We start from the raw sequence: 72,089 nt of genomic DNA on the forward strand, positions 1-72,089 counted from the left end.
ATGCAGGCTCCCTGCTGAGCAGAGAGCCCGATGAGGGACTCGATCCCAGGACCCTGGGATCATGACCTGAGCCAAAGGCAGAGGCTTTAAGCCACTGAGCCACCCAGGCGCCCCGAATCTGGACATTTTAAATCACTGTTTTGAAGTATTTCAGTAATATCTTAAGACAAGTGTATCAAAACCTTGTCATGATGTAATTCCAAATTGCCAATTTTGTTTTTACTAACATCAGAAAGTTATGGCAACTCTGCCATTGCCAGGTCTGCTTAATTTGACTAAAGAGTTTAGTGTAACTTAACACTGAAACTCATGCTACCCTGAAATATGTAATTTCAGGCATATGGTAACATTTGACATTCAAGAACCAGTGTTTTTGCATTGTCTTTTGGTCAAGATTCTTTAAACTTTCAAAGAATAATTTTTATTTATTTTTAAAAGACTTTATTTATTGGAGAGAGAGAGAGAGGGAGAGAACAGGAGGAAGGCAGAGGAACAGGGAGAAGCAGACTCCCTGCTGAGCAGAAAGCCTGATGTGGGGCTTGATCCCAGGACCCTGAAATCATGACCTGAGCTGAAGGCAGGTGCTTAACCAACTGAGCCACCCATGTGCTCCTCAAAGAATAACTTACAGGCTTATAAAAACAGATTTTTGTCAAGATGCTCAATAAATATTACATAAACTAACAGCAAAAAGTATTAAGAAATCTGGATGAAAATCCAAAGAATTTATTTTTTTTTAAAGATTTTATTTATTTATTTGACAGAGATTACAAGTAGAGAAGCAGGCAGAGAGAGAGGAAGGGAAGCAGGCTCCCTGTTGAGCAGAGAGCCCGAAGCGGGCCTCGATCCCAGGACCCCGGGATCATGACCTGAGCCGAAGGCAGAGGCATTAACCCACTGAGCCACCCAGGCGCCCCATCCAAAGAATTTATAAAACAAAAACAAAAACTCTTGGAGCTAGCAAGTGGTTATAGCAAGACTAGAGGATACAAGGTTAAAATACAAAAAGTTGGGGCGCCTGCATGGCTCAGTCAGTTGAGCACTCGACTCTTGATTTGGGCTCAGGTCATGATCTGAGGCTCCTGAGATCGAGCCCCACATTGGGCTCCATGCTGAGCATGGGGTCTGCTTGAGATTCTCTGTCTCCCTCTGCCCCTCCCCCTGCTTTCTCTTTCAAATGAATAAATAAAATCTTAAAATACAAAAAGTCGATTGCTTTCCTATACAATAAAAACAAACCATTGGAATTTGAAATTAAAACACAGCACCATATATATTAACACTAAAAAATGAGATACTTATGTATAAATACAACAAAACTGAAGGAAATCAAAGATCTGAATAAATAGATATCCCATGTACATGGATAGGAAACTCACTCTCATCAACATGTCAGTTCTTTCCAGCTTGATCTATAGATTCAAAACAACCTTCCCATGTTCCCAAATCCCAGCAGTTTATTTTGTGAACTTTGGTGGACTGGTTGTAAAGTTCATCTGGGAAGGTGACAGACCAAGAATGGCTAACACATTGAAGAACAAAGTTGGAAGACTGACACTGTCGAACTTCAAGTCTTTCTATAAAGCTACAGTAATTATGACAAAACTGGTGTTGGTGAAAGAATAGGCAAATACATCAACAGAACAGAAAATAGAGTCTAGGAATAGACCCACACAAATGTAGTCAAATGATCTTGGCAAAAGAGCAAAGGCACTTCAATGGAGATAGGATAACATTTTCAACAAATTGTGCTGAAATAACTGGACATGTACGTGCAAAAAATTAGTCTAGACACAAGTTTATACTTTTCAGAAAAATTAACTCAAAATGGGTCATATGCCTAAATGTAAAACACAAAACTATAAAACTTCCAGAAGATCCCATAGGTGAAAGTCTAGGAGTCCCTGGGTTTTTAGGTAAGCATGAAAATCACAGTCTCCATGAAAGAAAAGAATTGATAAGTGGGACTTCATTAAAAATGAAAAACCTTCTGTTTTGTGAAAGATGCTGTGAAGAAGATAAGGAGAAAACCACAGACTGAGAGAAAATATTTTCAAAATTGATATCAGACAAAGAACTTGTATCCCAAATATATGAGAAACCCTTAAAACTCAACAATAAGAAAACAAACAATCCAGCTTAAAAATAAACAACAGATATGAATAGACACCTCACCAGAGAATATACACATGGCAAATAAGCATGTGAAAAAATGCTTAAAAGCATATGTCATTAAGAAATTACAAATTAAAATAATGAGATACCACTACCCACGTATTAAAATATCCATTATCTGAAAAACTGATAATACCAAATGCTGGTGAGGATGTGGAGCCAAAGGAACTCTGATTTATTGCTGGTGGGAATACAAAAGGGTACAGCCACTTTGGAAGACAATGGGGCTATTTCTTCCAAAGCTAAATGTATTCTTATGAGATGATCCAGCAGTTGTGCTCCTTGGTATTTACTCAAATAAGTGGGAAAATTAGTTGTCCATTAAGAAACCCGCACATGAGTGTGAATAGCAGCTTTAGTCATAACTGTGAAAACCTGGAAGCAAACAACACGTCCTTCAGTAGGTGAATGGATAAATAAAGTGCAGCACATCCACACAATGGAACATTATGTGGCACTAAATAGAAATGAACTGTCAAGCCATAAGAAGACACGGAGAGGTCTTACATGCATATTGCTGCGTGAAACAAGTCTATCTGAAAAGGCTACGTACTTTTTTATTTTAACTATATGGCAAGCCGGAAAGGGCAAAACTATGGAGGCAATAAAAAGCAGGGTTTGCCAGGGGTTTGTAGGAAGGAAGGGAGGAATGGGTGGATGGAGTATAGGACATTTTAGGGCACTGAAACTCTCTTGCACGGTACAGTCCTGATGGACACACATCATTACACATTTGAGAACACTATGGATCTGTACAACACACAAGTGGACCCTAATGCAAATTATGGACTTTAGTTGATGATAATGTATCAATATTCATTCAGTTGTAATAAATTTACACATTCATGCAAGAGGCTAATAAGAGGGGACCCTGTATGTGTGTGTGTGTGTGTGTGTGTGTAGGTTATGTGTGTGTGTAGTTAGTGGGGGACATTGACGTGGTACTTGAGAACGCTGGGTGCACTCTGATTAATTTTTCTGTAAACCTAAAACTTCTCTAAAAAATAAAGTCTGTTGGGGTGCCTGGGTGGCTCAGTGGGTTAAAGCCTCTGCCTTCGGCTCAGGTCGTGATCCCAGGGTCCTGGGATCGAGCCCCGCATTGGGCTGTCTGCTCAGCAGGGAGCCTGCTTCCCTTCCTCTCTCTCTGCCTGCCTCTCTGCCTACCTGTGATCTCTCTGTCAAATAAATAAATAAAATCTTAAAAAAAAAATAAAGTCTATTAAAAAATGGGATCGGGGTTGTAGAGATACAAAGACAGATGATTTGGAAATGAAACCATTTGCTTCATCTAGGGGCTAACTAGCGTTGACCGTAGCTCCTCGCACCTCATGGCCTTAATTGGCAATGTGGCTACCGCCTGTGCCTGAGAAGCTGCTCTTGCTGCCGCCCATGGCCACTGTAATCTTCCAGCTGTCCCTAGTGATGACGTTTCCTTCAGGAAGTCTGGAGAGAATCCTTCTCCTACAGGTATCAAACTGCTTTGGGCTTCTTAAAGCTACTGGGCACCCATGTTTTGTTTTGTTTTTTTCCTTAAACCCCAGACAAGCTTCCTCAGGACAGGGTCAGAGTGTCAAGGTGACTCTAACCATTGCTGTTCCTAAGAGCCCCTGTCTCTTCTGAATATCAACGATACCCTCATCCTCAAAAAGTTATCCTCAAAAGTTAAGTTTGTGTCTCCAACCCAACTCTTCCAACTTTGTTCCACAGTTTTAATTCCTGGACCTAATCATCAGTCAGAAATATATATAATCAATTACAAAGAGAGGAAAAAAAGTATTTAAAAATGGGTCCTCTTTGCTGTTTCTTGCGAGAAGCCCTAATATTTCTTAGTGACCCTGGTCACTCCTGTAGGGACAAGTTTGTCTCTTCCTTGGACTCTTTCATCTCACACGAAATTAGAGATACCACACTTATCCCATTAACCATTTATTTTTGTATAAATACAGGTTTTTTCTAACATCATAAAAAGATATTTTGTGTCAGTTCACAGGAATTGCCCTTGGTCATTGAACTTAATAATTCTGGATGCCCTTGAGTCTATTTTAATACCTTGCTATGGATTTGTTATTTGTTAATTAATTTGCACATTTTCCAAAAGTAATTACTATGTGGCTTCCACTGTACAATTTTAAAACTCATCTCAACAATACAGATGGAAGTGTGGTGGCCTGTGCTGGTCTTAGGCTTGGTTTACCTCCCTGAGTACACAAAACGGGGATCATCTTTCCACTTTAGACATTCTCTCGGGAGACTTTGTAATCTCTAAAACCTGCCTGTTGATCCAGGGGTTAATTTTAGAGGTGATCTGTAGAAATATGGTCCATCACTTTAAAAACTTAATTGATGTTTTAGGCAGATTTCCCTGGTCTGGGAAATGACAGGGTGTGAAATAGTGTGTTTGTAAAATCACATATTTATTTGAAATTCAAATATGTATACAAAAGTGGAACTATAAAGATGTGGGGTGTCTTTTATATGGCTGAGAGGTAGAATCAAGTGGTATACTGAAATAGGGCCCTCAAAAAAAAAGGGCATGAGATAGAACCATAAGGATGGTTTTGAATAGGGGTGCCTGGGTGGCTCAGTTCATCAAGGATATAACTCTTGGTTTTGGCTTGGGTCATGATCTCAGAGTTGTGAGATCAAGCCCTGAGTCAAGTTCTTTGCTGGGTGTAGAGTCTGCTTAATGTTCTCTCCCTCTGCCCTTCCTCAACCCACTGCCCCCCCATCCCCCCACCCTGCTCCCACGCCTGTGCACACACTCACGCTCCTTCTCTCTTGCTAAAAAAGATAAAAAATAAAAAACAAAAAGAAAGGATGGTGTTGAATAAATTCACCAAAAGGGAAAGGAAAAGAGAGAAGGAGAGAGCAGTCTCGTGGTCCTCCAGAAGGCAGGCCAAGATTGCAGGGGTATGAGGAGCTGGGGACTGGGCCACAAGTCCAGGTCGTAGCTGAGAATAGAAGGTACATGCTCTAAAACCTGGGTGGCTCCGCCATCAACCACAGGCCTTGACCTCTGTGTAAGGCTTCCAGCATGCCTTTATAACCTGAGAGAACCTCAGTTCCTAGGTTTGTGGATTTGAAGTTTGTGTTTCACAGTGATCTCAGACACTCACTCCCTGATATTTCACTCCTCTCACCTCACCCCTGCATCCTCACTTCCACGCCTTCCTGGTCCCTGGCTACCCCTGCTGCCCAGTGTCACATTGAACCCATGTTTGCCCCTGTCTAGCAGGAGGGGCAAGATGCTAAAAATAAATAGGGCCCCAATAAGATTTCTCTCTAAGTGAACCAGAGATCTGAAAGGCAGAAACGCTGCGAGGAAGTCTTGGGTTGAAGAAAGACAGTAGGAGGACGGCTGTGTTTCGTTGTTCTCTGGACACACTCCTCTGAGATGGGGGAGGTGATTCTGAGCCCCATGTTTATTTGGATGGAGAACCTCCAGGGACTTCTGTTGAACAGAGTGTTCCCAATTCCAGGGCAAGACTGCTGAAATCGCAAAACTCAGCTTTTAAAATAACATCTCTCTGGACAAGGATCTCTGGGGCCGGGCACAGGGCCTTGCATATTGGAATGAGACAAAAGGTAACCATGGGATTTTGAACTTAGCAAGTGGGGGAAGGCTTGTGGGGACCAGGGAGTTGCTTCTTCAGTTTAAAAAAATTTTTAGGAGAAAAATGGACAGTTTTTATAAGTTGACCAGGTTGTTGGCAGATTCTCAGCTATTATCGTCATGTGGATGGTATCTGGAAAAATAGAGTTGATCAAAACTAATGATCGCCAGGGGCTTTGGACCTAACATTGTATCCCTTTCTCGGTCACTTTTAACTTTGCAAAGTGATGTTTCATTTAAGGTAATTAGAATGCTATTATAACCTGTGAAACTGGGAGCCATGATTTACATTTCTGAGTTGGTTTCCTTTCTATAAATTGGGTCTAAAAATGATTTGGTGTGAGAAATAAATAAGATCTGAAAGTAAAAACCCTAACACATAACCTTAGCGCCTCTGCTCTTCTCTTTACCCTGCTCTGTTTTAAGGTATTAGGGACAGATGATAATTTCAGACAATTTTCATAAATGGACGTGGTAGAGACAGTAGAGGGTTCCCTTTCCTGCAGGTGACAGAAGAACAAGGAGACCGTTGTGGACAGGACAAATTAGTCTCACTTCTGGTCAGGGAATCTTGTCAAGGTACTGTTTTCATGAGGCAGACCCACCCACAAACTGGATGTTTGGACAATCTAGAAACAACCTATGGCTTTAATAGGAAATGCCACTAGTTAATTTAAAAACAAAAAAGAAAAAGAAAAATGAAAGCACTCCGGCTTGGCATAGTCACCTGACAACCAAATCACAATCTGGCTCTACCATTGACTTCCTGGGCCTCCACGGACCCAGAAACCACTTTTGTTCTCATAGGCCTCGACCGCCATTTCTGCGCAATCCTTAAGGCTCCAAATGAAAGTAGTTTTTGTTTGTTTGTTTGTTTGTTTTTTTAAAGGAATCCCATTGACTTTTTCCCTCCTTACTGTTCTTATTTAGATTCCAGGAGCAGAGAGTCTCCCTGGACAGTTTGGAGCCGCTCCAGGAATGCTAACCTTCTCTGAAGGGGGTTGCGCTGCAGGGGAAATGCTGGCTTTTCAAAAAATACCTCCTCTGAGAGGCCATCAGCTGCCTCGTTTTTGCTCAGTCAGGGAAATTTTATCCTCAGATAAGGGGTTTGGGAATAGTTGGCTGTGATTACCTAAAAGACTCCACAAGGACGAATGTCCAGAACACAGTCACCCCCGTGACAGGGGCCAAGGTCTCTTTGTTTTTACCCTCTGTAGCTTTTCCGGCATTCTTATTCTGTCTCAATCTCATGCCCTGTTCTGGGTCTGGAAGGAATCACAGCCATTGGACGTATGCCTGGAATAATCTATCGAGAACCAATACATGGTGTGCCTTCTCCTTTCATTCATTAATTTGTTAGTTCATTCATTCATTCCTTCATCCGAGTAGAATTTTATATTGTTAAGAAACATCTGTTACATAACATCATTGTTTTTCTAACCACAACTCATGGAGAGGATGCTGACTTCCTTTGTTTTGTTCCTCTAAAGACATGTGGAAGCAGGGTTTTTAAAAACTTAAGTACTTCGGTGAATGGTATTTTTACTCTCCCTTCTTCCCCCTGCCCCATCATAAGGTGGTTGGGACCCATTTAACTGGAAACATTCAGTTTTCCAGTTTTGTTCTCCTCTCAGGAGCTGTGAAAGTTCAGAGAGGAGTCAAGAGGGCAGAAAGTGGACAAGTAACAGGTTCAGGCTTGAGTGTGCCAACAGGAATCTAAGTCCAGCCAGCACCCGGCTAAGAAGGAAGCCCTTTTTCCGGCAAATGCACACTCTTGAGTGTTGTGGGCTGCTCCAGTTTGGGTGTGCGTTGGTCTAAAGACGCAAGGCACCCAGTGTGTCTTTCGCATTCTCCGCATCCCCATTATTCAAATAGTAGCATCATGCAGTGTTTACATGTTAAGAGATTTTTCCTTAATTATGTCCCTAATACATCCTCAGGAAGGGTGTTATAAAGACTGTAAAGAGAGTACGTCAAGAACTTCATTAATCTATGGTGTATCATATATAAAGAGAGCATTTGCTTATACCCTGAAGGGATGTAAGTGAGATTTTATATTCACTTATCAAATCAAATGTCAGCCAGAATGCCATTTTGAAATAGAAGTGACTCAGTGCAGTGAGCAGGCCCCCAGGCATACGTGTGAAGCAGCTGAAGTTGCTCTTTGATGTCTCCCATCATTTCTGCTTTTCTCTCTCCCCCACTTTAACAGTACCCTCTCTTCCCACACTACCCTGTCGTCATCTCTCTCTCTCCTCTTTTATGTCAAATCTCCAGTATCCAGAAATGACCCCAAACCTATTCCCTCTAGAGGGTAGAAATGACTCAATTTGATTTTTCACTCATGGGACCTGGAATATAATAATAATTAAAAAAAAGAATGTAGACTTAAATGCAGATTTTCATTCATCTGGGAATTGGGTGGGAGGGTCTTCAAGGGTTGAGAGCTTCCGGGAGCCCCTGGAATCAGGAGGCATAGGTGAGCTGACTCACCCCTGTTGTTTGATTTCTCAGCAGCATCAGATACACTGACAGCTCCCCTTTCTATAAAACCCTCTTCCACCTTGGATTTCTGTTATCCTACTTCAAGTCTCCCCCAATTCACCATCCAAAGCATCTCAAATTCCTTTGATGGATCCATCTCCATCAACCACCCTTCAGAGATCAGTCTCAGAAATTTTTCTTTCTTTCTTATAATGTCCCTCCTGTTTGCCTTGTCCATTTTCATGGCTTTTGTGGAGATGACCTGTACATTTTTATGTCCAGGCCCCTGAGTTCTAGACTCATTCAAGTGTCTGGTGGACATGTCCAACTTAAGATAGCTAAATCAAACTGTTGCTTTTTCTCTCTAAAACTTGTTTTGCTTGTCTACCGGTCTTTTTGATCTCAGTAAATGGCACCACCAGATGCCTGGTTTATTGCTTATGCTTGAGATCTAAAAGTCATCTGTGGCTCTTCTCTTTTTCTCTTCTCCTCTCACCACTGCATCATCAAATCCTGTCAATTCTACTACCTGAATATATCTGAAATCCTTTGTCATATCTTGTCTCCTCTTTTGGCCCGTGTCCCACCCACCAAATTCTTACTCAACCTAAAAGCAAAAGTGTAGTTGTTAAGAATACATACTCTGGGCCACCTTGGTGGCTCAGTTGGTTAAGTGTCTGCTTTCGGCTCAGATCCCAGGGTCCTGGTATCCTTACTCAGTGGGGAGTCTGCTTTTCTCTCTCCCTTTGCCCCTTCCCAGGCTTGTGTTCTCTCCCTTCCTCTTAAATAAATGTATATATATTTTTTCAAAAAGAGTGCGTACTCTGTAGTGATAGGACCTGGGTTTGAATTCTGACTCTGCCACTTATGATGTGAATTTTGGCAATTTATTTCCTTTTCCTGTTTTGTAGTTGCTTCAGTAATAAATCGTAATAACGCCTATCTTTTTTTTTTTTTAAGATTTTATTTATTTATTTGACAGAGAGAGACACAGCGAGAGAGGGAACACAGCAGAGGGAGTGGAGAGGGAGAAGCAGGCTCCCCATGGAGCAGGGAGCCTGATGCAGGGCTTGATTCCAGGAATTTGAGATCATGACCTGAGCAGAAGGCAGACATTTAACCATCTGAGCCACCCAGCACCTGCACAGCACCTGTTTTATAGAATTATAATTAAATGAGTTTTTTTTCCTCTTGAAAAAAAATGAGTAGTTATTCCATGCTTGAAATCCTTCAGTGGTTTCCTATGTACTTGATATAAAATCCAAGCTCCAAACCAAAGCCTCTGTGCCCCAAGTGGCCTGGCCCAGTCTTCCACCCTGACCTCATCTCAGCTCATTCTTTCCTTCCCTCATTGTGATCCAGAAGCACAGGACTTCTCTCAGTTTCTCAGGCATGCTAAGCTCCTTGTTGCCACAAGAAACTTTTCATCTCGCTCTGCCAAGAAGCTCTTCCAATGCTTGACTCTTTTGCCTGCTTCAGACTCAAACTAAATGACTCTCTTCTTAGCAACCTCTTCTGGCCATCCTATGTAAAGTAAGTCCTCTTTTTATTCTCTGCCACAAGTATCTTATTTGCTTCCTCTGTATCCCTTATCAAAATATTTAATAATTTTTTGTCTTTGTTTCCTGGTAGGAATTCCTACCAAAATGTAAGTCCTGTGAAGGCAGGACCATTATTGTTGTGTTCATTGTTGGATCAATAGTGTCTACCTAACATAATATATGGCATACAGTAAGTGCTCATTGTTTGCTATATAAATGGCATGAACAACTGTTAAGCCAACCTTGACTTTCAGTAGAATTTAAGTGTAAGCCTGAATCCAAGTTCTGCAGGATAGATCAGACAGTATGCCAACAGGTTCTGGTCACCTGACCTGCTTTGTTGTTTGATGAAACAAGGAATACAGTAGCGTGCTGTCAGCTAGTGAAGGAGAAAGAGTCCTGGGCACAGAACCAGGAGCCTTGGGCTCAGTCCAGGATCTGATACCAGCCAGCTTTGTAACCTTGAACAGTCTCTAAGTATTTCAGAAATCCACTTTCCTATTGGAGAATGAGAGTAATTGGAATAAGCAACCCTTTATTTCCCCCAAACACAAATATTCTGTTTCGGTTGCCACATTTTCTGGGCAGAGAAGATAAAATCAGTACACCATTTCATTTTTTGTGGAAGAGATAAATCACATGCTGAATTTTAGGGAAATCAAAGAATCATCAAGGGGTGCTTGCACAGATTCTCTTTGGGAGTATTTTAAATAGGTGATAATTCATCCATTCAGCAATCATTTATGGACCATGAAGTCGTGCTCACTGTACCTTGTCTGAAATTTTTTTTCATGCCTTTTCTTTGTTTCTAGAGTACATGTGCACACATATGTGCGCGCACACACACACACACACACACTCATGTACACATACATCTTCAACCCTCAGCTTTTTACCCTTTTCTTCTTCAGCAAAATCTTTCTTGAGTTGCTTATGAAGTTATGGCAAAACTTCCAGTTCAATGTTATTTATGCTACATCCCAGGATGTTCTTGATACATTCCCTAGACTGGACCTTAAAGATCATAGGTTTGAAACTTTAAAATTTTTTTATTTTAATTTTTATTTATTTATTTGTTAGAGAGAGAGAAAGAGAGAGAGCACAAGCAGCCAGAGTGGCAGGCAGAAGCAGAGAGAGAAGAAGCAGGCTCCCCCTGAACAAGGAGTTGGATGCAGGACTCAATCCCAGGACCCTGGGGTCATGACCTGTGTCAAAGGCAGCGGCCTACCCAAATGAGCCACCCAGGCGTCCCTGTATGAAACCCTTTTAAAGACTTTAATTTCTTCTCCTCTTTACTGAATGCAAAGTTTTTGCAGTGAGAACTCCAAGAGAGCCCAGTTCAATTTTGGATAAGTTTAATGGTTAGACACTGATCATCAGATGTCGGAGAGTTGATGCCTCTTATCCCTACCTCATCCTGCCTCCTTGCAAGGTTTGGGTGGATATGAAGACAGCTGGCTCTAACTACCTGAGTAGTCTGAAAACTATTTCCATAATGATATTTTGTCTTTTCCTTTTCTCTTTTTTTTTCTTCTATTGACTATGTTACCACACGGTTCTGTAATAAGTTTCCACTTCTTATGCTAAAATTATCTCTTGTGAGAGGCTGAAAATTTTAAATAGAATGGATGATATATTTTGAGGCACTCCAAAATAAATACTGGGGCTAGAGAGACAATTAGAGCAGTGCCCCAAGTATTATCAAAGGAGTCTCCGTGGAGCGCCTGTGTGGCTCAGTTGGTTAAAGCCTCTGCTTTCGGCTCAGGTCATGATCCCAGGGTCCTGGGATGGAGCCACTCATCGGGCTCTCTGCTCCAGAGAGAGCCTGCTTCCCCCTCTCTCTCTGCCTGCCTCTCTGCCTACTTGTGATCTCTGTCTGTCAAATAAATAAATAAAATCTTAAAAAAAAAAAAAAAAGGAGTCTCTGTACCAAAAAAGCAAGCTCTTCATGGGCCATAAAGAAGCTAGCCAGGCCACATGTTCTTGCACATCCCTCACATTTAGGATTATATCAATTAATATGCTTATTAATTGCAAAGGGATTCAGCTGGGCTGAAGAAACACCAGTCACCAATAACTGATGTTGGTCTAGATACTCCTTTTAGTTATGGGCAGCCAGGAATCAAAACCACTGGAGGAGAAATGAACAGGATGAAAGAGAGGCTCCAAAATGGAAACAAAAATGGAGAAACTAAATCCTGAGGAAATCAGATTAGTACAGGAAATAGGAATTTAATAAAATTCAATCTATGTGTCTCCAGAAAGATTTGAGATTTTTAAACCATAAAATAGTTGCAAAGGAAGCAATTAGAGAACACTAAAGAGCTTTAGGAAATTTAAAACTTGATTTTCAAAGCATTTCATGCCCCTCAGTAAAAAGGTTGAATGGAACAGCTGACAACAGAATTAGCAATGGAAAACAGTTCTGCTCAATAGAAATATCATGCAAGGAGTGCCTGGCTGGCTCAGTTGCTAGGGTGTATAACTCTCGCTCCTGGTGTTGTGAGATCAAGCCCTACGTTGATTACAGAGCTTACTTTAAAAAAAGATAGAATAAGAAATACCATTCAAGTTATCTGTATAATTTGAATTTGTCTGGTAGCCACAAAAGTAAAAAGAAACAAGTGAAATTAATTTACATAGTTATATACCAATATATTTAACCTAATATATACAAAATATTATCATTTTCACATGTAATCAATATAACCATTATTAGTGAAATATTTACATATTTATTATTCTTGAGGTATTGATGAAATAATTATGGATTACTGTAAGAAAACTTTTATTTTCATTCCAATTGTTTGAAAAGTAGATGTGTATTTTATACTTATAGCACATCTCTGTCCAGACCAGCCACATCTCAAGTGCTTGGTAGCCACTTGTGACTAGTGGCTACCATGTTGGACAATAATAATTCAAGGAGGTTGAATTGAAATCATTATCCCAGAACACAGTAAAAGAAGTATGAGAGAAAAATTAAGCTCCAAAAGGGATACAAATATTCTCTCAGGAATGAAGAAGAGTGAGGGTGAGTTAGAGGTGGTGGTAAAAGTTCAGGTGAGACATGATGATGATTTAGCAGTGAAGTAACACTAGAAATGGAGGTTGTTGGGAGGATATGGGAGCCCTTTGGGATAGAAACATGGGGTTTACTGGCAGATTCGATATGGAAGATCAGGAAGAGGAAGACTGAGGCATAGTTCTTAGTTTTCAGCTTGAGTTATTTGATGACAAAAAGGCTCTTATTTTGAGGGGATATAATTCAGAACATAGCCCAAAATTTGAACCAGAAATACCGTCCAATATTCTGCTAAGCCAATCTTTTACCACCACATGGTAAAGCTTTTGCTGGACATAGGTAACCTTTCTTCTTGCCTTCATCTCTTGGAGTCTGAAAAATAATTTGCATATTTGTAAATTAAATTAAACTAGCAAAGAAAAGGGAAAGAAACTGGTCTCACTTTGAATACAGTTGTTTTAGTAAGTCTGTAAAGAACATAAAAGTAAACCAGCAGAAACAACAGTGGCTGATAATGGGGAGAGTTCAAACATGATTCTCATTAGTCTGTATTTCAAGGACTTTGAGAAATTTCCCCCTTCCCCCACTCTCTTCCTTAGCACTTTTCTGGAAATAAGGGCTTTCTGAGTCTTTTTGGGTTTTTTTGTTTTTTTCATTACTTAAAAAAAAATTTCAGTATAGTTAACACCTAATGTTACATTAGTTCCAGATGTAGAGTAGTGATTCAACCTATATTATGCTGTGCTCACCACAAGGGTAGTTCCCATCTGTCACCGTACAACACTGTTATAATACCATTGACTATATTCTCTATGCTATACCTTTTATTCCCATGACTTATTCATTCTATAACTGGATGTTTGCTTCAGTTATTAGCATTGTCCCTGCTTCTCAGAAACTAGTTACAATTAAAAGAAGCCAATTCCTCAAAGTTCTTTAGTAGGACAATTTTATTATTGTTTAAAAAAAAAAAACCAAAGTATTAGTGAATTTGGTTTTATTACCTGAATATTCTTTATAATTAAAATATGTAGGGATTGAAATCAATACATGCATAAGGTTTACGGTATACAACATGCTTTTCATATATAATTTCATCTAATCTTCACAATTGTCTTATAAAGTGTTATTATCACTTATATTAATAGGTGAAGAGGTGTATACTGAAAGATTTGTTAACACAAGATAATGTATGCAAAGTGCCTAACAGAATGACTGGCACGTAATACACACTGAATGCTATCTAATAATGCTAATGGTAATAATAATATTGATAATGATGATGATAATAATAACAATGATATCAACTTACTCAATGTCACGTTAAGTGGTGGTACTGAGATTTGAACTCAGGAATCCCTGATAATTTTGTGAGCAAATTAACTTGTCAAAATGAGTGTGTCTTTATTCAATTTTTTATTATACAAGTAATGTACTTACACAGAGAATTTGATAGAGCAAAATAAGTCACTCACCTATAATTCTACCATTTCAATATAATAGGTATTATCACACAAAATGATTTTAGATTTGTAAAGGTCGCTTTAAAAAGTATTGCTGATGTTTTAATTTGCCCTTTTTAGAACCCTTCTACTGAGTAAGAAAAAAAACACACTTTTTTTCCACTTCTTTCTATAACTTAAAAATATCTAGATTATAGATCTAATCATTCTAAATAAAAGTTACTTTGGACATTAACCCCTTATTAGATATATAGTTTGCAAATATTTTTCCCATTCTATAAGTTGCCTTTTCACTTTGTTCATTGTTTTCTTTGCTGTGCAGAAGCTTTTAAGTTTGATGTAGTCCCACTTGTTTATTTTTCTTTTTGTTGCCTGAGCTTTTAGTGTCAAGTCCAAAAACAATCATTGCCAAGATGAATGTCAAGGAGCTTTCTCCCTATGTTTTCTTCTAGAATTTTACAGTTTCAAGCCTTATGTTTAAATCTTTAATCCATTTTAAGTTGATTTTTTGTGTACGGTGTAAGATAAATGTGCAACAGTATTCTTTTGCACGTGAATATCCAATTTCCCAACACAATTTATAGAAAAGACTATCCTTTCCCCATTGTGTATTCTTGGTTCCCTTGTCATACATTGGTTGACTGTGTATATGTGGGTTTATTTCTGTGGTCTATTCTGATCTATGAGTCTATTTATTTTAAATATTTTATTTATTTATTTGATAGAGAGAGCGAGATAGCGAGTACACAAACAGGGGGAGTGTCAGGCAGAGGGAGAGGTAGTAGGCTCCCTGTGGAGCAGGGACCTCCCCCAGTGTGGGCCTTGATCCCAGGACTCTGGGATCATGACCTGAGCTGAAGGCAGATGCTTAACTGACTGAGCCACACAGGCACCCCTCTGTGAGTCTTTTTTTATGCCACCACCACATTATTTTGATTACTATATCTTTATAATATAGTTTGAAATTAGGATGTATGAATGCCTTCTTCTTTCTAAAGATTGCTTTGGCTATTTGAAGTCTTCGTGATTTCTTGCAAATTTTAATATTTTTGTCATGTTTTTGTGAAAAATGCTATTGGAATTTTGATAGGGATCACATTAAATCTGTAGGTCGTTTTGGTAGTACAGGTATTTTAACAATATTAATTCTTCCAATCCACCAGTTTGGGATGTCATTCTATTTCTTTGTATCTTCTTCAATTTCTCTCATTCATAACTTTTTTTTTTTTTAAGATTCATTCACTTATTTGAGAGAGAGGGGGTACAGGGGAGAGGGGCAGAGGGAGAGGGAGAGAAGGAGATTCACCACTGAATGTAGGGCCTGACATGGGGTTCCATCCCATGACTCTGAGATCTTGACCTGAGCCAAAACTGGGAGTTGGATGTTTAACCAACTGAGCCACCCAGGTTCCTCTCATTCCGGTCTTATAGTTTTTAGTGTACAGATCTTTCTCAATAACCCAATCCAAATAATTTCATTAAAAGATGGGCAAAGAATATAGAGATTTTTCCATAGATTTCCCATATATGAAAAGATGCTCAAAATCACTAATCACCAGAGAAATAGAAATTAGAACCACAATGAATTACCACCTCACACCTGTTAGGATGACTATTACCAAAAGACAAGAGATAGCAAGTGTTAGTGGGGGAGTAGAGAAAAAGGAACCCCTCTACACTGTTGGTGGGAATGTAAATTGGCACAGCCATTGTGGAAAGCAATATGGAGATTCTTAAAAATATTCAAAGTGGAATTACCATATAATCTAGCAAGCCTAGTATGGTGTATATATCCAAAGAAATTGAAATCAGGGTCTCAAAGAGATATCTGCACTCCCATGTTCATTTCAGTATTATTCACAATATCCAGATATGGAAACAACCTACAACCTAAGTGTCTGTTCATGAACGAATAAGAAAATGTAATATATGTATACCCAATGGACTATTATTCAGCCATAAAAAGGAAGGAAATTCTTTCATTTATGACAACATGGATGAACCTCAAAGACATTATGTTAACAGACAGAGAAAGAAAAATATTGTATGATCTCACTTATCTGAGGCATGTAAAAAAGCCAAACTCATGGAACTAGAGAGTAGTATACTGGTTACCAGGGACTGGAGGATGGGGAAACTGGTAGACATTGATCAAAGTGTACAAACTTTCATCTAAATAAACAAATAATCCAGTTAAGAAATAGGGAGAAGACATGAATGACATTTTTCCAAAAAAGACAAGAGATAGCTACTGTTAGCCATGTCTAGATTTAGTATAACTCATCATCAGAAATACAAATCAAAACTTCAATGAGACATTGCCTCACACCTGTCAGAATGGCTAAAATTAACAACAAGGGAAACAACAGATGTTTGTGAGGATGTGGAGAAAGGGGAACCCTCTGACGCTGTTGGTGGGAATGCAAACTGGTGCAGCCACTCTGGAAAACAGTATGGAGGTTCCTCAAAAAGTTAAAAATAGAACTACCCTATGACTCAGCAATTGCACTACTAAGTATTTACCCAAAGGATATGTATATACTGATTTGAAAAGGCATATGCACCCCAAGGTTTATAGCAGCATTATCAACAATAGCCAAATTATGGAAAGCGCTGAAATGCCCATCAACTGATGAATGGATAAAGAAGAGGTGGTATATATATGCAACGAGAGATTTCTTGGCCATCAAAAGGAATGAAATCTTTTTTTTTTTAAGATTTTATTTATTTATTTGACAGAGATCGCAAGTAGGCAGAGAGGCAGGCAGAAAGAGAGGGGGAAGCAGGCTCCCCACTGAGCAGAGAGCCCGACGCGGGTCTCGATCCCAGGACCCTGAGATCATGACCTGAGCCGAAAGCAGAGACTTTAACTCACTGAGCCACCCAGGCACCCCAAAAGGAATGAAATCTTGCCTTTTGCAATTACATGGGTGGAGCCAGAGTGTATTATGCTAAGTAAAGTAAGTCAGTCAGAGAAAGACAAATACTATATAATTTCACTCATATGTAGAATTCGGGACACAAAACAGATGAACATAGGTAAAGAGGGGGTTAAAAGAGAGGGAGGCAAACCATAAGACAGACTGTTAGCCACAGAGAACAAACTGAGGGCTGCTGGAGGGGAAGTGGGCAAGGGGATGGGCTAAATGTGTGATGGATATGAAGGAGGGCACTTGTGTCGAGCACGGGGTGTTGTATGTAAGTGATGAATTACTTAATTTTGCTCCTGAAACTAATGTTACACTATATGTTAACTAAGTAGAATTTAAATAAAAACTTAAAAAATTTTTAAAAATAAAATAAAATTACCCTAAATACGTAAAAAAAAAGTACAAACTTTCAATTATAAGAGGAATAAATTCTGAGGGTATAAAGTACAGCACGGTGACTATAGTTAAAAATATTGTAATGTGGGATTTTCGGTGCTACCCAGGAAAGGGTCCATATGGTGGTGTTCTGCGTTCCCTTCATAACTTAAAGGGAAACTTTCACAATGTCCAGAGCCCTTGATGTCCTGCAAACGAAGGAGTAGAATGTCCTCAATTCCCTGCAGCAGGGACTCACTTGGGTGGCACCAGCCTTGACTTCCAAATGGAACAGTACAGCTACAAAAGGGAAAGTGATGGCATCTACATCATACATCTGAAGAGAACTTGGGAGAAGCTTCTGCCGGCAGCTTGTGCCATTGTGGCCATTGAAGACCCAGCTGACATCAGTGTCCTGTCCTCCAGGATTACTGGCCAGCAAGCTGTGCTGAATTTTGCTGCTGCTATAGGAACCACTCCCATTGCTGGAGGCTTCACTCCTGGAAGCTTCACTAACTGGATCCAGGCAGTCTTTGGAGAGCCGAGACTGCTGGTGATTACTGATCCCAGGGCTGACCACCAGCCTCTTACAGAGGAATCTTATGTTGACCTGCCTATTGTCGCTCTGTATAACACAGACCCTCCTCTTCACTACATGGACATCGCCATCCCTTGCTACACAAGGGAGCTCACTCAGTGCATCTAATGTGTATGCTGGCCTGGGAAGTTTGGTGCATGTGTAGCACCATTTCTCGTGAGCACCCCGGGAGGTCATGTCTGATCTCTACTTCTAAGAGATCCTGAAGAGATTGAAAAGAAGGGCAGGTTGCTGCTGAGAACTCTGTGACCAAGGAGGGATTTCAGGGTGGATGGATTGTTCCAGCTCCTGAGCTCACTGCTACTCATACTGAGGTTGAATAGGTGCCCTCAGTGCCTAGTCAGCAGTTCCCTGCTGAAGACAGGAGCGCCCAGCCTGCCACGGAAGACTGGTCTGCAGCTGCCATTGCTCAGGCCACGGAATGGGTAGGAACAACCACTGAGTGGTGTTAAGCTGCTTTTTCCACAAAGGCAAACAAAATGGAAAGAAGGTTGATGGAAAATAACCAGTTTCTCAAAAATAAAAAAAATACTGCAATGTGGGCCTCACTGGGTTAAGCAAAAAACTCTTGGTTTCTACGCAGGTCATGAACTCAGGTTGGAAGATCGAGACCCCCATGAAGCCTGTGCTGGGTGTGGAGCCTGCTTGGGATTCTCTCTCTCCCTGTCTCCTTCTGCCCTCCCCCACACTCTTTCTCTAAAAATAAATAAATAATTAATTAATTAAAAATAAATATTGTAATGTGTACTTGAAATTTGCAAGAGAGTAGATCTTAAGTGTTTTCATCATATCAAAATAAATAAAAATGTGAGGTGATGAATGTGTTAGTTAACCTTATTGTGGTAGTAATTTCACAATGAATACACATTACACAGTACACTTACAGATATAATATTTATTTGTCAGTTATGCCTCTGTAAAGTTGTAAAAAGTTTTTGCAAATAAAAAGATGACAAAAAAAGAGAGAATTGTTATGAATGGAAAGGAGAAAATCATATCATTATAAGGAGAAAAGTGTAAACATGTTGGTAGTCATGGTTTTGGAAACACTAAAAATTTAATTTAATTGAAATGTGATATTAATTTATCTGGTGGAGAGAAAAACAGCATTATGATGAACAACCTAACTTTTCTATATGTTTTTTTATTAGAATTATATTGTCACATTGGGTATTAGGGGGAGATGTTTATCAATTTTCCCTCCTCACACTAGCAACGTGAGAGTTTACTCATACTCATAACTCTACTACTTGCCTGCCTTCCCCAAATAATCCTTACCATTGACTGAGAAATAACTTTATCCATTTAGACTGACCTTTAATTTTAAATGATAGGCATTACAAATCTAATTAGAGATTTAATTAAAATGTGACTTTACTAACCTCTGTGAGATGGATTTCTAAACTTCAGGAATAATATTAAACTCTTTAGCTCATCAAAAACAATAAGTATGCTCATGAGACTTTCCAGAAGGAAAAATAATTTAATAAACACCGTGAAACTACTTAGCTTGACTTCTATCCCTCAGCATTTCTTGTTATCCTTTTTCAATATCGTCCTATCTAATTATCTTATCTCCATTCCCTCTATCCCAAATTCATCTTCCATGTAGATCATCCCATTGGGGGACTCTTTGAAGAACACCCATTTGATCACATTATTCTCCAACCTGTGCCCTTAATATCCTTCAGAAGCTCCCTGTTACCCTCCAAATAAGTCTGAACCCTTTGTCATGGCATACAGGGTCCTTCGTGGTCTTGAGTCTGCCTATTTCCCCATTCTTACGCCTTTTTTGTTTCACACTGTACATTCATAGTAGATATAGCCACATCTGCAGTCTAAAGTTCCTAAGATGTGCTACTTTTTTTTTTTCCTCTGCCTCCGCATTTGCCGTTCCTTTCCCCTGGAACACTATTCCAGGGTAAGTTTCTCATCCTTTGAAAAACAGCTTGTACATTGCCTGCTGTTACCTCTCATGACAGACCCTACTATGCCATGAGTTCACCACACCCTAATTCCTTTTCCCTCTGGAGTAGGTTAAAATGCTTTCCCAGGCTCCCTCAAAGCTCTGATTGTGAGCTTGTGTTCTGATGAAACCTGACCCCTAAAATCTCCTGGATGATACCCTGTTGTCTCCCTAGTTTCTGATCGCCTGACAGATGCAAAGGATTCAGTGGAGGACTCCCAGGTCCTAGGGGATAGTGGAGCTACTAGATTGAGCAAGCCTGTTTACAGTTGGGCCATCTGACTAGGAACACCCATGAGGACTACGGCCTGAGCAAGGAATAAACCTGTATTGTGTGAGGTCCCTAAAGCTTGTGGGTTGTTTGTTATTGCCATTATCCCACAGCAAATAATAGATCTCCCTTCATGCCTTTTCCTCCAAAGACACTACCATTGGGAAAAAGTTAAGTGTGAATAAAGCACCCCTCTTCAGACTCAGGCTAGGATTGGTTTATTGATGTAAATAAGAAAGAGAAAATGTCTTCCATCATAAAGTTCAGATTCAGGTTTGGAAGACAGCTACTAAATAACAAAAATTTGAAGTGTAATTTTAGGCCATGCTAGCGCTGTGAAGCAAGATGAATTGGGGGGAGGGAATGGAGAATGAAGAGAGAGGGGTCCATTTTATAATGTAATCAGGGAAGGCTTTTTGAGGATGTTGTACTGAGCTGGATAGGGTGGGGGATATGCCCCATGAAGATGAGGATACTAGAAAAGGGGATGGGAAGTTGAGGACCTTAGGTGGGAAGTAGTGTGGCTGCTTACAGCAGGGATTACAACAACTCAAAGAAGACAAAGGAGGCCAGTATGGCGGAAGTAGAGTGAATGAGCAGAAGAGAGGCAAGATGGAGTTCAAGGAGGTGGGGGAGGAGCCTCCGATCATGGAGATTCCCTTGTGGAAATCAGGAGTCACTGGGGGATCGTTTGAAATGATCACTCTGGATGATGTGTTGAGAACATCGTGTGTCTTGGGTGTGGGCAGACCGCCACCTGATTCCAGTGCCTGGGATCCAGTGTAGGCTCTCCCTCCAGTCCCTTCTGAGCAACGAGAGCCAAAGGTAGATGCGTTGGCAGCATATGTGGGATGTTCGGTGCCTCCCTCGTCTCCCAGCCTCCCTTTGGATGCCATCTCCCCTCAACTTTCTTGACATTTCGTCCAATTATTTACAAAACTTTTTTTAAAAAAATATTTTATTAAGCCTCTTTTGATATGTGGAAGGAAGATCTCAGTGTCTGGTCAATGAAACAGCCAGAACTTGGATTATATCTATTTTTCAGTGAAATTAGAAGCAAAGTCTTCAGTCAGGAATGAGATGAGAGTGGGAGTGTGAATGGGAGAGAGAACGAGACTGCTTATTTTAGAGAGCAAAGAGTAAATTCACTAGGAAAATGTAGGGTTTTATTTTGTTTGTTTGTGTTTTTTTTAAATAGGGTCATCAGGGATTAAGCAGGGATCAGTCATTGTGTTGAGGATTGTGGCAAGGGAAGGATTAAAATATACAGTCCTTCCGCAAGAAATATAGACTAGTTGGAGAAACACTAAGTAAGAGTAAATAATTTAAAGGCTATGCTTCATTCTTTCAACCATTTATTTACTCAACAACAATTTACTGATGATTAGAGTAGATGGCTAAAACACAGCCTCTGCTTAGAGTCTAATAGGATGAGGGAAAAAATGAGCTCTTTAATAGAGGTCTACACACTAAGAAGGCAACATATGTGTTTGTTAGGGGGAGTGTGTGGTCCAGAAGAGCTATTGACCGAGAGGTTGAGCCCTGAAGGACGAGTAGGAGACCCCAGGTTGAGGACTGGGTTGGGCAGGTAGGCGCACACAGAGTAACGAAAGACACAATGAAGAACAGAGAACATAATGTAACTCAGAGATGAGACAACTATTGGACTTAGGTATGGTCAGGGAAGGCTGCGGTGGGAAGTGAAACTTGAATTTGGAAGGATCTGAGAGGAGGATCCTAGGGGGAGGAGTCCTTGGTTGGGAAGAGCATTTGTGACAGAGGTGGAAATACTGAAAGCATGTGTTGAGGTGGTCAGGAGACGTACCTGGTGTGTGGAGCCACCACCAGAAGCACTGTGTGTGTTACAGATCACCTTCTCCTCCCGCAGAGTCGCAGGTGATGAGGTGGGGGAAAGGCTGCCTGGGCTAGCGGGCTTCGATTGCCAAGGATCTCCAGGCTCTAACTCTGGTGTTCAATTGTCTTTGCATGAATACGAAAGGAGGCATTTTTCTCTTTGTCTGTTCTGGTCTCATCAAGCCATAGACCATTGTTTTTTATTTTTATTTTATTATGTTATGTTCATCATCATATAGTCCATCATTAGTTTTTGATGCAGTGTTCCATGATTCATTGTTTGTATATAACACCCAGGCCTCCATGCTATCTGTGCCCATTGTCGAACCTAGTGTAATTTCCTCAGGCATTTGAGATCATCTAGGGATGGACAAATATCCCTCAGGAGGGAAGCTAGGTGGCACCACGTTACTGCCCAGCCACTGATCTTTCAGAGGCTAGGGCCCGCTGAGTGTTGAATATGTTTAGGTGAATGCAAAACTCTTTAGCAGAGCTTTGAGATAGATGGTCTGGAAGCCTTCTGGAGAAAGAAAAATCTGTTCTTTTGTGGTTTTTTATGTAATGAATCACTTTATTTGGCTGAGAATTAGCTAGCTGGTGTGCCTGAATGATCCTGTGTGGGACATAATTCTGTTTGTAGATGGAGATGGCTCTGTATTTGGCTATTTGAGCAATTCTTTATTATACTCTGTAAGTAAAGCACTGAAGTGATCAACGATAGATCACTATCTCCTTCTAAGCTTTAAAAAGAAAAGAAAAATGTCTTTTTTGTTCCTTAGTTAGAATTCAAAAGATGAAGATGGGAAATAAAGCTGCCTTCTCTTGCCATGGAAGAATTAGGATTCCCCATCAAGGGCTAATGACAGTTAAATGAGTGTTTGCCTGCACAACCTGCTGCTGTTTTGATTTCCTCAAAGTTTTCTTTTCTGGGGAAAGTGGCACTGAGAGCTAGATGAATTTAATAACCCTTTCTACCTGATGTAGCCATTCAGCAAGCTTCAAAAAATAAGGCGCTTGCCTTTGCGGCAGAGAGAAACCGGAAAGGTGTCTAGACATCTTCCACTAATAGAACACGTTGGTCTAAAACATGAATGTACTGTGGAAGAAGTGCAGGGAAGAGCATAAAGCAAATTTATTGAACAGGGAACGACTTCTGTAAAGCTTTGTAGTTTACATGAGAACTTTGGACCCTGCCCCCCATTTTTCTCTTGACTCCCACTTTTTATTGTATGAAATTGTCTGTTGTCTAAGTTAGTAAGACTGAACAAAACATTTAATCCTCCTCCTCTCTAATACATCAATTTCAGAGTCACCTCTTGCAGGAAATCGAGGAGCTGCATGGGTCGTTGACTACGGTTGTTAGTTTGGGGTCAGTAGGACACAGCTGAGGTGAGCTAGGAACTCCCCAAGGCCATACAACGTGGAGAGGTTGGGAATTCTACTAACTGTCCACTACTATTTGAAGGGTGGTAGGAAGTGGAGAAGCTCGGCAGGTCAGATGCCATCCTGACTCACAGGGCAAGGTCGGTGGGTTTCAGATAGAGCCCAGAGTCCAATGGTAGTCATGGATTGAGTAGAAACTGGACTGGACAAGAGAGGAGAGACTGCAAGGGGTACAGACTCTGAAAGTTACAGGATTGACCAGTGAAAACCATGTTATGTTTTCCATTCCTTCCTGGCCACATGCTGATGTAATTTTTACAAACCTGGAATTAAAACCGTGTTTAATGAATCCTAAAGTCTCTTCCTAAAGGAGGTGAAAAAGTGATTGAAACCAAGATTTTATTTATTTATTTGACAGACAGAGATCTCAAGTAGGCAGAAAGGCAGGCAGAGAGAGAGGGGGAAGCAGGCTCCTCGCTGAGCAGAGAGCTCGATGCGGGGCTCGATCCCAGGGCCCTGGGATCATGACCTGAGCCGAAGGCAGAAGCTTTAACCCACTGAGCCACCCAGGTGCCCCAAAAGTGATTGAAACCAACATCCTTTTTAACCTGCCCTGGATCGTAGTTTTATTGCCTTCATGAATAACTGCCTAGGTTATATTCCCAACATTGTATGAAAACACAGGCATTTGGGCCCTAGGACTGTGAGTAGGTGGAACTGTCCTATTCCAAAATTGTAATAAAATTTGGCCATTCAGAATTCAGTAGGGTGTCAGAACACATGACAAATTTGTAGTTAGTGAAACAAAAATGGTAGGCAAATACCCTGTGAGATTAATTAGGTCTCTGAAAGCCCGATTGTGGTAATGGGAAAGTTAGAATAAAAGACATACCGTGTTTCCTACCATGGGTCTGTGTGTGTATTCTGATTACCTTAGGTTAAAATCGATCAGTTGTGGTTTTGAAAAGTCCTGAGTATTTTTTCATAGAATACATAAACGAATTTGATTTTTAAAAAATGAACAAAAGCTAAATGCAGCTCTTCGTAAAAGGACTTGTTTCTTTGTTTAATAAAACTTTTATTGTTAAAATAGTTCTCTTCCTCTCTGTTACTCTCTCTACTGAATCCCATTGAGGAACAAATTTCTTTACTTCACAGAATCAGGAAAGTCACCGAGATCTGAACCAGCCTGTAAACCCTATGATTTTACCATGGCCCCAAATCATCATAATTCATAATCGTAGTAGGAAACACAGAGGATTCACTATGTGCTACAGTCTGTATTAGGTTCTTTACACACATTAATCAAATTAATCTTCACCGTAATTCTGTGAAGTAAGTTATCAATTCATTAAAAATTCAAAGCAGTTTTCAGATATCATGTAAGGATTGCTGGAATCTTCTGAATGTTGTGAAGTTACTGGTAATCTAAAGTATTCCTTTCAGTTCTGCTTTGAAGATAATGTTCCAAGGATCTCTATTTCTCCCTAGAGTTCCATTTCCCACAGCAGAAAGCTGATTGTAGATTTGAGAAGAGCATCTCATTTCTTGAGTTCTAGGTAAGACACATTAATAGGACGAGGCTGGGATTTATTGCTTTTCTCAGCAGCTTTATTGAAAAGCACATAACATTCTACTGGCTGAGAACGGATGTTTGTTCTGTTCTTCTAAAAAATGCATCATTGTGCATTTTATTGAAGCCAAAGTTAAATAATTCTTTCTTTTTTATCAGGCCAAAGGTAGGTAACAGTCTGGGGATAATTTTCTGTTATCCCAAGTGTCCTCTGGTAGCCTAGATTATGACGGTGAATTGTCCCCCTGATAAATTCCTGGGGTTGAGGGATGTGTTTCTTGTCAACCAGACCCCCGTTTTCTCCAGAAAGAGGAGGAATAACAACCCCTCAGTTATTAGGGCTGTAATAGTTTCCTCACTCAGCATGACCTTGGTTTCCCATTTTCATAACCCAGGACAGTGTGTTCCCTTTCAATTGAGCAGAAGCAGGACATGGTTGTTGTCAGTCAGCTTTGTTAGATGTTTGCAAACTTTGGAGGCTAGTTTTGGTATTTATTTCCTCCATGAAGATCATGGGTTTGAGACAAGCTGAAAATGTTCAGCCTCTGCAAGATGTCCCAGGGTATGCTCCGTCTGGTGTCTTGAGACAGTCTAGAAGCCCAAGATCCACATGCCAGCTTCCCTGGTCACTAGCCTTGGGACCACGAGATAGTCACTCAATCTCTTGGGACCTCAGTCTCCTCAACTGACATCAGGAAGATTCGATACAATATCAAAATAATGTTAATATTAATAATAATAGCTGACATTTGTTGGTGTTTTTCTGAGAGCCTTAGATGGCTTCTCTCATGTAATCCTCACTACAACACTTTGGAAGCCAGGAGCTAGTATTACCTCATTTCACAGAGGCATTGACTGAGCTAGGGAGGGACTGGGTCACCCACTTGTTTAACGCAGTGAGAGGTAGAGACAGTATTTAAGGTCAAATAGAGTCTATTTATTCTCCAATTGTGATCCGTAGACCAGCGGCATCAACAATATCTGGGAACTTGTGAAAATGCAAATTCTTGGGCATACTCTAGACTGACTGACTGAATCCATATCTTTGGATGGGAGGCCCAAGAATCTGTGTTTTAACAATCTCTTTGGGTAATTCTGGTGTACATTAAAAGTTTATAAACATTGTTCTAGGAGCTGTGTTTTCAATCCCTATATTATGATTTTCTACATTCAGTGAATTTTTCAGAGTGTCTGGAACGCTCAATGGACTTTGTCTGGTAATGTGGTTGTCTCCTTCCTGCCCCACTGCTCTCTATTCGCCCTTCCCTCCTGCAGCTGGGCGCCTTACCCAGAGAAGGGCCTGGCCTAGAGAAGCAGCCAAGGGCATTTGAAGAGTATATTCTTTTCTGTGGCTGCCTATACCCTTCCCTTTGTTCATGCATTATCAAAGGCAATGCATATTATTTTTGCTGCCAGAAGCCTTCCTATTTTACAATTCAAAAAAATGCACAAACTATTGGAAATTCATCTGAATATGAGAACTTGGTCCTGTTTAATGCATAAGCTTCCCCTCATTCCTACCAAAGGGACTCTGATAGACTTTATCTGTTCCAGGAGATTTTGAGGCTTTTCGGTATGCGAATTAACCAGAGAAACTGCGTACTTCTCTTCTCTTGGAAAAAAGTCAAGTTATGTTTAAGGCCACCAACGATAACAGATGCTGTAAATACAAAAATCTGACGTATAGTCAGATTGTTTATAAACCCTGAAGAAGCTTTAAAAATACTTGCAGAAAAAAAATGGAATTTTAATTTTTTTCTATGTAGCCTCCAATCGATCCAAGTCACGATCAGCTGTTAATACTGTTAATACATTTTTTCAAAAAGTCCAAATTCCTCCCACTTAGTTGCAAATAGTGAGGGGTATGAAAGTAAGTTTGCATTTGAAGAGTGTTAAGAGAAATATAACTGAGAAAAAAAAAGAAAATTCTGGCAGGAAAGAGAAAAAGTATGTTTATGTATACCTTTATTTTTAAGTTTCTAAAAAGTACTATTAGAAAAATTCTGAAAGTATAATAAAGTACAAGAGAAAAATAAAGATCACTTGTATTTTCATGATTCAGTACTGTTAATGCATGTACCATGTACCTTTTTAGACTTTTTTTTTTTTTACATATATAGACATTTGTATTAGAGATCTCTATTTTACCAAAAATTAGATCTTACTTTGTATTCTGTTTGGTAAATGCAGTGGGTCTCACTTCGTGGCAACATATGTAGATGTGTATAGCTCTCTAACTGGGAACAGTTAGTTATAATTCTGATGTCCTTGGCTTCCATGTTGTGTCTACTGAGACATGACCAGTGTCACATGTTCAGAATAGAGGGAGATGATTGGGGGGAACATGCTATGCCTCCTATAGTCGGTCACTTCAAAACCAAATAAAATAACTAATGTGGAGCTCCTGAATCATTCATTCTATTGCCCATGGCTTGCTTGCCTGGTTGCTTATGAATTTCAATAAATGCATTTTACATTTACTAAATACTGTGCAGTTTTGCCTTGGAAAGTTCAACTTAAGGCACATTTCTGTGATTAATAGCTCCCTTCCCTTACCAATGCAGATATTCCAAAATAAAGTCTGATTTCATTTCTTTTGTTCTTTTTTTTTTTCTTCAGGGAAATTCTGCCCAAGGGAAAGCACTTTTAGGGGGATTCCAGGGATCAAATCCAGGCCATTTGAACCATATCTTAATTGTTTACTTATTGGGAATACTTAGGGATAAAAACCTTACCGTAAATCTTAAGGAGTCCAGGTTTAGGTTTTATCCACACATAAACTGGCTTGGGGCAAAACAAGGTCACTGGAATTCCATGAAGCAGGTAGTGATGAGCTAGTTGCCAGCTGGGTGCACTTTGCTGCCTTTTTCTCAAGCTGATTCTTCCTGAAAGCGAGACCAAGAATATTTCTTTTTGGTGGTGGGTTTTTCTGTCTTTCAAACAGAAGGGCTCTCCAAGCACAATCTGGAGATCTCTCACACATTCCCAAGAGATGTTTACTCTAAAGACTTGCCAATTCAGAACAGGATAATCTGTCTGAATCTGATAATAGGCAGAGGTGGATCCTTTCTTTTGGGAAAGAATATTACCTGAAGAACATTCAGGGTTGGAACACATGCAGGAGGGTCATCTCTTTCTGCTCCACATCAAGGCACTCCAGAAATAACATATACTGCTGTGGGACATGGGAGAACATGAGAACAGATTCTAGGCAATGGCTGAATTGTCCTCGGACAGGCAGAGAGCATTTGGGCACTTTAAGAATAAATGATTTTTTTTTTAAGATTTTATTTATTTATTTGGCAGAGAGAGACACGGCGAGACAGGGAATACAACCAGGGGAGAAGCAGAGGGAGAGGGAGGAGCAGGGAGCTCGATGTGGGGCTCAATCCCAGGGCCCTGGGATCATAACCTGAGCCGAAGGCAGACGCTTAACGACTGAGCCACCCAGGCACCCCTGATTTTTTTTTTCTTAACGGATCAGAATTCCTCTATCACTTCTTCCTAGGTAGATATATATAAAACAATAGTTGTCTAGTGTATTAATAATTTTCACTTTCTGCTTCTCCTCTTTCTAGAGAATAGATGGCATTCTCTATAATTTGTATAGTTTAAATAAAGACTATAAATTATATATTTAAAATGTAACAAGTAATTCTAGTTTAGAGGCTGGGCCTTAAAAAGGAAATTAGAAAAACTGAACCATATATCTACCTTTTACCCTAATTCTGTGACTACCCAAAGTCAAAACAACCCACTGAGGATAAGCCACAATGGTTATTAGAAACTTGAGGGCAAAAATAGACATTCAAGAGAACAAAATGTTTTTAGAAACCTAATTTGGTAATTTATGTAGATATTCCCTCCTCAAGGAGGTGGAGCATAACTTCCCAGCCCTTAAATATGAGCTGCTTATAATGACTTCTTTCGGAAGAATACAGTACGGAAAAGGGCATGGAGAGTAACTTTATAAAAGAGACACCCGTCAAACACCACCCAGCCAGGTGATCAACATTAACTTTAGTAGCGTTAAAGCATGTTGACAGCATTTAACCTTGATATGTGATGAGAATGGCACTTTGTGGTCTTCTTCCCCCAAACCTATAACCCCAGTATAATCAGGGAAAAAAAAAAAAAATAACACCAGGCAAAATTCTAGTAAATGCGCATCCTACAAAATATCTGACCAGTAGTCCTCAAAATAGAGCCATCAAAAAACAAGGAAAATTTGTGAAATTGCCATAACAAAGAGAAGGCTCGGGAGACATCATAATTAAATGTAATGTGATGTCCTAGATAGGATCCTGCAACAGAAAAATCAAATAAGAACTGCGGAAATAAAATATGAGCTTTGGTTCAGACACCGAATAAAGTATGGACTTCAGTTATTAATAAGGTATCAATATTGATTAATTAGTTATGACAAATGCATCACTGCTAACGTGAGATGTTAACAATAGGAAAAACTGGGTGTGTGATCTATGGGAATTCTCTGTACTATCTTTGCAGCTTTTCTGTAAATCTAAAACTATTCTAAAATTAAAAATTGTAAAATATATAATTTAAACAGAAGCCCCCTGGGTGGCTCAGTTGGTTGAATGTTTGACTCTTGGTTTTGGCTCAGGTTATGATCTCAGGGCTGTGGGATCAAGCCCCCAGTTGGGCTCCACGATCAGTGTGGAGTCTGCTTGAGATTCTCTCCCTCCCCCTCCCAATGAATCGTGTGTGTGTGTGTGTGTGTGTGTGTGTGTTTGTTTGTTTGATATAAATAAAATCTTTTAAAAATATGTAATTTGACAAAAAACATTTGTTTTTAAATATATATTTAATGTGGAAAACCCATGCCAATATTGAAAAAGGGCAAAAAGGATATCCTTGGGAGAGGGTATAGAATGGGCAATGGCCCCAAGTGAGAAAGCATGTAGTGAATTTGACACTGGGCATGGCTGGAGCACAGAGCATAAAAAGGAGGGAGTAGTGAAAGATGATTCCATACAAGTTAGTTTGGGACTATTCATGGGGGGTCTTATTCCACGCTAAAAAGTTTGTCCTTTCTATAGGCAATGAGAAGCCATTGAATGCTTTTAAGAACAGAAGTGACTCTATAACAAGTCTGGTCTTGTTGTGGAGAGCTGACTCATGCCAAATAAGGAGAATGAATTAGCACAGGAATTTAGAGGCAGAAAGATCCCTCCTGCCCTGCTAAAGCCAACTAGGGAAGGCATATGACTAAATTAAGGCAATGACGTGGATGTGGGGAGAATAGGCTGGTGAGAAGAAGTTAATCCTTCCCCATCTGCATGTTATTTACTCATTTAGTAAGCCAACCTACAGATCTGGGGGTTTCTGTATACAGCCCAAAGGATAGTGCACCCCGCCCCTCAGGCTGTATACAGTGGCCACGTGCTCTGTGAATGGCGTCCCCTTGACCAGAGCCATGGCAGACCTTTAGGGTGCCCACTCTGGCAGGCGTAGAGCTAGATGCTGAGAGGACAGTCTTGAATAGAACAGCTGTAGCCCTGCCTACACCGAGGTCTCCCTCCAGCCAGAGCCACACCAAGACGGGTGGCTACCCCCGGCAGGGGAATAATTTGTCATCCCTTAAACTGTGAGAGAGGGATCGGGGTGTTTTTAGTGGAAGTGTTCTGCCTCTTCTCTTGAGTCTAGAGCAATTTAGCTGTCCTCAAATCTGTAAGTGTCATCCAGCAAAGCAGAAGCCCTGGGGCTAATTCCTTCCAGCTCCTGAGAATGCAGTTAAACTTGTTGCTTTGATATTTTTCCTTCTTGCTGGGAGGAATTTATTGTTTCTTCCGTATTTAGTGCTCTAAAAGTGATGAGGTCAACGCAAACTGCTTCCTTCTTATGACAACTTGGCCAGGTTTTAGCATTAAGTGGTTTTGACTCACCTTTCAGATTGGTGTTTGGGATAGTTGGCTGGCTGGGTTTCCTCTTAATCCAGCCCTGGTCTAATGTGGAAGATAGACAGTAAATAAACCTCATGAATATTTCATTGGAATTAACTTGACTTTGTGACTTAAGTAATAGAATTACCCCAGCAATTCCCAGGCAAATCTCTTTACCATTATTCACCCAGCCCATTCCTGAAGCTTCTAAGGGAATAAACAGCTTACGCCCCCGTGGGACACCTTAGAGAGAGTCTGAATGAGGCCAGTGGTGCAAAGCAGCCCACCTGTGATCACCGTTCTCCAGATCCAGCAGATGCTACTTTCTCTCTCCCAGCAGAGCGCATGGGAGTGAAAGCCTTATAGAAACACTGCTTTATCCTGACTATAGATTTTTGTCAAGAAACAAAATCATTTCTCCAGATAACCAGCTTTTTAATATAAATGCATAGAAATCACAGCAAGAGGGGCAAGAGGCAAGGTGGGAGCTTAGTTTTGCTGGGTATAAATCCTGTCTGTTGGATGGGTGGGGTTCCAAAGTGGAGAGAATAGACTGGAGGCAAGCGAACATTACCCTTTAGCTTTTTTTGGAATGGTTGGAATGGGCCAGTTGACAATCAGCAGGTTGGTCAGTGAAATTTGACTTCAGAACCTACTACTTACTCCTGAATAGTTTCCTGGTCTTTCTGTGTGCCCTTTTGTAGCTAGCTGCTCTTTCTCCCTCCCTGCCCAATCTGCAGTAGCTAACTCTAATCCAGATGGATTCATCTTCCTTGGGAGACAGGAAGGCTTCGCCCTGGAAAAACACTACAGGCAGGAGGTAGGAGCTGAGAGGGTCTGAGGGCCTGTGTAGAAGGGCTTGCTGGGGAAGACTTCAGATTCACAGGGAGAAGGAGCTGCTCATCCAGCTGTTCCCTCAGAGGCAGAACAGAAAGCTGGGAGATTCGTGGCTCTGCTAAGCCCCTGGCCTCCTGAGGGCATGTTCAGCAGTGATGCTGAGGAAACATTCAGCAGTCAGGAGATTTTTATCTGTTGACTGTCTGACTTCACGTTGAACTCCAATTCTCTCACGTACAAGTTGAGCAGGTTACTTACCCTCCTGGAACTCAAGCTACCTCATCTATAAAATGAGGTGACAATGGATACCACCTTGCAGGACCTTTGCTATGAAGGGTGAATGAAATGGCACCACGCACGGTGCCTAGCATGTAGTCAAGCACTCAAGGCAGCTGGTAGCTATTCTTTTTTTAAAAAGAAACCACATCAAAATGGCACGTGCTACTGTTTTCCATTCAGATGGAATAAATACTGGTCCTGTTTCCACTGAGAGGAGGGTGGAGATGCATAGATGTGGGGCGGGCGGGGGGGAGGAGGAGAGTCTCAGCTCGACAGGATTGTGTCAGGCAGCTGGTGACACTGGTGCAGCTCAGGCAATTGCAGAGAGGCTCTGAGTGACACTTCTCCTACTCCCGAAAGGCTTAATGCCGAAATAATGACATGGATGACAGGTTTTCATTTCCCCCCCAATTTTCCTGCCTACATGGTTAATCTAGGGGCGCTATCTGTGTGCCCGTATCTGAGGAGGAATATAAAATTCTAACAAAGATATCTAAAATGTATTACATTTTTGCATCCAAGGATAGTACACTGCAAATCGATCCAGGGACTGACCTAACAGGTAAACAGAAACAAAATCATACCATACTTAAAATTTTAAGAAGCTGCATTCTGGGGCCAATAATTTGAGCACTCGCTATATTTAGACAAATTCAAATGGGGGGGGAACCAAGTGACTGTAGTAGTTACTAAACATTAGGATGAGTTATTTAATGGAGAATAAGTTCCCATTTCTCTGAGGTGATTTGGAAGTGACGTTGCCCGAGGGATGGATGAGCTAGTGGGACAGCCCGAGTTCACTCAGCTCTATGCCATTCGGTGCAAGGGCTTGTGTAAATGCTTTCTCTTAGCCATTTTGCATAGCATCTCAGATTTAATTATATATTTTTAATCATATCTCCTTTCTCAGCCAGAATATACCAGTATATATATTCAGCGTTAATAGATTTACCTCTAGTCACTCATCCTATAATTACAAAAACAATTAGCAGTAATACTAAGCATTCATTATGTTTACTAGGTATCAGGCTTGGTGCTAAGCCATTCAAATGCTTTACATCGTCTGAGTTTTATGTTTTATATTTAACTTACTCCTTGACCATGCCAGCTGGGTGTCCCATGGGCATTTCAAATGTAACAGGACCAAAGAAGATTTGAGATTTGTTCCAGTGACTAGTATATTTTCCATCTTAGTAAATACGACTGGCCACCCAGTTGTAGACATATATAGCAGTCATCTTTGATCTTGTTATTTCACTCATATTCTGTATCCAATCTCTCAGACAGTCCTGTTGTTCCCATCTGCCCACTTCTCTCCAAACCCTCTCTCACCATCATCCTAGAACAAGCTCCCACCACTCTTCACTTCGGTCACTGTACTCCCCTCCTCCCACCTTCCACAGTTGTTCCCTAAACCCGTTGAACACAGAGATCAGAATGATTCCCCCTTTCCAATGTTTTACTATGCGAATTTTGAAATATGCCGCAGAGTTGAAATAATTTGGTAGTGAATATTCATACCTACTACCTAGTTTCTGCCATTAACATTTTACTTCTACACATTAGTTTGTTAGGGCTACCATAACAAAATATCACAGACTGGATGGCTTATGCAACAAAAATTCATTTTCTCAGAATTTGGGAGGCCAGAAGTCCAAAATCAAGGTGTCGGCAGGTTTGATTTCTCCTGAAATCTCTGTCCCTGGCTTGCAGTTGGCCATTTTATCATGTGTCCTGGGATGGCTGACCTTCAGTCTGTGTTATCTGCATCCTCATCTCTTCTTTCTGTGAGGATACCACTCACTGGAATAGGACCCACCCATATGACCTCATATTAACTTAATTACCTTTGCAAACTCCTATCACCAAAGAGCGTTCCATTCCAAGGTACCAGGGCTTAGGACTTCAACATGTGAATTTTGAGATGACACAGTTCAGCCCGTGACGCATATTCTTGCTTTACTATATTTCTGGCCATGCACCTATTCCCCTGTTCATCATGAAGCCACCTTCATTTGGGTGTATTTCAAGTAAATTGCAGATATTACTACCCTTCCCTGTAAAAATCCTTCAGCATACTTATAATTAATGGGAGTTCAATAATTATGTGGGTGTTTTTGTTCATTTGTTTTATTTTTTTAAGATTTTATTTATTTATTTGACAGACAGAGATCACAAGTAGGCAGAGAGGCAGGCAGAGAGAGAAGGGGAGGCAGGCTCCCCGCTGAGAAGACAGCCTGATGCGGGGCTCGATCCCAGGACCCTGGGATCATGACCTGAGCAGAAGGCAGAGGCTTTAACCCACTGAGCCACCCAGGCGCCCCTGTTTGTTTGTTTTAATGTAAGATATAAATCTTGAGTTTACATTTGCTGAGTTTGGGCAACTGTTGAACCCTAACTCTTATCTAGTACAGCACATTAACTATGCCTTTCGAAAGTTCCCTAATCCCCTTCCCAGTCATCCCTTCTCCCACACCTACCTCAGAAGAAACCACTGTTCTAAGTGTTTTCCATTATAGATGGACTTTGTCTGTTAGAGAGTGTCATAGGAATGGAATCACATAGCATGTTGTTGTCTGTGTCAGTAATTCACTTTCTTTTATTGTTGAGTAGTAGTATTGTTAATTTATGAATATATTGCAGCATGTTTATAATTTTTAATTGATGGATATGTGGACTTTTTCCAGTTTGGGGTTGCTACAAATAAAATGGTTATGAATATTCTTACATGAGTCTTTTCGTGAGCACATGTTTTCATTGTTTTGGATGAATAGCTAGGAGTAGAATTCCTGGGTAGGTGTATGTTTATTTTAAAAAACAGAGCGATTTATTTATTTATTTGAGAGAAAGACTGTGCTCAAGCAGGGGGAGGGAGAGGGAGAAGCAGATTCTTTGCTGAGCAAAGAATCTGACGCAGGGCTCGATTCCAGGGCTCATGACTTGAGCTGAAGGCAGACACTTAATCTACTGAGTCACACAGGTGCCCAAGAAGGATCTTTTTAAAATGTGTCAAATAATGTCATTCTTCTGTTTACAACCTTCCAATGACTTCCCATTGGACTTAGAATAACCAAGTAGAAATGACCAGAAAGATCAGACTCCTGCCTCCTTCCTCCCCTAGTCTCATGTCACTCCATGGACCACATCACACCCCTGCCTCTCCTGCCAGCTGGTCCCACTCCAGTCTTTTTCTTATACAAGCCAAGTGTGCTCCAAACTGACATTCTTGCTATTACCCCAGCCAAAACCTTTATTCTCCCAACCCATTGCCTGGCTGATTCCAGCTCATCTTTCAAGTGCCAAAGTGTCACTTTCTTTGGAGAAAAGTGAGGGTTGGAGAGGTTAAGTTAGGAAAGAATTCAGTATCACACAGATATGCAAATCCTTGCAAATAGGCAATCTGACTCCAGAGTCCTTGCCCTAACCATGCTAAAATATAAGCCCTCCTACCACTGTGTGTCTCCTGATAGCTTCTTGACTGCTCTCTCTCTCAGCCACCAATCATTGTCTATTTCTTTTCAGTCTGTTTAATTTTTTTCCTTGCTTTTTCCTGTTCCCTGAAACTATTCCTACTAAAGTCACCCATGAACACGCTGTTGTCAAAGCCGATGAGAATAGTTTTCAGGTCCTACCTGACTTTGCCTCTCTGCAGCGTCTGACACTCTTGACATGTTGCATTTGGCTTGTGTAAGCATATTCCTTCATGGTTTTCTCTGCTTCTGTAGCTTTTAGTTTCCGGTAGGGGCTCATTGTTCCAGTGCTTACCATTTAGGTGTTGGCGTTTCAAGGTTCTTCCCCTGGAGTTATTTTAATGGCTCTCTGCATATTCTCCTGGGAGACCTCATCTGCATCCATGGTTTTCATCATGGCCTACATACCGATTATCTTCTCAGTTAGCTCCCCAGCCTGGATTTCTTTCTGAACTAGAGACTCATAACTTAAATACCTATTAAACTTCTCTAATAGCATGTCCCAAAGGCACTGTGTTAGTCTCCAAAGATGGGCCCCAGTGAGATATGTTCCTCAGTCTTCAAGTCTGAGGAAACACTCACTCCTTGAATCCGAGCTAACCCTGTGACCCACTCCTAACTACTAAATGATTTCTAAGGCCAGGTTATTAGAAGCCTTGCAGTTTCTGCCTAAGCCTCTAGAAATGCTTTTCCTTTGGAGTCTATCTCTTGTAACCCAACTATCCTGCTGTGAGAAGCTCATGTCTCCCAGAGAGGCCGCATGTAGGTGGAAAAGCCCTGCTGAACTCCTATCCAAAAACCAGCATCAGCGCCATCCAGGCGAGTGAGCCATTTTGGACAACCAGCCCAAATGAGCCTTGCAAAGATTAAAACCCAGTCAACATCTGACAGGAATTATCTGAGAGACTCAGAGCAAAAATTGCCCAGCTGAACCCACTTAACTCATCAACATGAGCAACAGTCATAAATTATTGTTTTAAACTATTAAGTTTTGGGGCAGCTGGGTGGTTCAGTCGGTTGGGCATCTGCCTTGGCTTGGGTCACAATCCCAGGGTCCTGGGATCAAGCCCCTTGTTGGGCTCCCAGCTCAGCGGGGAGTCTGCTTCTCCCTCTGCCTCTGCCGCTCCCCCCTGCTTCTGCGTATGCTCTCTCTCCCTCATGCTGTCTCTCTCTCAAATGAATAAAATCTTTTTAAAAAATTAAAAACATAAGCTATTAAGTTTAAAGATGGTTGGTTGCATGGCAATGATACCTGGGACAGGCATCTTAAGTATAATATTCCCCAACTGAACAAATTGTCTCTCTCCCAAACCAAGTACTTCTCTTGCATTCCCCGTTCTGGTTAATGGTGTTGCTTCTACCCCAGAATGAAGCTAGAAATCATCCTTCTCTCCTTTCCTCCTTGATCAAATTCCACTCCAGTCAGCTTCCCTCCTACTTCTCTAAATTCTAGCATTTAAATAGCTCCTGTGGCTCTCCCTCCCCCTCCCCCGTCCATATTCCCTTCCCTGGACCCTTCCCCCTTCTCACCCGCACAGTGACATTACTGTCTCCACTGGTGTCTGCTCCCTGGCCCCTCTGATATCCATCCTCTCCTCTGCTGTCTGTCATCTTCCTGAAATGTAGATCTGAGCTTGTGTATAGACCCTCTCATGGCTCGAGGTGCTTGGAGGCTTAAGTGCAAACTTCAGCAGGGTACGCAGACCCTCTCCAATCTGGCCGTTATCTCTTCACTCTCATTCGCTTCTGATGCTCCCTCATGACCAGTCTGTCGCTTTGTGTTGATTAACTCCCATTTCCCCCAGAAGGCCTTGTTCTCGCATTGCTGGATCTGTGCACACATCTCTCTGCACACTGTCCTACCGGTTAATAGCTCGGGCTCGGATTCTGACTGTGGACTCATCACTTTCTAGTTGTGTGATTTTGGCCAACCTGCTTCTGTCTCTGTGGATCAGTTGCCACAGCGGAACTACCTCATGTAGTTTTTGTGAGGGTTAAAAAAGATAAATGCTGGTGAAGAACATAGAACAGGGCTTAGGACATGGCAAACACGTCAGCGACACGCACATCGGTAAGCATTCGCTGCTGCGAGCCATCTTTATTTTCCCGGAATTCTGTCTCCAGCCCCCTGCTGCTTTTCCTGTACTTATTCGCTCAGAAACTCCCATACGACCTGAAGGACCAGGAACTGCTGGAATAGAGTTCTTCCTTCCCTGGCCCCCATGCCTTGTAGATGCCTTTTTATCCTACTTACCACTCTCTCGCTCAAATACTGCATTACTAGACAGCACTGGAACTTAGTCCCAGTGCCTGATACACGACAAGGACTTAATACATACTTGCTGAGTGACTGATGGATGAGCAAAGGACCCAATGACAGAAACTGGGGCATAGAATATTCCCGGCCAGCTTGAGGAGATGAGAGTTAGGGAAGAAACAAATGAAAGAGCAGAGTGTTTTTGTGTCCGTGAAGCTTGGTTGTGGGATAGCACAACTCATTATTATGTTCCTTCCTCCCCCATATCAGTGTGAGTTCGATAGATAGTAATGAGAATTGCACCTCGAGCCTGTTACAGTACTGCCATTTGGCTAATCTTGTTTGCCTGCCCCATCACTGGAAAGGGCAACCCTCCCCAAGGGGTCACACTGCCTGCTTCATTTTTCTCAGCATGCTCAATGATCTGCATTAATCCCAAAGTCCAAGACACCACTTCAAAGAGGAAATAGCTAAGACCAGGTTGCAATTTGTGCCAAAAAGGCCTGAGGAAAGTGCCCTCGAAGCAAAATGTCTTGCTCATACAACTCAGGGAACTAAAAACCAGACCTTCTGACCAGTATTATTGGGGTTGATAAAAGGAAGAACTTGACTCCCTGAGATTTAAGACTGTCCTTACCTAAGCAAACAGAATCCTCATTTTGAGGATGTTTATGAATAAAGAGGCCACTACCGAAAATGATTTTCCAGGTTTCAGAGGAAGGAAATATATTTGTTCTCTGCATCAGGAAATAAAGTTACTGATTCCCCCCATCAGGACCCTGTGGTCTTGGTGGCCAGGAGCACGGTATTGGGCAATCCGAGAGTGGAGGGGAGTCCTGCTTACTTAGAAATGTGCGTTCTTTGCAGAACATTCTCTCAGGATGACTCCGGTGATCTTAGGGCTACTGCTCATGCTGTGACTCTCAGAGTAGCTCTTTGGGTCCAACAGCTGTGCACAGGCTAAGGGTGACCTCGGAGCAGAGGTACGCCGCAGTCTCCATGAGGGGGGACCAGGGCCCCCTTGCAGCTGTGGCTCTTACTGTCTTCAAAAGCAATGGCAGGGGTTCCTTCAGGACGGCAGGGGAGGTCCTTTTGTAGAGACTACAAAGAGTCTGTGGGATACAAAATTTTCCACAGCCTCAGAGAAAGTCCCACTATAAAAACAAAACTGTAACATATTTTGTGGTAAGTGTTCTGTTGAAATACATGGGACTGTGTTCACTCATTTTCTCAGCAAATATTTATCGAGCAACTACTATGTGCCAGATGTACCTTAGCAGCAGAAGCTACTTCTTCACGTTTATGACCACAGCACCTGGTACAACACCTGGCTCATACTGTGGGTCACACACTCTATGCAACATGATTTCCCTCAGCCTGGCCTGAGTTCTGGGTGTGGCTGACCTGTGGGACTATGGAATGGGTCTTCTCTTTCTCTCCCCCTGAAGCTGATGAACATTTCACAGGACTCGAAACTCCTGATTTTGGCCTCTGTTATCAACGGAGTCAACCAACTGCAGTCAGAGGGGCAGTGGCTATTAGGATTGCCAAGACACTATATAATGGGGATCTTCGTGGCTCAGCTCCTACTGTTGGACTTCGGCAAGCCATGCTGGCTTAAAACCCTCCTTGGATAAACATTGCTGCTCCCCTGGAAATTCTGGGAGTTCCAGCTTGGTGACTGACCCCTCTCTGCTGTTTATCTATTTGTTTAATGCCAGCATTTCTTAAGCTTCCATTGCGTGTGGAATACTACACTGGGTTCTGGGAAATGCACTGAGCTATGCTTGCTGTCTGTAAGCTGGTCACATTTTAAGTGAGGAATGCAATAAATGACATATTCAAAGAGCTTAACCATTATAAACAGAGAAAATAACTCTATGGGCAATAGCTTGCATCTCCAGATATAGTCTTGCCCCAGTGTTTGGCTATGACACACCTCCTGTCACAGAGAAGAGAAGTAAAATGTGGGACAGTAGTCAAAAATTTACAGAATTAATGGAATCTTCTTTTTAGTCTTTGGGCCTTTGTACATACAGGTTCTCCCTTGTTTCCCCACCCCACCCCTCTATTGGTCTAAATTAAACTTGTATTTTATTTCATTTATTTTTCAAAGATTTTATTTATTTGAGAGAGGAAGAGAGAGCATAATTAGGGGGAGTGGCAGAGGGAGAGGGAGAGGGCTGGAGGCAGATACCCTGCTGAGTGTGGAGCCTTACTTGAGGCTCAACCCCAGAACTCTGAGATCACGACCTGAGCTAAAATCAGACATTTAACTGACTAAGCCACCCAGGGGCTCCTTAAACTCATATTTGAAGTATCAACTGGGATTTAATCATAAGAATCCTTGTTGACCAGCCTCTACACACACACACACACACACACACACACACACACACACACACTTGTGCTAGTTGCCCCTCCTCTGTGGTCCCAATAGCTCACTATGATTCTCCCATTATGATAGCATTTATTATAAGATATTGTGGGTTCCTCTCAATTTCTCTACATGTCTCTTCCCACTAGAATGTACGTTCTGTGATTGTTGGGACCATATCTATCTTGTTCACCATCATATTTCTTGTGGCTATAAATAATAGTAAATACAATAAACAGTTGCTGAATGTGTGAATGTATGAATGTATGAGTGAATAAATGAATGACAGAAGCAACATCAGAGTAAAATCTTCATCTGTTGTCCAACTGCTTTGTGCAGTAACTTTCTAGGTATTTTATGGATTTTAATTTCTATGGGCTTATAAAGTTGTTCCAGGGATATAGTGTTTATTAAATGCCTCGTTTATATAAGATTTAGTGCTTATTGCAGGAAGAAGGATGGGAGCCTATTGATAAGAAAATCATAAACTTGGTCCCTGGGTTTTCATCTGCAGCTCCCTGCCTTGAATTGAGCTGCATCTAGCTTAGCCATTTTCACGCATTACTGGGGGCAAAGGGTTTGGAGGTGAGTGACAGACTAGGAGAGAGGATATGAATGACTTAAAACAAACTACAGAAAGAATTCTAGGAGCACATGACCCCAAAAAATTCCTTTTCCACTGAAAAAAAAAAAAAAAAAGACCAAAGTCTGCAGAAAGGACAGGGAATATGTCCCAGAAATGCAACAGTACCAATGGGTAAAATAACCAGCAATGTTCAATTTGAAGTAAAGGAGTTTCATTTCAAAGGGCAAAGCATGGTAACATTTATGATAAATTTTTGTGCTAAGGTATCCTTTCTGAAGGTCACCAAAACAAGTTCTGAATTTAGCTTCCAAAATCCAGTTTTTGCTCTGTTAATTATTAGGGATTTTTTGAGTAAACAATCCATGCAGAGCTCTGGACTCCACCTTGCTGTTTTCTACCTTCAAGGGTGGTCGTCCGGGAAGGATTTCTTCTCTGTCATAAAGGCCGGCAGTTAAGATATGTGGGACCTCCTGCCTGATATATCTTACACTTCCCAGAACCGTAGAAGATTAAGATGAATCATTTCAAGTGAAATGACCCCTGACTGAGAACTCAGAGTGCTGGCATACATTTGCTGTAACCTTCTGAATGAGCTCTTCATTCAGTTTACATGTTCTTGAGAGGGCGCCTTCCGTAAGGTGATGAATGAGCCATCCGGCCTGCGGGGCCTCCCCCTGCCTCACAATACAGTGATTGTTTTCTCACAGGTCCTGGACATCTGGATGACCCTTTAGTCGCAAGCCGCATTGTCCAATGCAGGTACCTAAAAAATAAGCCGCCCCTCTCTTAATATGACTCTCTTGTGGTTCTTGATTTTTTTTTATAAAGATTTTATTTATTTGAGAGAGAGAGAGAGATAGTGAGAAAGATAGAGAGAGCACAAACAGTGGGGAGATAGAGAAGCAGACTCCCTGCTGAGCAGAGAGCCCAACATGGGACTCGATCCCAGGACCCTGGGATCATGAACTCAGCCAAAGGCAGGGGCTTAACAGACTCAGCCACTCAAGTGCTCCTTGATTATTTTTTGTGGTATGAAAATGACTCTCCTTTTTAACCTAACATGTTTAAACTTGTTGTTCAAATGGACCATAAATTGACAATTACTCAACTTTAATGTAATTTTTTCTCACGTGTTTTTTATTGTGGCAAACGATGCATGACATAAAATTAAGTGTTTCTAAGTGTACTGTTCAGTGGCATTAAATACATTTACAGTGTTGTGCAACTATCACCACCAACCATCTCCAGAACACTTTCATTTTGTAAAACTGAAACTCTATATCCATTAAACAATAACTGTGTTTTCCTGTCGTCCTAGTCCCTGGCAACCACCATTCTACTTTCTGTCTCTAGGATTTTGACTACTCTGGATATCTCATATAAGTGGGATCAAATAGTTTCTATCTTTTTGTGCCTGGTTTATTTCATTTAACCTAATGTCCTCAAAGCTCATCTGTGTTGTAGCCTGTGTCAGAATTTCCTCCTTTTTTTTTTTTCCCAAGCTGTAAGAATCCAGATTTAATATCAAGTACATCAGTAGAGGACAAAAATTATATTTCTACAAAAAACTTTAATCTTAGCATTCAGGTACCCAAAACACATTTTCTTTCTTTCTTTTTTTTTTAATTAAGTTTTTCATTTGAATTCCAGTGTATATGTACAATGGAATAATATTCACTCTAAAAAATGAAATCTTGCCATTTGTAACAACATGGTTGGAACTAGAGAATATAGTGCTAAGTGAAATAAAGTCAGCCAGAGAAAGACAAATACCATATGATTTTACCCATTTGTGGAATTTAAGACACAACACTAACAAACAAAGAATGAAAGAGAGAGAGAAAGAAACCAAGAAACAGAGACTCTTTTTAAAAAATTTTTTAATTTAAATTTTAGTTAACATACAGTGCAATATTGGTTTTGGGAGTAGAAGAAACAGATTCTTTTTTTTTTTTTTTTAAGATTTTATTTATTTGTCAAAGAGAGAGAGAGCGAGCATAAGCAGAGGGAAAGGCAGGCAGAGGGCGAAACAGGTTTCCCACTGAGCAGGGAGCCTGCTGTAGGACTTGACAACCAGGACCCTGAGATCCTGATCTGAGCTGAAGGCAGGTGCTTAACCAACTGACCCATCCAGGCATCCCAAAGAAACAGTCTCTTACCTGTAGAGAATTTCCCTCCTTTTTAAGGCTGACTAATATTCAATTTTATGTATACCTTGTTCATCTGTCAATAGACACTTGGACTGCTTCCACGTTTTAGTTACACGGAATACTGCTGCTGTAAACATGGGTGTAAAAATATTACTTTGAGATGCTGCTTTCAATACTTTTGGGTACGTATTCAGAAGTAGAATTGCTGGGTCATATGGTAATCCTACTTAGAGCTTTTTGAGGAACCACCATAGTGTTTTCCAGAACGTCTATACCATTTACATTCCCACCAATCGGGCTCGAGCATCCCAATTACTAGGCATCCTCACCGATGCTGGTTCTTTGCTTTGCTTTGTTTCTTATAGAAGCCATGCGGATGGGTGGCGGGTGGAATCCACTGTAGTTTTGTATTCTCTTACAGAGGTTATTGAGGTGAAAGGCCTTTACGTAATCAACAATTAGGTGTGGGGATGAGTTAGGCTTTTCGTTATCACTGTCAACAGCTTGGTCTATCAGGTATTCAAAAAGAAAATGGACTGTCTTCCACTACCACGAAGTCCATCTGCTCCATTGAGAGTGACAGAAACTGTATAAGATAGTTGTTAAATTCCAAATTAAGAGAGGCCTAGGATCAAATCTCACCTCTTACTAACTGTGTCAACTCTAAGATTCAGTCACTTTAACTATATAATAAGGATAATAATATTCCGTATGTGATAAGAGGGGTAATCCCATGAGCTAATGAGATTTTCAAGGAGTCAAATCACTTAAAAGTTAAATGAGATAATGCATAAAAAGCATGGCACACAACGAACGCTCCATAAATATTACCTGTATGAATGATGAAGATTCTTATTTAAATTGCCCTGCAATCTAAACATGAGAAGCAGCTTTTTGGCTAAAACCAATCCTTGAATTGTAACAGGGAAACCTGTTCCAACAGGAACATAAGGGGAAAAAAAAAATACCAAGGGACAGAATAATGTTTCTAATCTTAGAGTTCAGGAGAGAATAGTTTTTTTTTTTAGCATTTGGCAAATCACAGATCTTTTAGGGACACTGGAAGGAGGCACATTCAGAAATATTTACGATGGTTTTTCTCAAAATGAACAAATTTCCCTCATAAAAATTTTTGCTGAGATCAAGTTGATGGGACATGTATTAAAAAATAAACTTGGGGCGCCTGGGTGGCTCAGTGGGTTAAAGCCTCTGTCTTCCACTCAGGTCATGATACCAGGGTCCTGGGATCGAGCCCCACATTGGCCTCTCTGCTCAGCAGGGAGCCTGCTTCCTCCTCTCTCTCTGCCTGCCTCTCTGCCTACTTGTGATCTGTCTGTCAAATAAATAAATAAAATCTTTAAAAAATAAAATAAATAAATAAATAAATAAATGAAATAAATTTTATTTTGCTTGGGTCATGCAAATGGGAGTCAGTCTATATTCTAGAAGATTTGCTAAATGTGGCTGCTTTTTCTTAAAAATGTTATCTTTTATCCATCAAAATAATATTATTGTTATTAAATATCTTTTTAGGTTCTAACTTGTGAAGGAAACTGTGCTTAGATATAGGGAACCAAATATGAATGAATTAGCCTTGGTTTTAAGGTTCTTAGGTGGGAAGACAGAACACACCCATTTAATAAAAGCTGTATTCGGCATCAAGGGTTAAATGCCTTATAGCCCAAGAACAACTAATTCTATCCAGAAAAAAGAAGAGCTGGGCTCTAGTTTTGGGTATTAGTTTTCTTATTAGGTTTGTAACCTGGGAAAATCCACTTAAATTCTTTGAGTTTTCAGTGTTTCAAAGGCCAGAGATGGTATCTCCCCTGCCATTCCCATAAGGTTGACGTAAGGCTTAAACGAGCCAAGGTTTATAAAAGCACATAATAAATTATAATCCTACTGCAATGATCTATGGTGTGATAATTTTCCTTCCTCTGCCTTCTCGTAGAGTGAGACTCTAACAGACTTTCCGTTTTGTGTTTCCTATCTTTGCTTATGAAGTAGCTGGAGGTTGTATCATTATGTTTATGTATTGTGTGTGCATTATCAACTGTCATCTGGCTGAAGGAGCGGAGCTAAACACAGACAGCTGGACTCCTAAGTGATATTCCAACACTTGAAGCTGCAGATAATAGGTTGTATCTATTTCAGAAAAGAGTGTCACCCTCAATCTACAGCAAAGGACACTGAACATTGATTCATGTAACACTTATTCAATAACTATGAAGAGCCTTCCCTGTACCAGGGGCCCTGCTATCAGCTGAAAGAACGAGATCAAGAAAAGTCAGGGAGCTCAGTTCTATTCATCTATATGAATCTGTCTGTCTGTCTATCTATCTATCTATCTATCCTCATCTATATTCAGATGAATGATTTATCTTCCTGTTCTTCAGTTTCCTCCTCTGTAAAACTGAAGGGTGGTTAAGTTGCAAAGTACACAGCCAATAATGATGCCTGGAAATACTGAAATAAAGAGACAAAGCAAGAAAAGGAAGGGTAGGAAACTCCTTCCCATTTAGCTGGGAGAAGGATGCTGGGAGCTACTCTTGGGAGTTGGGAGTTGGGAGTCAGCAGTGAAGAGCAGCCTATTGATGGAGGCCCTGGAGATACTGTGTGCTAGAATTTAGGAAATTTTATTTTTTTAAAGATTGACTTATTTATTTTAGAGAAAGAGAGAGTGTGAGCGAGGCGAGGGACACATACACAGAGAGAGAGAGAGAGAGAGAGAGAGAGAGAAAGGCAGACTCCCCACCGAGCAGGTATCCTGATGTAGGGCTCAATCCCAGGATCCCAAGATCATGACCTGAGATAAAACCAGATACTTAACCAATTGAGCCACCCAGGTTCCCCTAGAGTGTAGGAAATTTTAAAACTGAAGTTGTTATGGGCCAAAGAAATTTTTGTGGATGGTAAGAGATCTCGAATTTTGTTGGTAAGCTTAAAAGTAGATGATGATTCTACATTGGATGATTTGGCACATTTTTTCATCCTGGATTGTCTACATTTTCATGTGTATGTGGTTTCTCAGCTTATTGTGAAACATATTAAACACAAGTGAAAGCAATATTTAATTGAAAGTTAAAGGAAAGGGTAGTCAATAAAATAATCTTCCAGACAGGAACTGAAATGGGCTAAGGGGTAGTCCCGAGAGGAAGAGCATTACCACACATTGCATTCATATGAGTGCCTGCCGGGCCCTGGGGATTTTCATATCAAAAAATAACCTCACTGTAGCCTCGCAGGGTTACTCTTATGCAGATCTGAAAACTGAGGCACAGAGAGAGTAAGCAACTTGTCCAACCTCAGGGAATGGCTGTTGCAGAGGTCAAGTTTGAACGGTGGAAGGTATAAAGTCATTCTTGTCTCAGAAACTCCGTCATAGACTTGGCACCCTTGCCATACTCACTAATCTTTCCAGAATGATCTCTACATGGAAAAGGGAGAGTCTGCTCTCATACATCTGACATGGTGTTAGCATTATCTGAAGATGTTATTCTAGTGTGGGGCACTTGCCATTGGGTGTAGATGTATGAGGTTTCTATTGTCATCCTGGGATAAATGCTGCTGGAGCTGGCATTCCAGAAAATCTGCTTACCCCGCTTAGTTGGGAAAACCATGGGGGTGGAGAGGTAAGAATCCTCATTCCCATGTCATTTGGAAAACGTCCAGTGAGAGTAAGCTACGCACTTCTCAGAGGGCAATATGCAGTTTCATAGACTCAGAGAATTTCAGAGCTGAAAAGAACTTAGCATTTTTGTCTGTGGCTCAATCTGGCTAGGGAAAAGCTAGGACAAGAGCTCATTTATCCCCCCTGCCACCCCCGTCCTCATCCATGCAACGTTTTCCTGTCTGTGCCCTGGGTGCATGATTAAGCCATTTAGCCAATTCCTGAATTTGTGATTTATGAACCCAGGAAAAGGGCACTTATCCTTTGAATCACTCTAGAAGCATGTGTGAGAGTTAGGGAGGCAAAGATTTCTTCCAAAAACTCTATTCTAGGCTACTTCAGGTGGGCATCCTTGTCTGCCTTGGATACTCTACGTGCCTTGCTGAATCTGGCCTGAGTTCTCCCAGCCCTGATGAACTCGGAAGTACCAGCCCGGAAGTTTCTGCTTGATGGTTCCTATCAAGGATAAAACTGAAAATAGGAAGCCTTTGGTTGCTGACTGTGAGATAATCTTGCTCAAGCAGCCTGCCAAAAGCAGCAGATCATATGAAAAGCCACATGACTAACTAGAAATAATTGAAGCTTAGAAGATGCCAACGTCGATGAGTAAGATTTCTTTCATCAGAGAATCTAGTTAAAGCAAATTCACCCACTCACAAGTTCTTAAGTGCCATTATCTTTTACCCTGAACATTTCACTTGCCCCGATGTGGTTTCATTAACACAGAAATAACAGCTTTTATTGATGACAACTAGCTGTCCATTTATTTCTCTTTTCAACCCATTTTTTTTAAAGATTTTATTTATTTATTTGACAGAGATCACAAGTAGGCAGAGAGGCAGGCAGAGAGAGAGGGGGAAGCAGGCTCCCTGCTGAGCAGAGAGCCTGATGTGGGGCTCGATCCCAGGACCCTGGGATCAGGACCTGAGCTGAAGGCAGAGGCTTTAACCCACTGAGCCACCCAGGCGCCCCATCTTTTCAACCCATTTTTAAAGTCAACTGTGTTCCAGGTGTGCTGCAAGATACAAATAATACTTCCTTCATGCAACTCTTTCTGAGTCCTCCAGTGAAGTGTTACTTCCTTCTTTTTTGAAACCTAGTAGCTCTTTGTTTGAAGGTCTCCAAATAGATTTGTGACATTTTGCATTGTATTGTAGCAAATTGAGAACATGTCTTATCTTACTATTCAGAACTAAGACAACTGAAGACAGACATAATGCTTCACAAATTTGTGTATGTTTCATGGAGCTTTAAAGAAGTCTTGGCATAGAATATGTTCTCGGTGTTGTGGAATGAATGATTGAATCTTTGTTGAGTTGGGTAAGAGACTGACTTAGCTTAGGGTAAGTATGCTGCCTTAAAAAATAACTCCCAGACTTCAGTAATTTACAACACAATGGTTTATTTCTCATCAATGTGAAAGTTCACTGTAAATTAGTTGTAACTCAGCTTCCCATCTTTTTCATTCTGGGATCTGAGCAGGAGGAGTAGTCACTCAGTGGTTAAAGTCCATCTGGCAGCAGGGGGACAAGAGAGATGACAGAAACATGCCAAAGGCCAGAAGTGGCATATTTAAGGTGTTCAAATTTATTATTTATTTATTTATTTATTTATTTTGAAAGATTTTATTTATTTATTGGATAGAGAGAGAGATCACAAGTAGGCAGAGAGGCAGGCAGAGAGAGAGAGGAGGAAGCAGGCTCCCCGCTGAGCAGAAAGCCCGATGTGGGGCTCGATCCCAGCACCCTGGGATCATGACCTGAGCCGAAGGCAGAGGCTTAACCCACTGAGCCACCCAGGCGCTCCAAGGTGTTCAAATTTAGTTGACCAAAGTGAGTCATGTAGGGAAACCTCTGATGGGGGGCAGACACCTATAATTCTCAAGGGGGTGAATACTTGGGAATAATAATATAATCTACTAGAGAAGTCACCCCTATTTTTAAGGAGTTTAAAACATAGTTCAGAAGTAAGCTATACACAAATATCTATAATATTTAAAGTGCGGTGTGAGCAATATGTTATATAGGTAAGAGGAAAGAGAGATTTCTTTTGACTGGGCTTACAGAGGCTGTACCCTTTGGCTTGGGCCTTAAAAAAAAGTAAGACTTTATGAGAAGGAAATGGGGAAAAGGTGGTCTAGATGCACAGAAGACTATTAAGGTGCTCAAGCAAAAGGTATACTCGGGAAAAAAGCCAACAGTCCACTTCTGGTAGAAGGTAAGTTGCCACTTACCTTCTTAATAGGGTCTTAAATTCCAGACTAAGGACTGCAAAGTCTGTTCAGCAGCCAATGATAAGCCACCGGAGGTTCTGGAAGCTAAGCGAACGGTGGGTTAAAGAGGAACTGAAGACATTTATGAGGCTACTTGAAGGGTCTAGGTAGGAGATACTGAAGGGAGAATCAGAGCGGTGATGAAGAGGACAGAACATGGAAAGGCAATCTGCAAAGGAAATCAACAAAACTTGAAAACCTATCTGTGTGGGGAGAAAAAGGAGACACACAGGGAGAAGTTGACGATAATTAGATGGTGGTATCATAAGTGAAATTAGAAAAATAAGAAAAAGAATACACTTTTAGAATGAGAATATGAGGGCACCTGGGTGGCTCAGTGGGTTAAGCCTCTGCCTTGGGCTCAGGTCATGATCTCAGGGTCCTGGGATCAAGTCTCGCACTGGGCTCTCTGCTCGGCAGGGAGCCTGCTTCCTCCTCTCTCTCTCTCTCTCTGCCTGCCTCTCTGCCTACTTGTGATCTCTCTCTGTCAATAAATAAATAAATAAATAAATAAATAAAATAAAAAAGAATGAGAATATGATGTTATCTTTTAATTATGCTGAATTTGAGGAATTTCAGTTGGAAAGATTTAATAGGCACCTGGATCCATGGAAATAAGATTTAGGATTGTGGTTGTGATTGAAGATGTAGACTATGGGACCCACTAAAGAGGTGACAGCTGAAGCCATGAATGCAAATGTGACTATTATCAGGGAAGACTGGCTGAAAGGCAGGGCTTTGGAGACTTCACATTTGCAGAGTATGGGAAGAAGATAAGCTTGGGAGGGAGACCGAGGATCACTGACAGGGGGGAGTGGAGGAGAGATGAGAGTGGTATAGGATCAGCTCAAATGAGGCAGAGAAGAGTCTGAGGAGGAGGGAAAGGTCAACAGGGTCAAATACTTTAGATAGCTGGAGGAGGAAGAGAATGTTGGAAAGTGGCCCTGAGCTCAGAGGCAATCATTGGTGATCGGTAAGGAATCAAGTTCAGTATAAAAGGAAGATTTTTTTTTGGACATGTTTGGTGATTAAAATTACAGATTTAGAAGTGGTAGAATCAAGAGTAGGGTGAGTGGGCTAAGCTCTAAAAAGAAGACAGACATAGTCTGTGAGAGGAGGGCAGGACGAGAGGGACCAAGAGAGACATTGGGTAGGAGTGATCTTAGAGTAGCTCTTACCAGGGTAGAGTATAAGAAATACATTCATTCTTTGAAATTAAAAAGTAAGGACGTGTTATTGAAAAATTAGGTTAGTTTCTTCTTTAAACCATGTGTTTTAGTCAAGGGAAACTAAAAGAACCCTCCAAATGACTCTACTGTATATAGTTTTATATATTCGATCTCCAGCACAGGACCCACCATATAGTCACATATAATAAAGAGTTATTAGAGAATATACGATTGGGTTTCAGTAGTGATAATTTTAGGAAAACGTTTATGTGACTTGGAGCTCATTGCTCTCAACATCCTTTCAGTGGGAGGAGGGCACTGTAGGCCTTTTATAGGGCATATTAGAGATCTTTTCTTCCTACCATCTGAGACTGCTGGAATCTCTTTAAAGTGACTAGGATATTTGCAACCCACAAAGCTTCGGGGGTGGGAGGAGTGGGAATAAGATCCAAGCAGAACACAATTGTGTTTTGTGAGGTTGCCATTTGTGATATGAAGAGAGTGTCCTTGAACAGAAAAACTGGTAAAGCAGGTAAAGAGAGATGTTTAGTAATATTTATGCCTCCATTCTTTAATTTGTCATTCACTTTCACTCAATATTCCATAATATGTACTGAGCACCTGCTGTATGCCAGATACTACTTTAAGCATTGGAGACAGACAGGGCCTCTCTACTCATGGAGATTACTTTGCTATGAACAAATGACAAAGTAATATGACGTCATGTAACCATGAATGCTACAGAGAAAAGGTAAACAGCTTAAAGAGATAAAGAAGGCCAGTGTGGTGGAGGAAAAGAGAAGGTGGAGAGGAATAGAGATGAAGTTGGAAAGAAAAACTGGTAAATCAGGTAAAGAGAGACGTTTAGTAACATTTAGGCCTTCATTCTTTGATTTGTCTTTCACATTCATTCAATATTCCACAATACTTACTGAGCACCTGCTATGTGCCAGATATTGCTTTAGCTGTTGGAGAAAGATAGGGCCTCTCTACTCATGGAGATTACATTACTGTGAATGAATGGCAACGTAATATGATGTCATGTAATGATAAATGCTATAGAGAAAAGGTGAAGCAGGTTAAAGAGATAAAGAATAATGGGAAGGTTCAGATGGGACATCATATAGAATGGCCTTGGAAAGTCTCTGATGAGAACTAAAGAGAGATCTGTTAAGATCTAAAGGAAGCTTGTCCCAGACAGAAAGAATACCAATGCTAAGACTAGTCATTCTTAGATGGGAATGAACTTAGCACATCTTAGGAAGAGCAACAAGGCCAATGTGGTGGAGGAAAAGAGCAGGTGGTGAGTAACAGAGATGATGTTGGAGAGAAAGGCCAGATCATGGGGGACATTGATGGCTTTTATTCTCAAGCTGATGGGAACTCACTGGTTGGGTTTTGAGCAAGAAAATAACATGGTAGGGATTATGTTTTTAGAGGATTGTTCTGAGTGCAGAGTGGAAATGGAAGATGAGTGGGTAAGACTTGAAGTAAGGAGACCAGTTAGGAAGTGGCTGCAGAAATCCAGGCAAGGAAAGATGGAGATTTGAACAAGGCTGACAGCAGTGGTGATGAGGAGAGGTGGGAAGATTCTAGGCTTATATTTAATTTTTTAAATTATAGCTTTACTGAAATTTAATTCACATATCACAAGTTTTTATTTAATTGTACCCAGAGTGTTTATTCAGTGGTTCTAGAGATAAGAGATACTAGGACGTGATAATGGAGTTGATTCAAAATATGAAAAAAAAGAAGCATCAAGGATGTCCCTTGGATTAGGGATATGGAATGGAGGGCATTTGCCGAAATTCAGAGAACTGGGGACAAGAGAAGTCCCTATATTACTGGATTAGGAGATAACCTAGAAGCACATATTAAATGTATAAATGTATAAATGTAAAATATTTTTTTGGCTCTTCTTTTTTTTAGATACCATTTCCTCTCTATTTTTGGACACAAAGAGCAAATCAAAGGTCCAGTTGTTGAAATCAGGATATAGAGTCAGAGAGTTGAAGCAGGAGACTGATTTGTGATTTAGAAGCCAAGTTGTGGGTCTAGGAAGTTTTATATTTCTAGTTTCTGGGGGCTGGAATAGTCTCTTAGTAATGGCAGAGGACTAAATTCTCCTGAAAGCCAGATAGCAAATTATCATGCAGTATATTTTCTCTATGAAGCCAGAGAACCAGTTATCATGTTGGATGTTTTTAGTGGGCATAGAATGGCTTCTGTTTGTACCCACTTATGGAAAAAGAATAAGAGCACATATCAGATGGTATATCTTTGTTGCTCAATAAGTCACTGATATGTAAAATTTGGTGATCTCCACTGGGATTCCCCACCATTAATTCTACAAGTCTGACTTTGTGATGTGCCAATAACTTTTGTGAATTGTATTTATATAATAAATTTGCAAACAAACGCTAAGACTTATATATATATATATATATATATATGTGTTTATATGTATATATATATATATATACACATATATACATATATATATATATATATACCCATATACAGAAGGTTTAAGATTAACAGTAATCATTTACATTTGTTACTAACATTATGGATAAGACAACTGGAAAAAGACCAACTAGAGTGAGACAGAAATCCAGACACAAAGTTTTTTGATGGGAAGTACTTGGTTTGGATTCTTGCTTTATCTTAAACTTTGGGCCTCCTTTGTCTCAGTTATCTACTGCTATATAATCAACCACACCAATGCTTAGTGGCTTAAGACAATGAATTATCATGATTATTATTGTTATTATTATTATTAATCTCTTCTAGTTTCGTGAGTTGAACAAGAAAAGGGGTGCCTAGGTGGCTCAGTTGGTTAAGCATCCAGCTTTGATTTGGGGTTAGGTCATAATCTCAGGAACACGCCCTGTATCAGGCTCTGTGCTGGATGTGGAATTTGCTTGGGATTCTCTCCGTCTCTCCCTCTTCCTCTGTCCCTCCCCTGACCTCTCATTCTCTCTCAATAAATAAATAAAATCTTAAGAAAAAAAAAAAGAAAATCGGAGATTTCCAGTTGTTTTGTATCTTATAGAACTTATCCAACATCAGATAATTATCCTGATGCACACAGTACCTTTCTTTAGAGACACTATCAAATCATCAGATGCTACTCTTCAAAAAATAGATAAGCACATTTGGATCCTCCTATAACATCTTTGTTGGTTTTCGGGATCAATCGTTTGAGCATTCTCTGATTTTATTTGTAAGACTAGATCCATAGACCAGTGCAAAGAATAATTTCCAGAATCATTCTGGTCATAACTTTTGGTCAATGTGATCCACTCAATTTAACTGTGCAGAGGTATAGTAAATGTGGACATTTGTATGTGCCTTAGTCAATCCTATCCTATGCATCAGATCTAGAATTGAGTTACACAGAGTGGGAAAACAAATGAGGTGGCATCAGTTTTGAGGTGGAACAAGTCCAAAACAGACAGAGAGATGAAATGGTAAGTGGGAGGAATTAGCTAGAGTTGGGGGAGGTATACCATAAGGATCCAACCAGGAGTAGTGCCAGAGGTTTCTGGAAAAGTGAGAAGAGTAGACAGCCCGAGCAGGACAAGAGCCAACATAAAAACTGAGCAGCAATCCAGGAGAAAGTCCATCCCCAGGGTAGCAGCTAAACAGCAATATAGAAGCAGATAAGTAAATCATTAAGAAGTTGCTTTAAAAACTTAATAGGAGAGATAAGGCAAGGCCTGAAGTACAAAAAGCAGCAACTGAGAAAATACATTCATGATTTGAACCAATTTAAGATAGGAAAGTCTTGAGTCTTTGAGCTGAGTAGCTGCTCAAACCCTTTTACAAATCCCCAAAGAAACCTCCCTCAGATTGCACAAGAATTTGTAAAATCCATAATACCTATGGTTAAGAAATTCTCCCTTCTTGTTATTATGAAAAGTTACTTCACTCATCTCCTGTAATTATGAATTTTCAGCTAACCCGTGTAAAATATTTCCAGAGTGTTTGGCATGTGGCATTCAATGAATGTTAGTTCCTTCCCTTTCTTTCTTTAGTGGCAATGTATGCAGAAGACCACTTAGCAAGTAGTAACTCTTGGCCCATCGCATGAGAGTAGAACTAATTTGGCTTTTATGTGCTTGTTTTGAGAGAGAGCGCATGAGCAGGGAGGGGGAGAGTGAGGAGAGAGAGAAGCTTAAGCAGGCTCCACGATGAGAGCCTGGAGCCAGGGCTCAATCCCATGACCTTGAGATCAGGACCTGAGCGGAAATCAAGAGTCTGATGCTCAACTGAACAAGCCACCCAGGTGTCCCGGAGCTGATCCAGTTTTGTAATCAACATGTTGACTGTTCTCCATTTGATGGTGTCTTTCAGGCTGCTGATCAATTCGAATAAAATTACAGGCATCATGGGTTTCTAAATTGTGCATGTAGATACCAACGGGGGAACAAATTTGACGATCTTGAAGAGTGCTTGTCTGTAGTGAACAAAATAATCCTCACTGATCCAAGTTCCTTCGAAACAAAGTTAAATTGGACCAACAGCTGTTCAAACAGTCCAAAGGAAAGGATTTGAAGGCCACACCAATCTCTGCGATCAGGAGTTATTAGCATTTCTTTCTTTTTCTTTTTTTTTTTTTTTTTAGAAAAGGTCTAACATTGACCCTGTTTTATTAAGAAACCTAAATAAAGATTTATATATGAAGGTGAAATAACTTCAGGATGAACACTTTCATGAGAACCTGAACTGTTGTTACATCCTGTATTAGCAGAAATTCTTACCAGCACACCCAGATATAAAAGACCAGTGACAAATACCGTAATTCAAGTGAAGAATGGCAAAAGCAGACTTAATTTCCAGAACTGCCCAGTTAATCAAAAAGCCTGGAACTATTCCCAGGTTGTTTTTTTTTTCCTTTTTTTTTTTTTTTTTTAAGTCTAGACAAAATCCCGAGATAACCTTTGTGCAATTAATCTAATGCTAATGGATGTAGGAAGGTAGTTACGAGATCTTCTGTAACAAAGGAGTCTTACAGAAAATAAAGTGATTTGCAAAAGGAGACCAGGACATAACAGATAAACACAAATCATTTCTGTGGTATTTGCGGGGAGAGCTGGGAAGGGCAGGGATGCGTTTAAGGGAAAAAAGAAACAGTTCTACAATGTGGAGGAAGTTGATCAGACTTCAGCTTCCCCAGAGGATAAGTATAATATAATTATTAACTTGTACTTGGCACCAGATTTATTCCCTACACAAAGACTTTAACTCAAAACTAGGAAAAACCCAAAGAAAGAGGAGACATTTAATTTGAAGTTGAGTGCTGTGGTTGAAATAAGAAGGAAAATATTTTTATTCTTACTGATGACTTCCAAATGGAAGTTCCAAATCCCATAGTGGCCAATAGAAAAGGTAGATGAGAGCATTGGTTTATTTCCCTGTGAAAAATTCTCCTTCTGAGATTACTTGGGGTCCATAGATAGCTTTGCATTGTGTCAAAGATCTTATAGTTGAGTCTAATTGGAGCACTCTCATACTTCCAAGAATTTTTAATGACAGAATATTTCAAACTTTGGCATTTCCTAAAGGATCAAATAAATCATGTAAATAGTTCTCATTTGCCCATATACAATGTATTAGTGAGGTAGCTCAAGCGTCTTCTGGCTTTACCCACTCACTCTTTGAGATTTTACCTAGAAGTACATCTGCTAAATTTGAACAACTACAGCTATAAAATACTTTCTAAGAATGTCAGCTAACACAATAGATAAAAATAGAAGGTATTTCCCCCTCTACAGCCACTATTTTTTTTTAATTATTAAAGATAAAGCTTCCAGATACAGTCTCCACTATATTCTAGCAATTCCACTTCTAGGTGTTTACCCAAGAGAAATATGTCCACCTCAAAGATACACAAAAATGTTCACAGTTACTCTATTCATAATAACCAAAGACCTAAACCCAAATGTCCATCAATAGTAGAATATTATAAAATAACAAAAAAGAGCAGGCTATTATTATATGCAACAACATGGATAAATCTCACGGATATAATATTGTGTGAAAGAAGCTAGGCACAAAAAAAGCCAATTATGATTCCATTTATATAAACTTCAAGGACAGGTAAAACTAATTTATGGTGATAGTAGAAGAGTGGTTATCTTTGGGAAATATTGACTGGGAGTGGGCGTCAGAAAGACTCTGGAAGGCCAAGAATGTTTTATGTCTTGTTTGTGTGGTACTTCCATGGATACACACATATGTAAAAAGTAATTAAGCTATAATTAAGATTTAAACATATATATATGTTTATATATAATATATATTATGTAATATAATATATATATGATGCCCTCATTTTAAAAATTTTAAGAATAAAGGGGGGGGAAGGAGGCTTTTCAAAAGTTTATATTCAGAGATCCAAAATTTATGCTTATCCTCAATGCGCTAGCTCTTCATTTGTGATACAATGGCTGTATCCAATAATTCCCTGAGAATACATTTGTGGTACACAATTTTAGATAAGTAAGTATAAGGAAATTTTAGTCAAAGTAGTTTTTTTTTTTTTAAAGATTTTTATTTATTTGACAGAGAGAGACACAGCAAGAGAGGGAACACAAGCAGGGGGAGTAGGAGAGGGAGAAGCAGGCTCCCTACCGAGAAGGGAGCCCCATGTGGGGCTTGATCCCTGGATGCTGGGATCATGAGTTGAGCCTAAGGCAGATGCTTAATGACTGAGCCACCCAAGCGCCCCTCAAAGTAGCTTTTTAATACATGCAGGGCATCAATAGTAATGATATAAGCTACAATTCATTTGCTTATGATACACAGCACAGAATGTGGGTTCAGTGCTTTTTAACAAATATTTTTATCATTTCTTATTATTTTGAGTTTAAAGTATCCTCTAAGTTTGTTGAAGAATAGGAACCTGAACCAGGTTAACAGAGTCCTTTGAGATTTTCTTTTTTAAGATTTTATTTATTTATTTGACAGAGAGGTAGAGAAGAAGCACAAGTAGGCAGAGCTGCAGGCAGAGGGAGAGGGAGAAGCAGGCTCTTTGCTGAGCAGGCAGCCCAACACAGGGTTTGATCCCAGGACCCTGGGATCTTGACCTGAGCCAAAGTCAGATGCTTAACTCATTGAGCCACCCAGGCACCCCCCTTTGAAATTCTTATAACAAAGTTTATTTCTGTCTGCCTTGCTATGTCACAAATGTGTTGCCAAGGGAGGATAAAGAAAAAGGAGAGTAAACCCTTTTTATAAAATGGTTTTACTTCAGTTTTCCTCAAATAGAGTGGCTTCCCATCATTGCTTCTCTGATTCTACTTAATCTTCTGGGGAGATCAATAAAATACTTAGCATTAGACATCACTAAAAAAAAAAAAAAGAAAGAAAGAACAATTTTCAATCAATTGACTTGAAAAAAGTCCTTTATCTTAATTTGGTTGATTTTTCCTAATGTTTAAATAAATGTTTTTATGCCTGCAGGAAGCACATGGTTCCATTTCAAGGAGGAGAAGCTCTCTTCCCACTTCGGAGTTTTGAGTCCATTTAAGGAATCAGTGCATATTGTAACTACAGAAAGAATTGAGGAAGCCATGGGAGGCAGGCGCCACTAAGGTGCTACAGACATTAGTCACGATTCCTGAAAAAATCCACGAGGTAAAGTCAGTTGGAAGCAGTTTCACTCTCAAACGAATATCATTTCTTTGGAGGACTTCTTTTCCTGGATAAAACTTTATTGACAGCTGTGCTCTAACAGTTCACAGTATAACCAAATGGCCGGGAGAGTACTCAGGCTCATAACCCTTGTCTCTGATTCAATTTCAAAACCAAGTTTCTTGGCTGCTGTTTTAAAACTTATGACAAAAGGTCAAATGAATCTCAGTGGTGGTCATGGAAAAAGTCACAACTTAAAAACAAAACAGTGAAAAAAAGCATCTTGTGGAAACTCAGGAAGCTAATACTTTTAGGGGAGAAATCCCAGCCTGAGGCTTAACTGGTGGATGGGAAGCCAGGAGGAATGTGGGGCTGAGGTCTGAGTAACAACAATTTAGGGGCACTCTTGTTCGCTGCTTCCTGAGAAAGGAGTCTTGTACCAGCTGGTTGTGAAGATTAGCGGGTAAACTTTTCAGTCAGCATGATCTGTAAGCTTCTAGAGAGTTTATGAACATTAATAGGACATTGGGACCAAATGCTTTGAATGTTATAATATAGAATTTGACAAGCCATTAGTGCTTTAGAATGAATTTATTCAATATCTTACTTGTGTTGAGCACCCACTAAGTACCAGGCCCAGTGATACGTGTGTGAACAAGGCACCTTCTAACCTCATGGTATTTACAGAAATGCTCTAGCCTGAATTTCTTCATCTGAGATAGTGCTAAAAAGAAATGAGAGGTCTCCCAAATGGAGTCACTTCTGCTAAGCCCCACCAGGACTTGTGAGTTGCTAACATAATTGCAGTTTTATCCTTTCCCTGGAGTGGAATTTTTGACCAAACGTCGGGGACTTCTTATTCAGCACTATAAAGTTAATCTACATGAGAGGACATGCTGTCTTCCCCTACGGGAAGGTAATCTTGCCTGAAATAATCCACTCTTTAAAATTCCTTGTCCCACCTTCCTTCTGCTTATAAAATCCTTCCATTTCCAGCAACTCCTTGAAGCTCCTTGTACTTGCTAGGTGGGATGCTGCCTGATTTCTGAATTGTGAATAAAGCCAATTGAATCATTACATTGACTCAGTTGAATTTTTTTTTTAAAGATTTATTTATCTTAGAGAGAGAATGTGTAGGGGAGAGGGAGAGAGAGAGAATCTCAAGCAGGTTCTGTGCTGAATGTGGAGCTTGACTCAGGGCTCAATCCCAGGACCAGGAGATCATGACTTGAGCCAAAATCAGGAGCCAGATGCTTAACTGATGGAGGCACCCAGGCACCCCTGAATTTTGGTTTTTAACATTAGTAAACATTTCATGCAACTGAGGATTAAATGAGGTCATGTATCTCAACTTTTTACAGTGTGTAGCAAATAGCAAATCTTCATTTTATAAGTAGTTGTAGATACAGACAGACTTATGTCTGCAGGCTGTGGGAGCACAGAGAAGGGGTACCTCAGTCACCATGAAGGCAGAACATTATGAAAGACATCCTTGAGGAGGCATGTGCTAATGTAGGACCTAAAAAAAGAGTAGAAGAGAGCCAGTAGAAAGAGGAGTTGCCCTCCAGACGGAGCACTGGTATAAGGGCACAGAAGCGAGACACAACTGGCAGTAGGTCAGTGCAGCTGGAGAGCAGAGCTCCAGTTGGGCAGTGAGAAGAGGTGAGACTAGGGAGGTGAAGTGTGCTGGTCAACCAGCTCTGGGAATATCAGCTGATTTGCACAGTATGAATCTTCCCATTGCAGCTGATTTCAGCTACCAGCAATTTGACCAACCAGCACACATAATTCCTGGATTTTAAAAAGTCAGCTCTGTGGTAGGAGCTAGTGATGTTCAGTATACTCTAGTTGCTGGGTTAAGAGCTTGGATGGATTCTAGGGCAGCAGATAGCACTGATGGTGCTTTCAACCAGGGAAAACAGAGTATCAGGGCAGAGTTTAAGAAAGACTACTCTGGCTGTGGTGAGGAAGAGGTAGGGTTAGTCTGGAGGCAGGGAGGCCTGTGCAGTAATCCAGACCAGAAATTAAGGTAAACTTAATAGAGGTAGTGACAGTTGCAATGTGGAAAAAAGTAGATTTAGAAGATATTAGGCTAGGTGTGGAGATTTAGGAAGGGAGAGCATTGAAGAAATAAATCTGGGATTAGGGTACCTTTTGTACCAATAGTATACTTCAGTGGGTGGATGTTTGGAGTAAGCTGGCCAATATTGCCTGCCAGGAGTGGTAAGCATTCCAGCAGCCCAGTCATCTATATCCAGAACTTTATTCCTGACCATATCATTATACTGTGCCCCCAAATGTCTGTAGCATACATCAGACAAAAGAAAAATTGCCTTATTAGTGAAATTACAAATAAGAAAGAACACCCCAAAAATCCCTAAAAGAGAAATGGGCAAAAGACTTGAATGGACACTTCACAGAGAAAGATATACGAATGAACGACTAGTAAACATATGGAAAAACTGTTGATCCTCACTTCCAATTAAGGAAATACTTTTCAATTATTTGCAAAAATATATAAAAAATTGATACCACAGGGTATATAGAGTGTTGATAACTACTTCCAACAGAATACTAGATAGCCATTAAAAGAATAGGTAGGGGGAGCCTGGGTGGCTCAGTGGGTTAAGCCTCTGCCTTCAGCTCAGGTCATGCATGATCTCAGGGCCCTGGGATGAAGCCCTGTGTCAGGCTCTCTGCTCAGCGGGAGCCTGCTTCTCTCTCTCTCTCTGCCTGCCTCTCTGCCTACTTGTGATCACTCTCTCTCTGTCAAATAAATAAATAAAATCTTAAAAAAAAAAAAGAACGAGGTAGAGTTTTATTTTCTTCTAGGAAAAAGCTCTTCAATATATTGTTAAGAAGTGAAAAATAATCAAGATTCAGAATAATAGCTTTCTCAGATACTATTAAAAATAGGCACTGTTATGCATATATGGGCTTATAAATGGTCAGAAAATGGAGGAATACAGAAGAAGTCATCTCATGCCTAACTCTGGAGAGTGGAATTGAAGGCTTAAGGAGCTACAGACCATGGGAAGGGATGGAGACTCCTTTTTAGAATATACTTGGTTAGAAAATTTCAAACATATACAAGTAAAAAAATGATAGACCTCCCCCTCCATTTATCCAACACCTTGTTTCAACAATTACCAATATCACTTGATCATGCTATCCTTTTTTCCTATTTGAAAAAAAAAATTACCATAGCATTATATTAAAAAAAAAAAAAACTAACATAATAAAAGTGGTTTGCCCCGGTGTCCTCATGACCATGGGCTTGTTAGTCCAAACTTTAGTCCCCAGAGCCAGAAGGCTTCACGGACTGGGGAGCATTAGTCACTTTGCTCTTAAATTCGGTCAGCTGTGTAGCTAGAGAGATGGATAACTTTCTCTGGATACTATAAGGCTATCCTCAATTTGAAAAGCAGCATCAAAGGAAGTCTCTCTGCTCTGTGAGGGGGAATTTAATATTAATTTAATGTTTGCTACCCTCCACCCATGCCCCTAGTCCATGTTTTTATTAATGAACAACTTGGTTTATCCTGCAGCTGATTTTTATCTCTGTATTAAGACTGACTTCATTTCCCCGCAGAGCCCAAAGCTAAGAAAACAGTGCCTTCCTCTTCAGACTGGTGTGTCTTGGGTAACCAGACAGCTGCTGCCAGATGTGACCCATGTCACAGCTGTCTGATGCATGACAGAGGCTTAGGGAAGCTTGGAAAAGTACGTAGATTCCCAGGTCCCATTTGGGATAGAGTACTGAATTCTAAGGACTAAAAATGAGGATAACTGCTTTCTGCATGTATCCGTTCATCTACCCCACAGTCATTCATTTCACAATCCCTACTCTGCCAGGCTCTGTGCTAGAGTTTCGGCTGGAAAATGAAGGAACACATGACCTCTGACCTTCAGGACCTTATTGAATCTGGAAGTAAACGTTCAAGATTACTCAAGAATCCTCACCCAGGATTACTCTTTCCTGTCTTGTCTGCCTCTTCTTACTCATCCTTCAAAATTTAGCCCCAAGTCTCCATCTCTGAGGAACAACACTTGTAATTTACTGTTTCCTGTGCCAGGAACACCCTTCCTACCTTGTCTGCCTATGCTTAGTCGCCCTGCAAAACTCAGGTCGCCCGTCCCATCGCTACCATCACGGTAGTCCTGCCTGACTCCTCAACTCCAATAATTTCTCTGGGTATTATGCCACTTAGGGTTTCATAAATGCCTTCAAAGATAAGTGCCTTGGCCATCAGCCCTCTCTATAGCTGATTCTTAACCTCTCTGTATTTTTCCAAAACACGGATCTTATCTGAGGGGGCCCAAGGCTTTAAATAACAAGAGCAAAAGTGTGTCTGGGGTCCCAGCCTTAAACATCTAACATGTGTGGCTTGTCCCTTTGAAACAGACATTGGTGTTGATTTCAAAACCATTGCTTGATCCTTTCCATTTTAAATACTTTAAATAGAAGAAGAAATTGGAATTTACAAATGTTATCATGATGTCTGTGTCCTGCTCTAAAGTCTTTGGACAGCGTGAATCATTGCCGGGCTATTGTGTGATTGCAAAACTCTTAAGAAAGACTAGCTAACATAAGCCAGAACTTAAAGCTCTAGGATTCCATAATCTAGGAAGCAAATATTTTCAGTAAATTAAAACAGAAAGTTGATTATTTTAACTGATCCCAGTATCTTCTCTTCTTAAATAGACATTGAAATACTAAACTATTTTAATATTCTTTTTTTCCTGCTACTAATCTTTTCTGTGAATTGAGACATTTACAGGTAACAAGAATGGAAAAAAAAAAAAAAAAGCCCTTGTGGGAAATGGTCCTCAAAAGAAAATTCCAATGTCCATTGTTTTCCTGAGTTTCTTTTTGGCAAAGATAACTTAATTCAAACTGTCAGTGCATATTTTGAATTTAATAAAATGGCAGAGATTCCATCCTTATTTATAACTCCCTTGCGGACAGCTCCCTTTATGGGTGGGGACCAGGCTCTCTAGAGCTAGTCTTGATACCTGAACTTCTGGGATGTGGCAGCACCAAATACTCCCATGACCCTGCCTGCATAGGACCACTGTGGGGACCACTGCTTTCCCAGCCACAGGACTGCCACAGAACTTCTTTTAATTCCAGTTCAAATTTCTGTTGAACATTAATCATTCTGCTAAGCGGAATCAGGTACTACTGGTTGAGAAATACCTTCTCAGTTTAGATTTACATGAAATACCAGAGTAGGAGAGGTAAGAAGTGACTTCAAAAGAAAATTAGAATAACTACCAATAATTATCATGTGCTCACTATAAGCTAAGTCTTATCTCACTTATTCCTCACACAACACTGTTATATGCCCCATTTTATAAATGAAGGAATTAAGGTTCAGGGAATTTAGTATTGAGTCTAAGGTTATGCATTCTACCAAACTGGTGTTCAGATCTAGAATTATCTGACTCCACAGTCTGTGCGTATAACTACTGTGCTATCCTGCCACTTAGAAAAGGTATATGAGTGCAGTCAGAACTGGGAGACAGTTTTGAGTTTTTGAGTGATCGAATCACTGATGTAAAACTTTTTAATGGATTCCAAAATGATAGAAGAAGCTAATCTTCAGCATGTCTCCTGAGTAAGTCACAAGAGATATTTTGGATAATACAGAAATAGAAGTCTTTACTAAATAAAGGAAAAACTTAAGAAACATCCGCTAGGATCCAGGATGCTATTAATCCAGGAGCAATTAACAAGTGTATTAGTTATGGTAGATGGCTTCCGCTGTTACAAAAATGCTCCCACATCTCAGTGGCTTAGCACAATGAACATTTATTTCTCTCAGTGGTCAGTAGACAAGCTCTGCACCCCACAGTCATCCAAGGCAAGATCAGGACGAAGGTGAGGTGAATAGGGCACTCATCTCAAGTGCAGAAGTTAAGGGAATGCCAAAAAACTCGGAAATCACTGTAAGTAATTTTGTGATGCAATATTTAAATAGAAGAAACTAATGCAGGAGCGCCTGGGTGGCTCAGTCGGTTAAGGGCCTGCCTTCGGCTCAGGTCATGATCCCAGGGTCCTGGGAGGGGGCTCCGAGGCAGGCTCCCTGCTCAGTGGGGAGCCTGCTTCTCCCTCTTCCTCTGTCCCCCAGGCTTGTGCTCTCACTCTCTATATCAAATAAATAAAATCTTAAAAAAGAAAAAAAAAGATAATGCAAAAAAAATGCACAATAAAGTATCAAAATTTTTTTTTTAAGATTTTATTTATTTAACAGACAGAGATCACAAGCAGGCAGAGAGGCAGGCAGAGAGAGAGGAAGGGAAGCAGGACCCTGGGATCATGACCTGAGCCGAAGGCAGAGGCTTTAACCCACTGAGCCACCCAGGCGCCCCTAAAGTATCAAAATTTTAAATTAAGACAGAATCCAACAGAGCTGGGGTAAGGGTGAGGGGATTGAGCTGAGCCATGCTGTCTCAATGAAGACAAATTTTAAAAATCCAACTAAAAGTAGAATGATCTTTACTCAGAAAATGTAGATTGACAGGTGTGAGCAAAACAAAAGGATACATTACTGGCCCCTGCCACCATGCCTAGATTCATTGTAAAGGAAAACCAGGGTCCCTAGAGCAGTCAGTTGGGGAGGTGGGGTGTGGATTTTCTCATTGGTCCAGGCAAGAGATGGAGATGGAACCCAAGGTTGTAGACGGCAGTGAGCTTAGCTTCGGCAACCCTGAGATCCCAAGGAATTGGGTTCGACCCTCCAGACAGGGAGAACAGCTCTGTTACTTAGCAGGTCTCAGCTGGTGGCTGCCCTAGAAAAATAGCCCCAAAGAGCCTTTTATTTAGGGAGCTAAATGAAGTAGTTACTGTTTTCATGGACAGCAGCCAAGCAGCCTGTGCTAAATCACTCAGTAACCTTTTAAAATTATATTGTTAAGAACCAATCACTATCTTACATTTCAGATAATATTTATACCCAAATATAAACTCTTAATCTGTAGACCAGGTGCCTCAAAGTGCTTTTAATGCAAGACCAACAGACTTCCACTCATCTGAAGCCCAGTCTGCTTTAGCGAGAAGGCTTGGCGAGAGAGCGGCCTGTCCAATGTGACAGGGCTGGCGCTCAGGAAAGGACACACGCTCCGGCAGGCGGGGGCTCTCACCGGCCACGGCCACATGACTGTATTTCATTTTCTTCACCCCACTGCTTACCCTCTGACATTTTCGTATTTAGTTGTTAACTCGTTTACGGCTGTTCTCCCAGCAGACCCAGCAGGTGTGAATACAGACCGTCCCTGACTTACCACGTTGGACTTAATGATTTTTTTGACTTATTGTAGTGCTGAAGTGATACGGTCTCAGTAGAAACTATACTTGGAATTTCGACTGTCGATCTTCTCCCAGCCTAGCGATACGGGTGTAATACTCTCTCGTGATGCTGGGTAGGGGCGGCCACGGCTCCCAGTCATCCTGAGGGCAAATAGCCGACACACCTAACATCGTTCTGTACTCATGTAGCCACTCTGGTTTTCACTTTCAGTACCATATTCAGTAAATTCCATGAGACACTCAACAGTTTATTAGACAATAGGGTCTGTGTCAGGTGATTCTGCCCAACTGTAAGCTAATGTACGTGTTCTGGGCTTGTTTGAGGTAGATTAGGCTAAACTATGCTGTTCAGTAAGTTAGGGGTATTAGGTGATTTTCAGGTTGTGATATTCTCAACTTGCAATGAGTTTATTGGGCCATAACCCCAGCCTAAGCTGAGGAAGAGCTGTACCGGGAGATCAGGGACCTTGTCTTTCGTGTTCAGCCCAGTCCTCTCAGCACAGAGAACAGTGCTTGGCACAGTGCTCAATAAATACTGGAATGAATAAGGAAGTTAGAGCCGATTTATTGGTTCTGCCTGGACTCCTTTGTCTTCACGAATTTCTACAACAGTGATTAGCACAGAACATACACTTACCGCATGACAAATTGCCCTCATAAGGAAGGATAATGAGAGTATCACATTCAAGCCTCTGATACAGTAAAAGAAGCCCAGTTCAGAGTATGCCATTTTAAGTTTTGCATGTGTAATAACTCCACATCAATAAACCCTCATATTTCAAAGCCACCCCATTTTCTAAGATTTTCTATGATTCTCCGTGGATAATGGACATTAAAAGAATTCTGAAATGTGGTCCTGGGGTGGTAGCTTCTGTAAATGTTAAAACACTCAACACTGATGGAGCATTATACACACACTTGCACACTCATGCACACATGCACAAATACACAGACATAGGATATATATGTAAATACATACAGATATAGAGACATAACTATAGATAGATGTGTGTAAGTTTCCTGACACATAAGATTCAACACATGACATTAGCATTCATAGCAGAGTTCTTGCCCATCAATTTCTACATCATCAAGAACCACTTATCAGCTAAATGGCTTCAAGTAATTGATGGCTCAAGTTCAGGTAGCTGCCACTGATTCAATACTTTAATGACATATATTAAAATGCATGTATTTCTTCAGGGGTGCCTGGGTGACTTAGTCGATTAAGTGACTGACTCTTGGCTTCGGCTCAGGTCATAATCTTGGGGTCGAGAGATCAAACCCCACGTTGGGCTCCATGCTGAGCAGGGGAGCCTGCTTAATATTCTTTCTCCCTCTCCTTCTGCCCCTCCCCCTACTGTGCACAGGCACACTCTCTCTTTTTCTTAAAAAAAAAAAAAAAACTATATATTTCTTCAAACTGGTTACACTTAGATACTGAGTCATATCACTCTGTCCAGTATCAAAACCCATCAGTTGATAGACTCAATTTCTAAGAACCTACAATAAATTCATACTGTATTGATTTAGAGCCAATTCTACATTTTAACATTCTCTACATCTTAATATTTTAACATTCCCTACATTTTAACATCTCTGAAGTCAAAATGTCTTTATAATCAACATCTTATGAGTATAGTTATTTTTTTTCTTAAAAGCTGCTATTAAAATAATGGTGTGTCTTCCCATCAATGGAAACTTAGAATCAAGGAAATGTGGTATTTAGAGGAAACATGACAGACAGGTTTATAATCTTAACATATTAAGAACTCATACAAAATGCTAACAAAAGCAGTAAAATTTCGAGAGGTAAATGGGCAAAGGACATGAAACTTCCAACAATCTAAGAAAAATGTTACTAGCCAGTACATATAAACAACCTTACCAGAACTCAAATAAATGCAAATGTTAAAAAAAGGAAACTACATTTCTGTCTTTTTGGTGAGTACGGAATAAATTTTTAAAATCCAGTGCTAGTTAGAGTGAGATAGAACGGGCACCCACATCAAATGTTGGTGGGTGAATTGGTACAAAATTTCTGAAAAGCAATTTGACTGTATATATTAAAATTCTCAAGGAGGCCATGTCCTATTTATTCTTCTAGGCATGTATCACAAGAGAATAATCAGAAAGTGGTCAAAAATGTATTCACAAAGAACAGTAAGTGGGAAAAAAAGTCAAGATTCTAAATTTACATACTATAAATTCTTACTATGTCAGAATTCAGAAAAAAATTACTACAGTTAAATATCCCAAGATGTTAATGGCTGATTTCATCCCTACTCCTTTATACTTGCATGTGCTTTACTAATAAAATGTGTGTTATTTTAATAACCAGAAGAAGATTCAAAAACCAAAGCAAAAAAAAAAAAAAAAAAAAAGACCACAGGATATTCTGACAGAATTCTATTTCTTCCCAAAGGAAGAAAGGGAAAAATCACTTACCATGAAGTTTGTCCCTGTGGGAGACTTACACAGTAAAAATTATGTGTGTGTGGGGGGGGGGCTTCTTTATATTTTTGTGGCATGATGTACAAGATAACATACTTCAAGGTCTGTTAGATTTAGATGACATAGAAGTCTTGATCTTTGCACTTTATATTTTGGGGCACACTGTTTTAGAGCTCGTCATTATTATCATTTGACCCCTGTGAAAAACACCAGCACCTCGCTTGTTAAACTTACCCTGTTAAGCTCTGTCTTCCTGGATAAGGAAGTTCTCAATGTCCTTACTGAAGACAGCATTAGTCAGCTTTTTATTATCTCTTCCAAATAATAGTCGGATGCATTTAGCATCATATAAATATTTATCAAAAAATCCAACAGAGACTATATGCTGCTAATTAACAGTTATGGAATAAGAACACTGCAAGACTTCTTTTCAGTAGGACTCCAATGTCCCATTCCATACTGCCTGAGGCATCTCCTAGAGGACTCTAGCTTTTTCTTTTCTCCCTGCCACTCAGCCTCATCTTCAATCTTGAAACTTTAATTTTGCTTACAGATTCTTTAAAGAACAACAACAAAATACAGCATGGTTTGATTTATGCCTTTGATATCAGAGTGAAAACAGCCAGTTAAAACTGATACTAAATGTATGTACTATATTTCTTCTCTATTTCAGTAACTTCCTTCTTGTTACATTTAGTATAGCGCGTGTTTATATTTGGGGGTTTTTATTTAGATACACTGATACAATGGATAGCAGGCCCTCAAGTATCTTGCAGGCTAGTCCAGGGATGGTGGGGCTTGTGGGCCGGGATATATTATCAACATTTACAGGTTTCCTCCACCATCTGAAAGTAGTGTCCCTGTAAAATTTTCTGAAGCCAAAATGGCACAAAGCCCAAAAGCAATTGCCGTTAATTTATATGGAAAAATGTTTGGGTTTTCTCGCTTTTACATTTTCTGTTTTTTTTTTCTGATACCTCAGGTCACATCTTGCTAGCGGATGAACAAAATACATAGAAAAAAGCACACTTGCTCACAGACAATTTTCAAAACTCTGGCGGCTTGATGCCGGGATGCTGAGTGTAGTTCCCGGGGAAGGCGCTGGGTGGCGCCACTCTCACCACCAAGAGTGATGCAGCCTCTAGGGAACTCAAGTCTAAACAACCTCTGAACGCTATTTTTCCTTTTCGCCCTTCCCCCCCCACCCCCTAAAAGCAAAAAGCTTCTTTGGATTTCTTTTGTTAGTGAAAACAGGTACTAGTGTAGGTCTTTGGTATAAGCCAAGTGGTGTAACGTGACTTTCAAAAAGTGGGTGATACAGTTTAAGGTGATAAGTATCCAATTTAAGTTTATTGAGTGTGTGTCTTTAGCCCCAGAGAGTTCTAGGCATTGGGATATAGTGAGATACAAGGCTCCCTGAATAGAAGGGTAATTGGACACCCTGAGAAGATAGAAGAGAGAGGGGCTTCCATTAACTGTCCATCCCACAATAACCTCAGTTTGTTTTCCCCTCACCCCTATTCTTATTCACAAACTCTAGCCAAGTGGGTTTCTCATTCAGTAGGTCTAAGGTGAGAACTGGAACTGAATTTTTTTAAAGCTCTCCTTGATAATGCTGACACACGGTCAAGTATGGGAACCACTATATGACTAAACAGCAGTAATGATCTTTTGGAAGTAGGAGAAATTGTCCAAAGACAGCAGACAAAATGTTTCCTTGAATCATCATTCCTCCTAACATTTTGCTGCCATTAAAATTGTGGTTTAGAGGGACGCCTGGGTGGCTCAGTTGGTTAAGCAGCTGCCTTCAGCTCAGGTCATGATCCCAGCATCCTGGGATCGAGTCCTACATCAGGCTCCTTGCTCAGCAGGGAGCTTGCTTCTCCCTCTGCGTCTAGCCTGCCACCCTGTCTGCCTGTGCTTGTGCTCTGTCTCTCTCTCTCTCTCTCTAACAAATAAATAAAATCTTAAAAAAAAAATTGTGGTTTAGAATATAAAATCATCAATGGTATTGTCTCTAATTCTGTTTGTATGGATAAGACTCTTCTGTTTCTTTTCTTGGCTTTCATAAATCAGTGAATCAATAGTCAGCTGAAGTGATTTCTTTTGCTCTCACGTGAAATTATCTTCTTATGAAAATTAAGGCTGTAATCTAGTTTCTTACTGTTCATCTGGTTGGTGCAAGCTTGTAACTCTTTTCTTCCATAGAGTTACACAAATGTGCTATGCCTGCTTGCCTGTGGGCCTTTGCACATTCTAATCCTGTTCCCATTCATTGGCTCATTCATATTCAGGTATCAGTGTAGAAAAACAATTTTTATACACATAAGGTCTCAAGAGATGTAATCCATGCATCCTGTCATAGAAAGCTATTGGGGATGGATAAAACAAGAAAGAGGAAGACAAGACTTCGGAAACAGCTAGCTAAAGAATAACAGCCACATCAGATCATGATCCCAGGGTCCTGTAATCGAGTTCCACATTGAGCTCCTTGCTCAGCGGGGAGCTTGCTTCTCCTTCTGCCTGCTGGTCCCCCTGCTTATGCTCTCTCTCTCTCTGACAAATAAACAAATTTTTTAAAGAATATATATAAGGACAGGGGAGGGGGATGGATAGGTGAAACACAGAGGATATTTAGTGCAGTGAATAAACTCTATATTATATAAAAATGATGGATACATGTCATTATACATGTGTCCAACCCCATAGAATGTACAGAACCAAGTGTAAACTGTCATGTGAACTATGGACTTTGAGTGGTAAGGGTGTATTAATGTAGGTTCATCAGTTATAACAAATGTCCCACTTCAGTGGGGGATATTGATAGTGGGGGAGGCTATGCATGCAGGGGGGCAGGGGACAAATAGGAAATCTCTGTATCTTCCTCTCAAGTTTTCTATGAACTTTTGACTATTCTAAAATAAGATGTCTTCAAAAACTTGTAAAAAAAAAAAAAAAAAAAAGAATAACAGCCACAGAAGGAAGTTCTCGAATGACTCTGTGCTGAAGGATAGAGAAATCCAGAAGGGAGAGCTCTAGTGGAAAGACAGAAAAAAAGAGCTCTTGAATAGTAAATAGACAAACATTTGACAGATTTGATGGAGTAATTACTCACATAGAAAACTTTACAAATGAAAAAAGAAAGTGAAACAAAAGGTTGTTGATAAAGGAAAATATAATTCTTAAGTACTCTTTGGGTTAGCAGTGGATAATATTTACATCATCATAATAATATGTCCATCAACTATTTCTTTTGCCACAAATTGTCATGTGGCTTTATTGGGAGGAGAAGAGAGAACTGAGTGTGTGAGCAATGGTGGGGTAAGGGCATTAAACCCTCTATTAATGCAAAATGTCCAAAGGGAAGAAATAAACTTGATAAGTCAAGATATAATATACATATTGGAAAGTAATATGGAAAAAGTACCAGTAGAAATGGCGATAGGAATTCAAAGTAGTCACCTAAGTCAAGGTAGGGTGGGAGATCGGGCATGTGTGTAGGGGATTGTGTTGTTGTTTCTGTGAAAGTATATTAAACATTTAGAATATTTGTTTCGTTATTTAAAAAGTACATATATTACTTTGATTTTTAAAAACCTATATTAAGCAACTACCATGGCCTGGCAAAGTGTTTCACCCTACCCATGACTTAGGAGAAGTGATAAAACATGATTCTGACATTCCAAGACCCTGAGTCACTTGGGAGGATATAAGCTACTACCCATATATAAAAATAAAAAAATAAAAAATAAAGAAAAAGCTATGACTAAATCTGAGAAAAGACGCAAGAAGTTTTGTATTCAAATTACATGCACCTAAGTGTTTATCAAAGTGTGTAAAGCAGAACTTATCATTTTTCTCTTACTCTAAGGATAATGAGAATGAATCACTCTATGATCTCCTTCCTAAGGGTTTACAAATTTGGCCCCATCGAAGGTTCCCTGAAAACAGGACTATACTGAAGCACTAGCTAAGCCCTGCTTTGCTACTGTAATGGCTGCCTTTACAGTGTTCCATCCTGGCTCCACTAGGAAAAGAAGAAGAAGAAGGAGAAGGAGAAGGAGAAGGAGAAGGAGAAGGAGAAGGAGAAGAAGAAGAAGAAGAAGAAGAAGAAGAAGAAGAAGAAGAAGAAGAAGAAGAAGAAGAAGAAAGAAGAAGAAGAAGAAGTGGTTAACTGCTTACTTTGTGCCAGACACTTTTTTCTTATACGATGAGCATTGGGTTCCTGTTCCCTTTTGCCCAGTAACCATCCTAAAGGAAACAGCAGGGACAGCTGATGAAGGACAGGCAAATAAAATCAAAACAAAAGGGTCCAAAAAATGGAGGGGGAAAGGGAGGAAAAAAGGAACACAAATATTGTGTTTTCAGAACATTGGGGCAGCTTCGCCAATGTATTTCTTGCCATTGTTGCATGTTTTACTTGGACATCCTGTCACTTCCTCCATGCCCTTTGTGACAGAA

At 40.3% G+C, this 72,089-nt stretch overlaps 1 pseudogene; it reads left to right on the plus strand.

Annotated features, from left to right (window-relative positions):
* The first annotated feature begins 17,794 nt into the window (after positions 1-17,794).
* Positions 17,795-18,656, plus strand: LOC116873460 (annotated as a pseudogene).
* Positions 18,657-72,089: the final 53,433 nt, after the last annotated feature.

The sequence above is a fragment of the Lontra canadensis genome, unplaced genomic scaffold, assembly GCF_010015895.1.
Source record: "Lontra canadensis isolate GAN:19392208 unplaced genomic scaffold, GSC_riverotter_1.0 scaffold33, whole genome shotgun sequence".
NCBI classification, from domain to species: domain Eukaryota; kingdom Metazoa; phylum Chordata; class Mammalia; order Carnivora; family Mustelidae; genus Lontra; species Lontra canadensis.